Source organism: Artemia sp. Qi Xiang Cuo, chromosome 9 (assembly GCF_049724085.1).
Source record: "Artemia sp. Qi Xiang Cuo chromosome 9, ASM4972408v1, whole genome shotgun sequence".
Lineage (NCBI taxonomy): Eukaryota > Metazoa > Arthropoda > Branchiopoda > Anostraca > Artemiidae > Artemia > Artemia sp. Qi Xiang Cuo.
The window spans coordinates 21,693,207-21,756,853 of NC_142802.1; the positions used below are offsets into that span (position 1 = coordinate 21,693,207).

General features: G+C 35.7%; 3 protein-coding genes across 3 annotated transcripts; all 3 read right to left on the reverse strand.

Annotated features, from left to right (window-relative positions):
- Nucleotides 1-3,919: 3,919 nt before the first annotated feature.
- Nucleotides 3,920-48,460, reverse strand: LOC148948445 (cryptochrome-2-like). Its single transcript, XM_089094370.1, has 11 exons — nt 48,337-48,460; nt 37,904-38,049; nt 34,235-34,429; nt 30,680-30,820; nt 26,126-26,243; nt 21,912-22,050; nt 17,562-17,731; nt 15,276-15,416; nt 11,871-12,022; nt 6,054-6,247; nt 3,920-4,143 (listed from the first exon to the last, which is right to left on the reverse strand). The coding sequence occupies exons 1-11, from the start codon at nt 48,415-48,417 to the stop codon at nt 4,079-4,081; spliced, it is 1,542 nt and encodes a 513-aa protein (XP_088950496.1). The 5' UTR covers nt 48,418-48,460; the 3' UTR covers nt 3,920-4,078.
- A 5,194-nt stretch (nt 48,461-53,654) lies between these two features.
- LOC148948446 (uncharacterized) lies at nt 53,655-54,539 on the reverse strand. Its single transcript, XM_089094932.1, has one exon. The coding sequence runs from the start codon at nt 54,537-54,539 to the stop codon at nt 53,655-53,657; it is 885 nt and encodes a 294-aa protein (XP_088951058.1).
- A 3,490-nt stretch (nt 54,540-58,029) lies between these two features.
- Nucleotides 58,030-60,263, reverse strand: LOC148948447 (uncharacterized). The gene is made up of 2 exons (XM_089094933.1): nt 60,198-60,263; nt 58,030-58,818 (listed from the first exon to the last, which is right to left on the reverse strand). The coding sequence occupies exons 1-2, from the start codon at nt 60,261-60,263 to the stop codon at nt 58,030-58,032; spliced, it is 855 nt and encodes a 284-aa protein (XP_088951059.1).
- Nucleotides 60,264-63,647: the final 3,384 nt, after the last annotated feature.

The window sequence follows — 63,647 nt, forward strand, 5'->3', positions numbered from 1 at the left end:
TTTTGAGACAGTCGTTTTATTCAAAAAAGTCCAAAGATCATATAAGAAGACTAGGGGTTGATAACAACCATCAGAGCCTGAGGACGAAGGTTGTAAGTTATGACCCTGGGACATTTAAGGGTTTTTGTAGAATAAGTGGTCGTATCAAATTCAGATGGGTCTCATTTGATTTTAAATTGGAAGTTATAGTGCCCTTTTTAAGAGTCAAAGTGATTTGAGAGTAGTATATATATATATATATATATATATATATATATATATATATATATATATATATATATATATATATATATATATATATATATATATATATATATATATATATATATATATATATATATATATATATATATATATATATATATATATATATATATATATATATATATATATATATATATATATATATATACCTATGCCAACCCTGAGACCTTACTCTCCTGATAATCCTGCAGACCACCTCCCCTTCCGTACTAAAACCTGTAACGCTGAATGCCAAGACATATCTTCCAAACCTGATTCTTTGCAACGCCCGGTCCCTAACCAACAAGGTTGATTAATTAGAACTTGTCTTGCGCATAAACTTAGCACCATTACCAGCAATTACTGAATGTTAGGATGTAACAGCCGAAACGGGTGCAATCAAAGGATATCTGAACTTTTTAATACCAGACGCGATAGAGAGGGTAACCGACGTGGAGGTGGCGTAGGAATCTATTGCCGCGAAGATCTACCATGCAAACAACTTGGTATCTCCTCAGATTCGGGCCACGAGACAATCTGGCTCTGGTACAAGCCAAAGGGGCTACCAAGGACTTACTCATGCATCATAATAGCAGCGATATACTATCCAGAAGGTGTGCGTAATAGGCGCGAATTAGTGACATATCTGCAATATCAAGTTGACAGTTTTCGGAAACAGTACAGCAATCCAGCATTTATCATAGCAGGAGACTTCAACTTAACCGACAAAAAATGGATTTCACGTGTGTTGGACCTTAAACAAGTTGTCGGTGTTCCCACTCATGAAAGTGGAAGCATACTGGACCTCATACCGACAAATCTCAAAGCGTACTATGAACCGCCATTTTTCTTAGGACCACTTGCCAAACCAGATCACAACATTTTATGCTGGAAGTCGAAGAACAGAAACCATATACCTAAACCAAACAAGACTAGAATACTGTACAGACCACTGAGTGAAAGCTCCATCCAAACCTTTGGCAGATGGATTGAGAACTTCGATTTTGCTACAATCTGTGCTATAACTGACATGAATGAAAAGGTCGACACTATATTCGACTCTGCAACAAAAATACAGCGAATTCTTTCCTGTCAAAATGCGCTTGGTTTGTGAAACAGATAAGCCGTGGCTAAACTCAGAGCTCAAAATAATGATAAAAAAAAAAACGATGCAATTTCCATGCCGTAGGAGGAGTATCGGAGGGGAACAAGTTGAGAAACAAAGTCGTTTCAGCCCTCCGCGTATCTAGGAAAAGGTATATACGGCAAAAAATAGCTCCACTCCTCAAGTCAGATTCCCACAAGTGGCACGACGCAGTAAAAAGGCTTACTGGAAAACAGAAAGGGACTGAAGTACGAATCAGCAACATAGACGGGAGTTTAATCAGAGCCTCGGATGTTAACGAGTTTTTACACAAATTTGCACTTCTTACCCCACCATAAGTGACGAACATGTGAGCAATATCATCAACAGTTGTAGTGCCGATGATATTGTAGAAGTGTCCGAAATATCAGTCTTCCGTGAAATCGAACGACTACGAGACAATTGTGCCACATACCCAGGTGAACTCCCTGTGAAGCTACTGAAAGAGTACTCACCTTTTCTAGCCAAACCCATGGCATCAATCATAAATCAGTGTTTCTCAGAACAATCTTTCCCAAAATTGTGGAAAGCTGCCTATGTGCGGGTCATTCCGAAAATAAAGGCACCCCTGTCCTGCGATCAGCTGAGACCTATATCCATAACTCCCAACTTGGCTAAAGTGGCCGAAGGTTTTATCCACCGTGCCCTATTACAGCAGATTGCACCCTCAATAGACACTTACTAATAACGCTGTATACGAGGCAGTAGCACGGTAATATACCTAGTGCAGATGTGCCATTTGATAGTTGAGTGGCTGGACAGCCCAAACAGTCTTATCGATTTACTTTTGGCAGACTACAGGAAAGCGTTCGACCTTATAGAGCACCTCATTGCACTGACAAATCTAAAAGAGATGGGAGCTGGAAAAAACTTGCTGCTATTAGTGAGAGATTTTCTGCGAGGGCGACGGCAATCGGTATATCCGTTATTTGCCGATGATATCCGCCCTGAGTGGACCGAACTTACTTGTGGCTGTCCCCAAGGAACGAAACTAGCTGCCCTTTTATTCCTTGCTGTCATCAATGAAATCCTTGCAGAATTTGAGGAACGTTTCAAGTTCGTTGACTTGTCTTCGCTTCTCAAATACATAGTAGAAAACGCAGTAGCAAAGCAGTAGTTTGAACGAACAATTCTTTCGGACTTCGTTAACCAGTGTAAATCTAATAGCCTGCAACTGAAAGAGCAGAAATCCAAAGTTCTACGCTTCAACCCGTTCAAACGAGATATTACAATACCAGATGTTCCCTTTCCAACTGTTTCGTCCGCGACAATACTAGGCGTGATTTTTACAAGCGATTGATCGTTTAAACTGCACGTAGACAATATCGTGCGCAAAGGACACTACTCAATCCAAAGTCTAACGAGTATGCAAAGGCTGGGCTTACACGACATATATCAGGACAATCCTTGAATATTGTTGTCCTGTCTGGGGTCCCCAAGCACAAAACACTGCCTACATGTCAGAGGAACTAGAAGATGTTCAAAAACGTGCTACTAAAATAATTCCTGGACCCAGGTATGAGAGTTACGAGCATGCCCTTGTGGTTATGAGCTTACCCACTTTGTTCACCCGAAGACACGATTTGATAATGAGATTCGGGAAATCACTCATGTCAAACGAGAAACATCGTTCAATTCTTCCTCCAAACGCACCGACCCCCAAACTCACCAGGCATCAGAACAGACTACAACCCGTCAAATGTCGAACGAACAGATTTGGAAATTCCTTTGTAACATATTTTGTTAGTGTATTAAATAAGTGATTTTTTTTTTCTCAAATGATTGTAAAAATAGCATAATTTAGCGTTCAGTTTTGTTTGCTACGAAAGCTATTTGATTAAATGAATACGAATACGAATAGCGAACAATCCGCAAAAGCTTGCTTAAAATATAACTAATAAAAAAAACTTCTTTGCCCATTTCTAGGCTCCTTCTTTCCAACAAAATGCATGATTTTCTTGACCCAGGGAATGATTTCTTGAAGTGAGGAGCTAGTCGTCACCCAGGATTAAATATGTCCCCCTTTTCCTTTATACTGTACAACCCACGTGTAAAAAACGTACATCTTGCTTGATCTACGCCCTTGCCTCGAGGGTACGGGGGTCATTGTCATTGCTGGAGGCATATTTTTTGAAAGTTAACTATTTAAAAAAAAGGTTTCTCATAATTTTGACCAGATGTCTTTGGGACCAGATGATTGTGGAGGGGAATAGGAAAAAGGACAAGAGCGAGGACAGGTTGCCCTCTGATCGCTTTTGACTCTTAAAAATGCTAATGAAACTTTAAATTTTCCTTTCATCTTTCAGACAACTGGTGTATCAAAGCCAAAACCAGCCATGCATCGCCTTTTGAATCCCTTTCCCCTGTTTTACTTGCAGACTTTATTAGATTGGCCTCGGATCGGTTTCATTAATATCCAATAAAGATCAGAATAAAAATTCTACACAAATGCGTAAGGCAAAAACCTTAGTAATATATTCGGAAGTAGGCCTAAGACTTAAAACAAATAGGTTATAACATCCAAACGCATTGCAAATCAAGTTTTGGTAACTGTTAATAAAAAAAAAAAAAAATGAAAATAGTTAGTTATAAAAAGTAAAAATGTCATATTAAATTACTTCTTTTTCAAAAAGGAGGCTACACTTTTCTGTTTGCTATCAATTTTTTGCTTCTTAGACTTGGGTTGATCGGTCACGACCTTCCTTTTTTAGTATTAATGGCGTCTTCCTTGGATGCTGCGGCAGAGTAAGCAGAATCTAAAATAAAAGAGAAATAAACACTAATAGCTCAAATTAAAGGGGATAAATAACTAGCAAGAAGCTCCACTTCAAAATTGACGAACCTTGAAGTCAAATTTAAAGCTGAAAGAGTTCACAGCTGAAATTTTTGGACGGGGACAAGCATTGAAAGGCTGATCATAGTTCCAAGGGGAAATTGTCGCGTTGTTACCTCAAATAATCAAAAACGTCATTAAATAAGGTAAAGCTATTTCTAGTACTTTTCAACTGATCCACAATAAGAAAGTACAATGGAACAGCACAAAACAAAAAGTTTCTAACGTCGTAGTAGCTTTCTATCTGAAACAATTCTGCTGGGAGATCGTCGTGTTGACACCTTACATATTCAAAAACGTCTCAGGAGAAAGCAGAAGCTCATCCTAGTGCTTTTTCTGCAGAACCTCAAAGTGAAAGTACAATAATAAAAAATAAAAAAACTGATAGGACTGGTAACTATCTAAGGTGGATCTATAATGACGTAGGACAATCCTCACGTTGACATCTTATAGGATTAAGAACATCAACATCTCAGGAAAAAAAAACTCATCCTAATACTTTGTCTACTAATTTTTAATATGGCAGCATCAAAAGACAGATAACGTCGTAGTATCGTTAGCAGTAAAAAATATTGATGATACGTAAGGAGTATAACAAGAGAGTTTAGGCTCGGACCCAAACAGCAATATGGAGCAATTATCATTCGAATATATTAAACGGCTTAAAATTAAGTAAAACCAGTCTATGCATATGAGTTTGTACATTTGGTAATGGTATCGTTCAATAATTCCAGAAAAGCTGGCTGGTAGTTGTGGGAGGGGCACCTTGTCTTGATTGCGGTTCTGTTTGAGGTTTCGATTAGATATTTGATTGACCAGCTTTGAGTGAACCTTCTTCAACCTTCTTCATCCTTCTTTTCACATCATCTGCATTACTGTAAGTACCTTCGAGTTAGGCAGTTCTTTGTATTTTTGAGTTCGAGCCCCCAACCTTCAAAATGTTACCAGGGGTCTGGATTGCCGAAAATCAAAGATTTCAGCACAGACGAATTTTGGTCAAACTATCATCCATAAAGCATCCCATAAACCATATTAAATAGCTAAATTAAATTAGGAAGCCCAACAAGAGTTAAATTTCTATCGATTAAATGATCAAGTTAGCCACTGGATAAAAAAATAATATTTGGAAAAAAAGAAAAATATTTAATACGTTCAACAAAATGTTACTATTCTATTTCATCATGCCTAAATGTTTGAAGTACCAAGTATATCAAAGTAAGAACATTACCCTCCACCCCTTCTGGACCATTTTAGGTCTATTCATACCTGAAAACCTCGATTTTCTATTTCTTTTGGTTGTTTAAAAATATGAAATTTTAGGGCAATACCACATTGTCGTCAGTGTTGCCATGTTGAATGGCGAAAAAAACATACTAAAACAATTTTTTTAATTAGATAATGCCTTTTCTCATTAACAGTGAGCGACCTGTTGATTCCCAAAATCAACTACACCTCTAAAGGAAAGTAACACCTTCTTAGGCTGTTTGCAGTCCTATGCGTTTAGCTTATTTTTAGCGGATTTATCACCCACGTCTCTTTTTTAATTTGGTGCCAGCTATTATTCAAAGTTGCATGTGGAGGTGCCTTTTAAATAAAATTGAATTGCTCATTTTTCCTTATTTTCTAAGAGATAAGTTTCCACTGAACAGATTCAAAGATCAGATTTCACTGCCCTTGTTACTTTAAAACACAGAGACTTTGATTTGAAACTTATTTCGCAATAAAATGGTTAAGACAAGAAGTATTACTTATTCACGCCGGAACTGGATTTAAAGACTCATCATCCACTGGCCTGACATATTTTGATTTACAAGAGAAAACAACACTACTTACTTTCAATAGGGAGACCTTTGTAGGCTAAACTCATTCTCTCAAGATTTCTTGGTCTAACTACATCATGGTCAACGATTGGTTTTGGATAATCTTGACCAATTATACATCCAGCTGCTTTTTGAATATTCAAAGGAGCTTTCCAGGGCTCATAGATGTATTCGCTCGGAAATTTCTTCAGCTTTGGAAGATACTTCCTAAGAAGACAGTTATATTTTTACAATGATGAGCGTTTGAAGAGAAAGAGAAACGGGATTTTAGAATATATCCTACTGTCGAACTTTATACAATCAAATACACTTTACACTTCATAGCAATTTTTCGCTAGAAAACAAAGTATTGTTTCGATTTTAGGTATCCTCAATCTAGATTGCCCAAATTTCATGTTGCTTTATCATCGCAATGGAGAACACACATTAGAATTTTATATTTTTCAGGGAAGGGGGCGGGGTGCCTCTTCAAAATACAGTATATATTTATCGCTAGTTGTTTGATTAATCTTGAGGTACTAATGAGTGGTTGCCTAAAATACTCATGGTTTCCATAGTTACCCACGAATTTTCCCCTCAATTTTCTTTTATCAGTTTCAGATTCAGCTTCCTTTTTCTTAAAAATAAAGTTCGGTTTGCAGTTCTCTTTCAGTTTCCTTTAGTCCTCTTTTTCTTAAAAAAGAAACTCAGTTTTCAGTTTACTTTCACTTTTTCTCCAGTCAACACAGTTTTCTCCTCAGCTTATCAATCAATCAATCATTCAATCATTTTATTAATAGTAAACTGTATTACAGACGTAAAGAAAAATTATTTGGCCCAAGAAGCTTGGCTTGTTGTGGGCCTTACAACACAATAATGAAGTACTAAAACAACCATGAATATTACTCTAAATCAAATAATATATATGAAATAAAGATTAAAGAGAATAAACACTACCATACAGTAAAAAAAAAAAAAGACAAAAAAAAAAAAAAAAAAAAAAAAAATATAAACGATATATAAAGGAAAAACACAAAAGGAGAAACACTAGGAAAAGAGAAAACAGGCAAAATAAACGAAGGAGAGAGAAATTACTGAACTGGAAATACACGACGAATAACTGCCTTTGCAGACAGAAATAACGGGAATCCGGTGAGATTGAATTCCATAATTGAATTGATTTATAAACAGGAGACTTCTGGGCTGCTGTAGATGAACGTTTGGGCAAAATAAATCTACGAGAAGAACTACGTAAAAAAGTAGAGTACCTACCTGAGCCTGTCCGTGAAAAAAATTGCTGTAGAGGCGGTGGAAGTGTACCTAGAAAAGCAGAATGCGCTAAATAAAGATTACTTTTACTCACAATGCGATCCAGCGGAGCTATTCCAGTATCATTATAAAGATCAGAGGATGGGTAAAGCCGAGGGAGAAGAAAAGTAGCGTTCACTGCCCTATTTTGGGCTCTTTGAAGTGAGCAGAGAAGAGATTTATTAGTATTACCCCAGACAGAGCAGCAATAAGAAAGGTAAGGAAATATAAAAGCATAATAAAGAGAAAGCATAACATCTGGGGGAAGAAATGAGTTAACCCGATGCAACATTGAAGACTGGCGGAAGATGAGGGAACGGGTGTGAGTTATATGAGGCTTAAAAGAGAGAAAACAGTCAAGATACACACCAAAAAATTTCACCATAGCAAATTGCGGTACAACATCATTCCCATAAGTCAGGATGATTGGCTCCCTTACATCTCTCATACGATAAGGGGTCCTGAAGTGTACAATGGCACTTTTTTGGCTGTTGAGAGTCATACCATTTGACCAGCACCAATCTTTTACTTTATCAAGAAGACCTTGAGCTAGGGAAGTGGCAGATGGCAAGTCCACTGCAGCAATGAAAAAGTTACTGTCACCAGCAAAAAGAATAGGGTGCACAAGGGGATGAAGACCATCAACGAGATCATTAATGTAAATTAAAAACAAAAGTGGTCCAAGCACAGAGCCCTGTGGTACACCCTTCAATACAGGCAAAGTAGTGGAAGAATTACCATTAACTGAAACATACTGAGATCTCCCTGACAGATAAGACCTTAACCCTTCTAGTGAGACTCCATGTACTTCAAATGAAGAAAGTTTAGACAAAAGAACACAGTGGTCAACCATATCAAAGGCCTTTGAAAAGTCAAGAAAAAGACCCAAAACACACCATCCCTTGTCCAGATTAACACGCACAAACTCTGTTGTATCTGAAAGTGCGTGGGAGGCAGAGAATGTGGGACGAAAACAATACTTATGGTTATTTATAAGAGAATTTCTTGCCGTTGTATTAGTACTAAAAACAAATGAAGAGAGTCTACAATACACTAATCTTTAAACAAACTTAGGGATGACAGAAAGAAGATAAATGGGTCTATAATTTGAAATTAGAGATGAATCACCATTTTTATGTAAAGGTAAAACATTAGCAACTTTAAATAAATGAGGGAAAACACCAGAAGAAAGAGAGAGGTTAGTTATGTGTGAGATGGGGTTAGAAACAAACTGACCATTTTTTGTAAGAACATTATTGCTCAAACCAAAACCATTAACTGAACCGCTACTTGGAAGCCGGGAGATAATACTATAAATCTCAATATCACTGCATGGGGAAAGGAAAAATGACTTTTCTGCTATGGGAAAACTACTTACTCTATTCTTGGGTTGAATGGGAACTGAAGGAAGAGTGGTGAAATACGAATTGAAGGCGCTTGCTGAAGAATTTTTATCCACAATAGATCCATCAGCATTCCTGTAATGACATGGGGGGGACTGTTTGAGTTTCTTGCGAGAAATAGCTTCATTAACTACATTCCAAACCTTTCGCAAGTTCCCCTTACACTCATCAATTCGACGCGAAAAATAGAGCTTTTTGGCTGCACGTACTGAAGTTGTAAGTACATTTTTATAATGTTTTTACTTCAAAAGATCATCCTGTGTTTTACTTTTACATGCAACATAGAACAGAGACACCTTCATATGTGTAGCATTAATTCGACCTACGGACATCCATGGGCATTTGGGTATAGAATGCCCTTGCCTCTTCCTAAGAGGAAAATGCTTATCCAACAGAGCTCCCATACGACACACAAATAAACTTGTTGCACATTCAACATCATTAGCTTCAAGAACACTAGACCAATCATTACTCTGAAGACTAAGAATTAAATTAGAAATTTCTTTATCTGTAAAAGTTCTAAAAGAAGATTCACCTTGCTCATTCACAGCAATCTCAGTTTTAGGCACAAAAAGTTATATATAAATAGTGAAATGATCAGACAGATCAGTGAAGATAAAAAGAGAAGTAAACTTCAATTTAGGAGGATCAGAAATGAAAATATTATCCATCACACTAGCAGAATTTCTTGTAGAATCAACATAGAAAGGAAAAAAAATTGAAAGAAGTAGCCCAGAAGCTGATTTTTCAGTGGTAGATCCAAAGGAATTCAATGGTTGTTCAAATTTGTTATCTTTACTGTCACATACAACAGCCAACAGCATGTAAGTAAGTAAGTAAGTAATACTTAATGGGCATTTTCATAAAGATAATGCCCAATAGTGCCATCCTTAGATTTTTAGGACAAACAAATGACAACCCTTAGTATTTGAGCCTTTAGGCTCATTATGCTGGGAAGCCCAGTTTAGGATTAAAGCTAATTTTAATATTTCTGATGTAGTTTTATAACTGAATTTTAATCTACAGTAGTTTTAGTTTTAATAAAGATATGTACAAGAAACGTAATGTTAATACATTTTCGTTTAATATACCTAGTGGTGACAATATACATCGTCATCAATAGGAGTTACTGAAGAAAAAAAAACTTTCCGAAACTTTTCCAATGCAGCCACTGATTTTGAATGCCAGGAGTATCTGGCATACCATAAAAACGGTAAACGATCAGCAAAATCACAAAAGGATTCTCAGTCTGTACGACTTGAGAAGCAAGGAGACCCATGGCTTCTGTAAAAAAAAACCGCTCTCATTGCCAACTTTTTAGCACAAAGGCAAGAATGTTATACGTTATTTGAGGCAGAAGAGATTTTCAATCTGTGCTATTGGAAGTATAATGTGCACCAGTGGGCCCTCCGATAATCCTTTCCTCTTCTAATCCCAAATTTTTAATAAATAAGGTAAGGATGTTGTACCCTGTTTAAAACAAAATCATGCAAAAGATTTTAGCCTATATTATCACATAAAGCAAAATACAATGGGATATGGCTGCTGAAACAACCCCACCTCTTCCACCATGAGCTTCATAGCCAAGAGTTAGGCATTCTGCCCCTCATTTGAAGCAAAATTTTGCTTGGAATTTCAATTTCTATTACCGGAACCATAAGGCCAAGACCACAACTTCCCGAAAATGCAGAGGGGGGGGGGTAGGGGAGACGACGAGCAATAATTTATTTCTGTTATTTGTCAGAGATTTGTAGGTTTTTCTCAAAATCTAGAGTTGAACAATATTTTCTCTAAATGCCAAAAAGAAGTTATTTTCAAGATGTGTGTGTGGGGGGGGGGGGAGAGGGCCTAAACGGTTGGCAGTCTTGGTTAAAGTGAGCACGTAGCCCCTCTAACACGCCTTTCTTATCGACGTTTTTTTAGTATGTTGCATCTTATTTGAACTGGAGTCATGCAAGGATTTTAGTTTGTACGATTGCAGGATCAACTGTAAGATATCTACCTTTGCAAGAAAAGACCCCGAGCTACTTGGAAATTATGGGCAATGGTCTTGGACCAGAAGACAGAGGGGGGGGGATTAGAGGAAAGCGCAGCAACATATTCCCACAAAACTTCCAAAGAAAAGAGCCCTGCTTAACTTCAAATTAAACGGGCACAAGGCAGTAGCCACAGAGACTTCGTCTTTCCTTTAAGCAGTTTAGGACGTTGACCTTTACGATCCAGACACTAGCTTCAAAGTTCCACAATTTAGGATGACAAGCAATGAATTGTTATTAATATCATTTCGAAGTATTATATATGATCTGCTACATTGGGCCCTTTCAAGTTTTATATTCACTTTTTGATATAATGACCATTCTCAAGTTTAGTAGTATCAGCATTGATGTAGATTTCACGTTTTAGAGTGAAAATCGGCCGTGAAACTGCAGTCGTATAAAGTAAGGGCTTGCACATTTTGCAGACTAATACATTTGAGACGAAAGAGACACTTATAGTTATATCTTTATTACGGAGAGTGACTTGTAAGAATTTTATAGCACAAAAAAATCTTATAGAACGATCAAAAACAGGGACAAGTACAAGTACATGCTGCTTTATCTAAACTGTATGTGTATTTTAGACTAATAAAACTCCATCTCAGATATCAAATTGTCCTTAACTAAAAATAAATCAGAAAAGAATAGCAGACATTATGCTTCTGATCAAAGTGATCAACATTCGGTCGCATACATAATGTATTCTGAAAACCTACCAAATTTAACGACTGTCAGGAAGTAGATATTAAAGTTGGTTTTAAGCAGAAAAAGTGAACTTCGAGACTATCTTTAAGAGCCATACTATCATGATTCTTGAAGAGAAAATTCTTTTTAAGAAATATCATTTTAAAAGCTTGAAGGAGTTGATAGCTACAGTATTTAATCATTAGCGATGAAACACAGCAAAAGTGTTGCTACGGCAACACTTTTGTTGCTGCAGAACTTCACCTGGTCCATGCAACATAAATCTAGTTTTGATTGAACCAATTAAAAAATATGTTCTAAAATAATCTTCCTGTATGAGTGTCAACTTAAGCGAAAAAAAGAGAAGAAAAGAAATGGTGGAAAAAATGAAAATTAACAAAAATATGGCTCATAGCGTACTTGATGTAATCTCCGTTTTTGTCAGTCTTCTTTCCAAAGACTATTGGGCTATAAACCCTTTGAAATTGGTAGAAGAAGGAAGAGGCGGAAAGCCACATCCAATTGGCGTTATTCAATGACCAGTCTGCATCCAGTAAATACTCATCGAATACCTACAAATATGAGAGTGACTCATCAAATACCTCATACAGGTCATCAAATACCGCTACACCATAGTTTGGACCAGCCTCGAGTTAGCCCTAGATTTATGAAAGATGAGTTAAACTTTGGAAAATTATTAGCTTGTCAGATCTTACAAGTGAGGCAGGAGTTCTTGTCTTAAATAAAGCTTTGTCGGTGAAATTCTGGGGGAGGAAAATCGGGTTTTTCCTGATTTTGGATTAACGAGTTTGAGAAAAGAGTTGATTTTTCCTTCTTATCTGATAAAATTGGCCTTCTTCTGTCAGAATTTCAATTATAATTTTTTCCCCTGGAAACAATAGCTAGAATTTTCAATTTCAGTAAACCACAAATGACACCAGCATTAAGGAGGAGGGAGTGGCAATCCTACACTTATTTTTGACAATTTTTTTTTTATTATTATTTGTAAACCGATAGATTATTCATTGATTTTGCCGACAGTTTCATTGAGCTATTGAAATTACGATACATTAAGAGGCAATACCTTTAAAAGCAAAAGTCGTAGAAAAAAATTAGATTCATATCTAAAAAAAGCCAAAAATTGACTGCTAGAATACAATTTATCCTTATTTTTTTTTCTCTACAGTTCAGCTAGTATTGGTTCCTTTTTTTTATATAATAAGAGTAGAGAAAGTGATTAAACATCTTCAGTATAAATAAATTATCCCAACATAATAAGTTACATTCAGTTTCAACGCAAAATGACAGTTTAATATCACGAAGAGGGGATGGGGGGAGGGGAGGATTATATCTATAAATTCAATTTTTGAATCTGGAAAAACAGCATGGGAAATTCATCATGTTTTACGGGTTCCAAATACCATCATAACGAAAATAAAAATGCACATCTATGCACTTTTATACATATGTCTTTATACAAACAAAACAGGAAGGATTACAAAGGGATAATGATTGCTCTTTTAAATCCTTATTTAGCTAGTCATATTAGCAGAAATCCCCCAACTCTATACAAGGTATGGGTCTACTCCATATGAGGTAGGAAAGACCAGCCCAAGACTGGGCCAAAAAGCACCTTCTGCTCCAAGTACTACCTAGTGTAGGCTGAAGGGCTACCTAACATAATTTCACTTCATATTTACTAAAATGAAGCCGTTTAATTCGGTTAAACGCTTCAATATTTATCTGATATCCATCATTTACATACTTGATCAGCTCCCCCCTCCCTCCAAAAAAAACCTCAAAAGTGTTAAATTTCCCACATCAATAAAAGCTTGAAAATATGATAAACGATCGCTGGTTTTCACTTCCAATGACAATTCACATATAATAAAAGTATGTAGGCCTATTATAATTCATAGTTAAGGCAAAGTCAACTACCTTTTTAAAAATACTTTCTTACGCAAATTATATTAAAAAAGATAGCAGAGAGCCCGATTAAAATTGGACAGTTAGGAGCCACCGAATGTTGAATAATTTGTCACAAAGGGGACTGTTTAATGTTCAACAGATTAACTATAGAAAGTTCTACAATTTTAGAAAGCACACAAAGACTACTATTTCCACTAAAGCTATTTACTATCTTTTATATTTGCTATTCCTGAATAAAAAAGAAATACTTCAGAAGCACTTTTTACTATTTTTAGTCAAATTATTATCTTAAAATAATAATAGTAATTTGACTTACTAAATGCTTAATTATTAATTACTAAACTTAAAACAATAACTCAATTTGCTAAATAAATATTACTATTTGCAAAGCTACTGTCTTGTCTGATCTGGTAAAAATTGCCACCACTATCGTTAATGGCAAGTTGTAGAAATACTAAGATAAATATACAACTTTTTGTGATAGATACCTACCTATATTTTCTTTAGGAGTTTGTGGTTTAAGGACCAGAAAAACTAATATGGCAAGATAATTTAATATTATCTTTTCTTTTTCTTTTCTTCCTTGGAAATGAAACCACAAACGATTTCGTAGCATTTTGTTACAAGAGACCATTTAAAAAGAGGAAAAAATCTCCAAAACACAATTATGGATAAAAAAAAGTTCTAAATAAGTCCTAAGCTAACTATGAAATACTTCTCTCCTTCTTGTTTGGATTAATACAGAGACGCTTACGCAAAATCTCAACACCGGAATCAAATGTTTAGCCCTGCAGTGTTTTGCTACAGCTAGATTCGAGCTCTAGGTCCTGTATCACCAAGCTGAGATTAGACCCATAGCACCACTACAGGACCTATGATAAACATATATGTGCGGTACTGAAAGCAATATGTACTAGTCCTTAACCGCCTTGCCACGGATAGACTACTTTCACCCAGAAGCCTCTTATAGACTGATCTAACAATCCATAACTAAGCTAAAAAAAAACAAAAAACTTGCTACATTTGCTGTTCTTGAATAAAAAAGATATACTTGAGAAGCTCTTTATACTATTTTAGTGAAATTATTATCTTAAAATTGAAATAGTAATTTGATTTACTAATTGCTTAATTATTAATTACTAAACTTACAGATACTAATTCAATTTGCTAATAGTAAATATTACAATTGGCAAAGCTACTGTCTTCACTGATCTGGTAAAAATTGGGACTGCCATCATTAGCGGCAAGTTGTAGAAATGCTAAGATAAACATATAACTTTTTGTGATGGATAACTAGCTCTTTTAATGTTTTTTGTTTAGGAGCTTTTGGTTTCAGGACCAATGAAAAACTAATATTGCAAGATGTTTACATTTTTTTTTCTTGGAATAAAACCTCAAACGATTTCGTAGTATTTTGTTACAAGAGACCACTAAAAAAAAAAAAAAAAAAATCTCTAAAATGTAATAATGGATAAATAAGTTCTAAGTAATTCTTAAGCTAGAGTCTTAAGTCTTAAGCTTCTTCTTCTTCTTGCTTAAATTAATATGGAGACGCTTTCGCAAGTTCTCAACACCGGAATCAAATTCTTAACCCTGCAGCGTTTTGCTACAGCTAGATTTAAACTATGGGTCCCGTATCACCAAGCTGAGATTAAACCCACTGCGCCACTACAGGACATATGATATAAAAATATGTGCGATACTGAAAGCAACATGCATTAGTCCTCATCCGCCTTGCTATGGCTAGACTACTTTCAACCGAAAACCTTTTATAGACTCTCCTAATAATACAGAAAAAGCTAAAAAATTACATTAACATGCAATCAAATAATAAGCCTTATTATATTGATACACTTTTTTTTTCAGAAAACTGTATTTGACAGCATTGAAACATACTTTGACACCAGCAACCCAGGATTGCCAAAGATCACCTCTTGTAAGGAAGCAGGCAACGGAATGCCTCGCTAAGTGATGTATCCAGCCTTCGGTTCTCAGTTGAGTCATCACTGCATCAATAAACGGATAGCCTGTCTTGCCCTAAACAAACAGAAAGAATTACAACCCACTACTTTTCAATAATCACACTAGGCCAATCAAATCTTACAAAGGCAATGAAAAAGGTTATTTGCACTGACTACTACAACCAGTAGAGAGATCTCATTGCAACAACATATCATCAAAAGCCTCCTCGGCCCCAATTTGTTTAAAACTTGGCTCTTTAATTACTCCCACAAGTTCCAATTTCCTTTATAATCTCTTTTATGACCTTTTCCCAATCCATTCAAAGACGTTTGGCCTTTTATTCGGCCCCAGGTGGAGGGCCCGAAACCATGAATTTGGCCAAATTATCATCCTTCAACCGTAAAACAGGCAGTGGTTACGGTTGGAAAAAATGTCCCTTTTTTGAAAAAAGTGGCATTTTTCTTGATAAATTATAAATTATCTACTATAGCCTAGTTTGTATCTATCAAATTCATCAATAAAACTTGTATGCCCGATACGTACTCAGGACCCAACGAGTTTTAAATCCATCCGCTGAATTTTGTGATGTTTTACTTGTCTCCATACTTTCCAAAAAAGCTCTATGTAGTTCACAGCTTCACTTTTTAATGCAGTTTTGCTTTCCCCCGCCCCCTCCCCCCAACTCAGAAAAAAGTAGCCGTACATACCAAGGTGGAATAAAAAAATGTCAGATGTACATGCAGTAACTTTCAAATATAAAACTTTTTACCTATTTTTTTCTTTTAAAGAAAAATAAAAAGGAATGACTTCCTTGGTAAATTGCAAGTTTTTTATATTAAAAAAGGAAAAATTAAAAAAAAAAACAAGTTGAACCTTCAGGGTCTGTGCTGGGATCTAAAATGTTCCCATCAAAATATTCTAAGTATAAATGTTCAAATATCTTAATCTTGGAATACTTTTTAGCCCCACAAAAGTAAATAGAGAAGATTTTGAGCATTAATTTTAACAACAGGCAGGCATTTTTTATTATCTTTTTTTAAATTCGTCCAGTTATCTAAAAATTGACCCTTAAACAGGCAAAACTTAAGCTTTAGTTTTGCGTACATAGGCTTCAGTTTTGCACAAAAAGTACAAGAAAGTGGTAAGATTCGGCAGCGGTCTAACAAAAGGATAAAAAAAGGAAAATAATGGCAGCATCACTTTACTGCAGCATCTAGCAACTTTATGAAGAAAAGTATTCAATTTTAAAAACAATTAATTAACCAAAAATAATAAAATAATTTTTTAATCAAAATTTTTATTTTAAGTCTAATTTTAATGTAGATTTCCAAAGTTGTTAATCAGAATTATTCTGAATCATCATTTTAACTCGAAATGCAGCCTACACAAAGTAGCACTGGGTTAGCTTCAAAAAATCTTGACAAGTTAAGCAAACTAGCTAAAATAAGCCGACTACATTTTGAAGTCTAAAAAAAGACAAGTCGGCTGCAGCTTAGGTATTAACTAAATAAGACCTAATGTGTCTAGAAATTTTGATTTGGGTGTATGCTCCAGCGCTTAGAAAGCAGTCAATTTAGGAAATTACGCTTCAAGAATAAATTCACAGCAAAAATTATTCCTCGGGAAGGAGCTTTCAAGAAAAAAAAAATTACTATCTTTCCAAATGAACTTCAAACGATAGATGACGTGCGTGCTTTTTTAACAATATAACTTATTATCTGTGAATAATTTAAGGTAAGTAAAATAAATTAACATAATATTACCTTGTTTTAATGAGACGATATTTTACTAGTACTAAGACTTAGCTAGTATTCATTTTGGAGATTAAGGGAATCCAAATCCGTTCCTAGTAAAAGTTTAGCTAGTATTTCAAAATGCCCTATTAATAACATTAAGCTGTAGTACTTTTAATACACAGACACTTGATAAAGTATTTTCATTGAAAAATGTTTTTTTGGTAATTTTCAAAGATAGAATTGAAAAAAAAAACACTACGAGTTTCTCATCCCCTTCCCTTAAAATTTGAAAAATAAATTTTTTCCCCACATCTCCTAAATTGTTGTGAATTGAAGCTACAAATAATTACAATCTTCGAAAAAAAAACATCAGCAACCAAAAAATTCAGCAAATACGTGGTAAACCAGTTTCGACTATTCCAGTTTTGTTAGTGGTGGAACACTCTTTGGCGTAAGAAATAGACAAAAATAAAAACGGACTTACAAGTTTCCATGCTTCCAAAAGCTCTGGATCATCGCTCCAAGGAATCTGTTTACAAATTTTATTCCCTTGAATTTGATCAAAGTTTGGAGTGACTGACCCAACAGTATAAAAGAATTCTCTCCATAGCAATTGTCCAACCAAAGATGTTGGAGGCTCTGTGTGCTTCTTTCCTTTATGAAATAAAAAAGCCAAATTAATGATGGTAGCAGCAGACCGAGCTTCGTTTGGTGAAAAGAAAGACACTTAATATATTTCCCAAAACAAGTATTTGTGACGTCATTCATGTGAAATTTTTTCCAAAATTAGGCCCAAATCGAACTTTCCCAAGGTCGTAAACAATCTAGATCGCTTTTTCACATCGAAAAATGGTAGTATACCAATTTTCAGATGAAATTATAGTGTCGTTTTTGACACAATATAACAGATATACAACTATTGCTGGTTTAATAAAATAAGTCTAAGTTGTAGTATGTTTAATACACAGATATTGCATTGTGCTTTCCATCCTGGCTGGCTTAACCGAGCCTGGTATACAAAAGACGCAACTACGTATACACAACCCCTGTTGTGTATCTTTTATATATTTATTTTACATACTTATGTCGTCCCCGAACGGGGTGGGAGGATGCTGTAAGGGAGGATTTAAGGAAAATGGGAACTTCTTGGGAGGGTGCAAGGAGGGGGGATAGAGGAGGAGCGTGCGTAGCTCTGTTGATCCCAGGAGGCTTGGTGCTGCAACGATTTGTTAGTAGTAGCACTATGATTTATAAAGCTGCCTCAGCACTTGCCAGATGTGGAGAGCTAGGTTTTTAAATTTTCATACAATTAAATTATTATATCAACCATAACCCATTAATGTTAATGTATGTCAGGCATTAATTTTCTCCGTTGTACAAAAAAGAAACTTCTGTTGTGTCAAATTTACGGTAAAATTCTAGATGATGGAATTTCCGTTATATTTAACAGGAGTTAAGTTAGGTAGAAGAAATTTTTCAGAATAAATTTAGACCCAAGTTTATGCCCTGGGCCATTTTCAAACTCCTCTCTCACACCTCCCCTATTTTTAGGGCTTTTGATATTGAGTGGAAGACGTGTTTTTGTCTGTCTTAAAATATTGCAAAACTAAAGTTTTTCCTTAATTTGCTCCGAATCTGCTTTTCATTGACTCTAGGTTTCGGAAACTCAATATTAATGATTTGAGTAGACTTTGAAGCCATATTATTATTTTCTTTTTTTTTAAATTTACGATCCATTTCTAAAGATTATTTAAAGACCCTTAAACCAAAAATTTAGCAAAGTTATTTGGGCCTAATTTGAATTAAAATCAAGTATTTTGTAGGCATCGAGACATGGCTAATTGTAGAAAAAACTAAGACAGATAGTCCGAGTGATTGAGAGGCAAATCTGGGATAAGCCCTTTTTAGGATTGTGTAAAAATGATGTAATTTCATTTGTTGATAGATAAGTCTATCTATCATCCATCCATATGTGATTCCTAGGGCAGAACTAAGGTAAAAAGATTGGATTGATTTTGGGTTGACGCGTGACGGACAATGTCCACTGGACTTGTATGCTAAATCTGGGACTGAATTTGCTTGGACCCTCAGGCGATGAACAAGTGAAACCTAAGCCTAATAGGCTTGGCCGCTTGTCGTCTAAAGGTGGAATACTCTGTCATAGGATTGACAGATGACCAACAAGTCCCCTGAACTTGTAGGCGAACGGTGAATGTTCAATCAATTTATGAAAATTCAAGTTTACAACAACAATTTTGTCAAAGGTAATCAAAGGTTATTGCCTTTTGGAGGAGGAAAGAGTAGAGGCGGAGAATTTAAAACGACCTACACGGGACATTACTTATGCTTTGAATTCCTTCCTCAAAGTTTGTTTTTCCCAACTCATCCGTTTTCAAAGATGGCACAAAGCCCATCGCCAAGAATTTTACAAAATTCCTTCATTATTATTATAAGCGGCTCTCTTGCGCAAAAATGTGCTAATTTAGGTGGGCCGTCTTAGTTCTGTAGCAGAGATCCCGGCCCATCTACCAGGAACTAGTGGGTTCGACTAGCAAGAATGGCAAGCTTCCAAAACTATATAAGAAAACTAATGTTTTCTTGCATCATTTATTATTTTTTTCCTTTAGAGCAGGGCACTTTGTATCAAAGAAGTTGTCGTAGAAACTCCGAGAAGCCCTCCTCTTCACACCCTCCCAAGAAGTTCAAATCTCCCTTAAGACCTCCTCCCAATCCATTTGAGGACAACCTGCTTTTCGTTTAGTCCTAGATGGCTGGCCAAAATTTATTACCTTTAGCAATCCGTCATCTTACATTTTTACACCGTGTCCTAGCCATCTAACCCAGAAAGCGGAATAGAACCTCATTTTCTGTACTGCTTACTGTTTAAAATACGGTCATGTCGTAAGGGTTCCCAAAAACAATCGGCAGACATTTCCTCTTAAACTACTTAGATTGGCTCTCGTAAGAATTTTTTACTTTTACTGCTGATAGCATTCTTTTTAATTCTGCATCAGAAACTCAATTAGCTTCCAATTGGCTTCAAATGCTTTGTAATCAAATTCCGTCTGGAGTCTCAAAAACTTGCCAAAATTTAATTGTAGTTCATACGCCAAAAAGATATATACGTATCCCGAGAAGAATTCTTTACAAGCGTTATGTATACGTCGACGTTTCAACACCTCGCCAATTTCAAAAAATTATAAATTTCAATATGTAGAAAAGCTGAAACTTTTTCCTCTCCATCTGTGTCTCACTAACCCATTCAAATCTTCTGATTATCTTCATTCGACATCCCAGACTTATCACAAGGCAAAAATTTGCATAGTCATAACATTTAATTTTCAGTTCCATTTTGGATCTCCAAGGGATATATACTCTTTCGTGTCCTAATGCATTTTCGTTTTATTTGCTTTGGTCACTTCCAGTTGTTTTTGCTTCTCAGAATGCACTAACCCAACCGATCCATTGCCAAAATTCGGTCTAGTGATATTTAGCATCCCGACAACACCAAGAATACGTTCGAGTTATAATCAATTTATCCATTTCTTGATTTCTTCAGGGTTGATTCCATTTACGGGAATGAAGTAGAAACAAGAGTAACGCATGGCAAAATACATGGGAAATATATAATTTGGTTATATATTTGCACATTAAGCGGGTTGGAGATAAAGTAGAGTGGATGCACCCTCAAAATGTGTTAAATACAATTTTTCTGCATATTATGAAGTAAGAAGTGATTTCTTGACACATTTTCTTCACAATAGCCCCAATTGTGGACTAATACCATTTGCATTAACGTCCATGTATTTACGGACGTTAATTTTTCGGGGAGATTTCGTAGGAACCACTTTTAATTTTTGGGACAACTTGTCACAAAACCCAATAAGCGAATCTTCTAACTTGTTTTCAGAGTAAACCGGACCAAAAAAAGAAACAAAATTGCGTTATCACTTTCTGTTTAAGAAAGAGGTTAAATGATTCATCAACTGCCTTCAGAGCTGTCAGTCACCCCTTTCTGTCATCTATTACATTTTAGCCCTGCCTCTGGATAAGTCCAATTTTCAGTGCTTACGAGTTTCAGTGCCAAAGCAATTTGGTGACTCCTAACTTTACAGAATGGAGTATAGAATTACAGAATATTGCTTAACATTGTCTAGGTAATAGAATTACAAGAACAATAAGAAAACCATAAAAATTCCATCCACGATGTCACCAAACTGATAGATTCGTCGGTGCTATCAGCACCAATCCCATTAATAGACTTTTAAATTTGCAGGATCCCTTGAATATAATAGAACAATAAGAAAAGCATAAACGTAATATTTCAATTCTAAAAAATAGTCTGAATATACCAGTGTGTAGAAGGCTTTATTCTTGGTGATGGGAAAGGATTTGAGTCATCAAAATGATTAAATATAATGAAATTAGACAGCCAAATAATGATTGTACATCCAACCAGCTTTGATCACGTTCTTGGCACTTAATGAGAATGTCTATAGTTTTACAGACACTCGAGATCTTATCAATCTATATATTCGTGCAATGTGCTTATTGTGCAACCTATGTAAAAGTGCAATGTACTATTTTAAGACCACTAATGTTCCCTACAGACATAATTATCACTATTGTGCTTCTTAGGGAGGGAGGGGGCACAATTCTCTTAATTCACCCCCCGTGAACCCTAATATGAGAAAGTGACTTATTATAAGATGATTATTTAATGTGAAAAAATAATCAAACCAGCATCTAAGAAACAAAAAATATATTGTTTATAAACAGAAATAATATAAAGAAAAACTGATAAAAGCTAAAAAGATGAGGTAAATAAACATACCTGATATAACGCTTAAGAGCTTATGATAGAACAGCCTTGGAGATATGCATCCAAATTTTAGGTAAGGACTAAGAACTGTTGTACTTGGCTCCAAACTGTTTGGCGATGTTTGGGGCTTACTAAATTTACATATCCAGTCCTTAAATGATAGTAATATTGAGGAATTTAAAAATTAAGAAATACAAAACAAAAAGGAAATAGAAGTCAATAAAGTAATTATATGTATGTAATCATATATATATATATATATATATATATATATATATATATATATATATATATATATATATATATATATATATATATATATATATATATATATATATATATATATCTACCTAGCAAAGATCGAACCATAATAATCTAGCCCATAATAACCAACCAAAAAAAAAAAAAAAAAAAAAAAAAAAAAAGAAAAAAAATGGTCAGCCCACTTACAGCAAGAACGTTTTAACTGCATTAATAGATTTGAAGAAAGTCCACGAAGCTTTTTTTTTTTGTTGTCTGAGAGTTTTACTTCTCCAAATGATTCTGTGTTCTCCCATTGCCTTTGCTGGGTTTTGTCAACAACTTCATAACCACCATATTTACGGTAACTCATTTATTACATTATCAACACCTAAGCCTTTATTATTTTCAATCCTTTTAGTACTGTCACTAATTCTTCCTCGAAACATTAGTCTTCCTTCACATCCAAAGTGTCAAAAACTTAGCTCATTCTTTTCCTGCAACTCTATCACGGTTTAGCACCTTCTCGAGATGTTCTGTTCATCTCTCTTTAACTCTTTCATTAGGCTTACACTAATTATGTTCCTATCTTTAAAGACAACTCCAAATTAACTATTCCCTTTCAACTTTTTATCATATCCGTGCAATATTTTACTACAATGCCGTCTGGCTGCATCTCCCAGGTCTTCAGTAACTTTATTCATGGCCTCCATTTCACACCTCATTAATTCATCTTTTATTTATTTGTCCACTTTCTTTACATTCCTCTTTGTGTCTTATTATCTATAACCCCTCCACCTCTCTACAAAACATAAACCATTTTCACTAATATTCCTAGCTGCGTTTCTAGTTTTCTTCTTAAGACACTATTAGCAACTTCACAAACTATTTCCCTGTTTTCGCATGACAGCGACTCAACTTTATTACTTCCTATCAACATAATGAATAAACTGATATTATCACCTAGTTTTGATGAAGATGTTTATCAGTTTTATTTTGTGTCTTGGAGAAAACACAATACTAGTTTATAAGCCTCTCAATAATCTTCCGCTGAAAATGATATTGATAACTTTTTCCAACTTAGATTTTCCAACAAAACTTTAACAAAAAAATATTTTGTTTTGTAATTTTGTCCAGCCGTGTTATCAAAAGCTAGTAATATAAATTTTTACTGTGGCACTTCAAATCATATAAGAATACCCTAAAATACTTTATTTTTTGCCGTATAAAACGTCCTTAAGGGCTTTATTTTTCTACTCCACAAACACCATACATCGTATTCTATTTTCAGTAAAGCGCCAGTTTCTAAAATTTGACAAATATAGGGAAATACCATAAATTGTCTTATTTGGGCTAGTTTAATAGATATGTATTGTATAGGCTGTGAAGCAATAAATTTTGCGCGTTTTAAGTTTTAACTTCGCTTTTCCTTACATAAAAACGAACTATTTATTTCAAACTCATACGGGCAGAATCTAGTGCTGGACATTTGGCAAGTAAAACTAATTCCGTATGCATAAAAAAATCAAAAGGCTAAGATACGCTTGCTTTGTGTGGAGCACAAGGTCTAAGTGGTATATTTTTAAACGTTTATTTTTTTCATTTGCAGTTGAACAGTAAAGTCTAAAACAAGATGCTATGAACAAAGCTTTCGGTGCACTGGATTCGTCTTCGGGCAAAGCCTTTGGCTAGTTACCGATAGCCTACAGGTTCAATTCCCACACCGACAGAGATTTTTTCTATATTTTCCTTCTATGAGCACTGTTTTTTGCCGTATCTACAAGTCATTAACTACCACTTTGACTGCATTAACTATCGTTGACTATCTTCATGAAAAACAATTAACTACCAGTAAAACCATAATAAAAATATTTTAAAATGATGCTGTAAAGCATGCATATTTTTTCGAGTCGTTTCAGTTCTTTTAATTCCATGTTTTGGATAAGAGAAATTAATAAAAAAAAAGTCAGGTGTCTGAGATCAAAACCGAAGACCACAAAAGACTAACAATATAGAAAAAATGCAAAACTTTATAATATTCGAGAAATAATTCGACACTTCTCTGAAAACTTTTTAATTTTTAGCCCCCTGGACAATCTATATGGAAATAGTTTATATTTCTTTGAAAAAAAAACATCTTAAAACACGAAGTTTTTACAAAAATCATATATTATTTTTTGTTTTCAGTAAAGCACTCAAAACTGGAGAGCCTGATTTTTTGTTTTTTTTGCCCATCTACTTTTAGGATCCTGGGACCCTGGAAGAGTTCGGTCTTGGTTGACTACCTAATTGCAACTATAATAATGATACTTACCTTACATTTCTTTATTAAATGGAATAAAGGTGATTCAGCACAAATTTATCTTATAAAATATATTTTATAATATATTATAATACAAAATAAAACTTAATAATAAGAATCTTTACGTAAAATATGTGAATTACTATATATATATATATATATATATATATATATATATATATATATATATATATATATATATATATATATATATATATATATATATATATATATATATATATATATATATATATATATATATATATATATATATATATATATATATATATATATATATATATTATCATTATAAGATATATAAAAATATACTTCGGTAATAAAACTCTCCATCATGTTTTTCCTTTTTTTCTAATTCTCCTATCTGAATTTGGTACCTCATCCTCATTGAAGTATTTTTGACGCAATAATATCATTGTGTGACAACAATAGTATGCAAATATGTTTTTTTATTTTTATGTATTATTTCTCATATTTTATGGATGTATATAATGAATATAGGACCATATTTAATGGTTATAATGCTCTTTAAGAAGAAACTTTTTCATTTTTTCATTATTTTCACATAGTCTACCTTCAAAAATTTGATAATCAAAAATTTAACAATTTGATAATCCCCTTAAAAACTCAAAATAAACCTGCAGTCTCTCCATCTTCAGGTTCCTCTTGTTTTATTACCTTATTGAATGCAATTTCTATACTGTGACTCATCCTATGGCCCCAACTTTTATTAGTATTTATTTTATTTAATATTACAGCATCAAAATTCACTATACTCCCCTTCCCAGCCTTCTTAAAAAAAAAAAATCATAAATCATCTGATGAATAGCAGAACTAGACTAGTTCTAGTGGCTAGGCAAGTTCTAGGCTAAGGTAGTGGTTTCAATTCTCAGAAAAGCAATGTATTTTTATATCTATGGGGAGGGGAAAATTTGTCGTTTTTTGTTTATTTTTTTCAGTTGCATTAATGAAACTACCAAAAAAGTGCATTTTTTAATGAAAACAATCCAAAAAAAGGCAGCTTTCAAAATATAGAAAGGAGGAAAAAACTACCGGGGTACGAGGATCATTTTCGCTACTAATTGACAAATCACCAGTATCAGCTGAATTTAGAAATTCTGTCGTGAATTCAGTTCCCCCTTTTCTGCTTAACACGTTCCTTATTCGATCATAATTTTCTCAAATATTTAAACTCCGTAATACTTCTTGAACCTTATTTTGTAACCTCCGTCAGTCTATCAAATTTTTTATTGGAGTCCAAGTCTGCTAGTGATTGATTAAAGCGTTCATCTTCCAAGACAGTGATTTGAGAGGTTGAGATTGCTCTACTATTACTAGAACGTCTAGAATTCGTCTAGAGCGTCTAGAATTACTAGAATAGCCATCACAGGGCCAGATAACAGTAGGTCAGGATTCTTTTTAGCACGGCACTTGACCCATCTTGTGAGCCCGGGATTTTGTCTTAGCCAATCTTAATGGTTATCACCTAAGCAGGTAATATTTATATTCAACTGGTTAATTTCATCACATTGTCTTATTAAACGATGTTAAAGTAATTTTCAGGATATTACTTTTGGGAATAGTTTAGCGCCAATAATTTTACGGGAGATTAGATAAGAGAACCTTTCGCAACCCTCAATTCTGTTATGCCCGTTAGAATTAGTACCTGCCGTTTGAGCTTCATTTCTAATCTTTTAAACGCTTCTGTTTCACCACCAGGGTAGAGATGAGGTCCTAGTTGTGTCTGGTCGACTTCCAAATCATCAAGGGTCGGCACTAAGTACCTAAGGAAATAAGTTAAATCTTAAATTTGGGCAGCTACTGAATCAATTCTACAAATTAATTGGAATAAACATCATAGGTGTATATAAGTCTAATAAATCCAAATTCACATTGGCACAAAAACTGCAAAGTTACCTTATTCCTCACAGGACGCGTAACACAGAATAGTTTCTCTTGTAGAATTTTGGCCATAATAGTTATAATAAACCAATTAAGTGAATGAAAAAAAAAATGTTTCTTGGGAAAAATAGTAAGACTTGCACTCCCATGCAACGAAGCTCACAACAAGCAGGGCTGTCATCAAAAATATTCAAAAACAATCTGTTTTTTTCTGACTTTCACGGCTGAAAAAAAATATGACAGAAAGTCGATTGGCAGACATAAACCTAACTTGCTAAGGTGTTTCCTGTCGTAGGAAAAACCACACGGTCTATGCAGGCAGAGGACATGAACTGATAGCTTCTTGATTATCTTGGGAGAAGATGCTTAGCTACAGCTGCAAAAACTTTACTTGCTTCCTCTGCTTTCATCAGCATAGCGCCCGATGATGACTTCGATATTTCTTTTTTCTCCATTTAATTGCAAAGTTACAAAAAAAAAACATACGCAAAAGAAAAAACTTACTTTGAGTAACATTACGAAATGGAATCATTGGTAATTGTTGTGAAATCAACTACACATTTTTTTTTCTTGGATAGCGCATATTTGATACATTCTCCTGTCAGGATTCCTGGATAAAAATTTTCTTCTTTGGCCTTTGCTTGCTCCTCATAAACTTATACTGCGGCAGCCTCAAGCATAGATTGGACTGTGCCTATCTAAATGAGATATTTATTCTTAATAATAATATAAATAATACGGCATTGGATTTTACAGTCCCTACCGGCGGTTTGAATCTCCGTTTCGTGGCCCTTCAGCTAGGAAGTGCAATGGGGGGTTGAGGGCCAGCCATCCTGTGCTTTAGTACACCCTTCCTGTTTACCTTCCCCAGATTTCTCTAGGTAAACAACAAAAGAACAAAGAACAATAGGGAAATCTTTTTGCAAGACAGTGGAGATAATTTGAATGAATATTTCGGCCCTATGTCCAAGGGCCGTCATCAGCAAGACAAATACATATAAAAGAAAAAAAAACTCACAATAACATGCGACCAATAAAACCAAAAATTAAAAATTTTTCAAAGTAGTCCTAGCATCCTTACTTCAGCAAAGTTCATTGAGTCCTGGTTGAAATATTCATTCAAATTATCTCCACTGTCTTGCAAAAAGATTTCCCTATTGTTCTTCATGCTTTTGTTGCTTGTTATTGAAAGGCAGTGTGGTCTTAGTCACTATTTTTATTTCTCCAGGTGCCCATTTAGAGCTGGGTTGACTCTAGCTGAGCTTAAAGAGCCACGCCATTGACCCCAGTTCCAAATCAAATAATCAACGACACCAGGACTCGAGTCCCTGTCCTCACGGACAAAGGATTTCAAGTCTAGCATGTCAACCACTCGGCTAGGACGGCTCTTAATAGCTTTCTGGAATCTCCCAGACGTCTCCTGAACAAGCTTCTATACAACTTTGCTTTTATAAGATCATCTTTTCCATCAAGAAGTTTCACTGCAAAGTCTCATAGTTGAGCTTTTTCACCAGTTTACATATTGTCTTCTTTCTCTTTCTTACGCATCTCCTTTTCTGTCAGTTGTTTCTTCAGCCCTTCTTTTGTTTTCATCACGTTTTTCACCACTAAATATGCATTATAGCTTGGACTAGCGCCATTACCTAGTTGAATTAACTCGTTTGTTATTGGGTGCGAATAAGGTTTATTTTTTAACCTTTTCATTTTATGGCACACAATCGTTCAGGCGTTGAACATCATAGGTCTCACTAAGGCTTTGTCTTTGGCAAGCACTCACACCAATTTCAAAAACACTTTAAGGAAAAATATTGAACGAGCGGTATCAGTCATAAATAGCGAAAAGATAGAGAGCAAAAGGAAAGAAGTTCATCAATCCCGGTAATGAAAGATGAGAAGAAAAAACAGAAAACCCATCTCCCACGCTTTTACTCTGAATTCTTGACCATCTTTGTGACTTGGCCAGAATTCTGAATTTTTGTAGAAAATCTGAATAGGTCACAGTCTAGAACTAGCGATCAGGACTTTATTTATAAGGAAGTATTTATTTAGTGTCATAGTCCAAGAATGGGAGATAATTGATCTCCCGTAGAATATCCAAATAGTACAGACTTCTGGAATAAAACGGAAACAATTTTCAATCTTTAGGCCCAATAAAAATAAACGAAAAATTAAAGATTCAAAGCTTCCAACATTTTCTAATCATAATCTACGTTATTTATTCAAAAATCATTTTGAAAACAGTAAGAGCTGTGCTTTGAGTCTTTTATGCCGTATTTGTATTTGACCTTTTACAACCAAGACCCCCTATGAATCCTATCCGATAACACCGTTCTCTTGTGCTGCGCTGAAAAAAAAAAGTTTTTTCGCAATTTCACAAGCAGATTAACTTTCCATTATTACCGTAAAACATTAAACAGAAACGCAGATTTACTCATTTATAAACAATTTTAGTCGCCTCAAACAGGGATTATCGACAATTTTCTTCCCCTCGATCCATTTTTTTTTAAATGAAACTGTGCAGGATCAGATACTTCACAGACAGGCAATAAGAACACTATAAGAAATAACGGTTAAAGTTTATTGAACGGCAGTTTTTTTCTTTTTGTGTAATGAAAGCGTGTTACAGTTTATTTCACAGGAAAAGAACAATTTTTTTTATGTGAATTACTCACACTATTCACAGTATGTTATTTCGTAGGCGAAGGAAAGTTTTATTTGGAATTTTCTTCATGGGTTGATTTGATTCTTATTAAAACTAAAATTTTAACAGGATTGTAAAGTTGTAGCTCAAAAACTTAAACAAAACAAACAATAACAAATCACAACAATAAGAAATTATGGATAGAACTAAATGCTGTAACACAAAACAACGAGCCACAAAGCATGATGTTTGTTTTTTCTAATTTACTTCAAATACCTGATAACAAATCTGTAAATTTTTTTGCTTTATCATGCCAGTTTTCAAGATATAGACAAAAATACATTTCTTAATCCTCTTTCGGTGTGTAAAACATCACAGAAAGATGTTTAAAGGCTCATTTGCACACTATTTGTTGTATCTATATCTTTTTTAAACTCAGTCTTTGATGCTGATTACGAATCTAAATGTTTTGCTCCATCGCGTCAGGTTTGAAGATGCTGACAAAAATACATTTCTTAATCCCTTTTTGTTTCATGAAATAACATAAAGATGTTTAAGGGGTCATTTGCACAGTAATTCTTATATCTATATATTTTTCTAACACAGTTGTTACAAATAAAAAAATACAACGCTAGACTCTTAAAGTCCAAGCCAGCGGTACTGATCTCCGTTTCTAGGCCCTTCAGCCAGAAAGTGGAATGGGGGGCTGGCAGGTCAGCCATCCTTTGCTTTCGTACACCCTTCCTGCTTACCTTCCCCAAGTTTCTCCAGTTACCCATTTACAGCTGGGTCGACTCTGGCTCCAAATCCAGCGCTCCAATCACTCGGCTAGGAAGACACAAAAATATTTTCCAGGCCTCGAAGGAACTTTTCCTTTTTAGTGGATGGTACCCGCACCGGTTATACTTTTCCATTGCGCTGCATCTGTTCATGCTGATTACAAATCTCAAACTGTTTTGCTTTATCACTTCAGGTTTATTCTACACTACAAAATTACTCTACAACGCAACTATTGATTTTTACTTTATCGGTTTGTCCTTGTTAAAGAAGCATTCGTAACATCCTGTAGGTTCGTTGTTATAACAAATTTGGTTTATTTTGACGCAGAACCTATCCCTTTATTCTGTTGCAGAATATAAGGATAGGCATACACAATGAAAATTAAAAATCAGAAAAATATTTCCATATTTTCTTGCACAAAATTGTGACTCCATATAAGTTGAGATATATTTTCCATCAAAAGAGAAAAATCATTCAAGAAGTACAAGGCATTGATCCCCAAAAGGCAAAAAGTGGCAACACACAGGCGAATTATACAAAAATTGTACAAGGTTATAGAAAGTATCGTAAAGGTCATGAAATTTTGGAACGTGGGGTCAGTCCAGTAAGTCCCTACCTGCAGAATCCCAGGCAATTAAATAGAGAAGCATTAGCCCAAAACTCCTGCTTCCACGGCCTAAGTTAGTTCACTTATTGATCAGTCTAATCTACGTATTTTTTTCTTCTCAGGAAATCATTTCCTACTTAAAACGGTGTTATAAATAATAATAATAAAAAAAAATCTTGTTTACCTAGTTTGTGTGACAGAAAGGATTAATCAAGTTGTACAAAGGAAACCTGTCCCAAAAATACTTTAACATACACCAACAGTATCAAATTAAAAACAAGAAATCTTACTTCTTTCCATCAATGGAGTATATATTACTAGGTATTGAAATCGGAGAATCCAATGGAGACTTAGGATGTCCTATTTTCTTAACCAAACTTTCAAATTTCTGGTAGGTCATGGGCGTGGCTCCGTTATTTGCTTGTATAATCCTAAAAGTATATTCAAACAGCTACTATCTTAACCCTTAGTATTTGGCAACACTGATCATCTAATTTGTCATTTTTATCTTTCTCTTTTCAGGCTATAAAAAAAGGCTGCTAGCCAACTGAATTTACCAGGCCTATATTTAGACCTGGATTTATAGAAACACGATTGTGGATTTTAAATATATAAACAAAAATATTGTTTTGAAGTGAAAAACGAGCAGTAGCTATCATATATTTCGGGAAGTTGTCACCTACTCCCTAACCCTTCACTTTTTACCCAACTTAGAATTTTCTTTCAGTGCTTCTGGAATTTGAAATTCATAATTTAAATTTGTGCTGTAATGCACCGAGAGCGAAAGTAACTTGGGCCTAGTTGTATTTGCTTTAAATAACAAAAATTTTTGTTCAATTGTCAAATGTTGAGTTCAAAGATGCAATTTTATACAAGCAAGTTCTTGCACTTTATAATGCTAATATCTCATTCAACTCCCTACTGTTAACGCTAAAATTTAACTTTTGTACGCCAAATTCTTCAAGAGCAAAAGCTTTTGGGTGTATTTAGTTTTCAGAGAAGAATAAGATAATGCTGATTGTTAATGGTTGTTGTCCGCTCAAATGCGCGCACTTTCCACTAAAATTCAATTTTATTTTCATCACAATTCTTCGAATTTTCAGAAAAACCGCTACCGCAATAAAGGTAGAGCTCTCACCACCCTAGGTGCCCACAATACACATATAGACCTTTCGGCGTATTGTACTGAAGTATTCCTTAGAGAAAATTGCAAAATTTTAAGCTGAAATAGTCGATCTACAGCTAAGTAGTATCGTAGGTAAATGACAAAGGTGTCAATTGATTCAAATTAGTCAAGTTAAGCTCACAAATAATCATAGACACAACAATTGCGTTGACTCAATAAAGAGCAATATGTCACATATGTTTTTTTCGGTAATATAAAACGAATATTTGTAGAAAACTGTAGGAAGGATTGTTCGATCATAAATCAATTCTAGAACCCTTTTTTGAGCCAAAATCCACGAGAGGGCGAGGGAGGGGCAAACAACCATCCTTGTCAACAGCCCTTGTCCACCCAAGTCAAACCGCACTCCCACCTAGTATAGAATACATATTTGAGGATAGCTATTATATTTAAAACAATTGAGAAGACCCAAAAAAAGTCCCCGCGTATGACATGATCCGTTCAGTCCCAGGAGCAGGAGGGCCCAAATTAAGTAAACATCGAAGATAAATAGAGGCTAATTATATAAATTTTAGTAAAGAGGTAGAACTACTACAACCTGTTGAAATGCGGATCGTGCAAAGAATCTGGTCCAGATGTTGACAAAACCTTAAGGCCCGCGTCCCCCCCCCCTGTTAACAAATATAAAATAAGATGCCCCTCTTTCAACACATGACTGTTCTCGGACTATTTACGGATTTATTTTTTTTTAATTAACTGTCCCCAATGAAAACACAGTAAGAATGTATTTCACAAACGATTTTTTTTATTTTTCTATTAAAGTTATATCCAAGGGTTTCTAAATTCACTAACATTGACTAGACTCTAATTTTAAATTCACATGTGCTTGTAGTTCAACTGGAAAAGGCTACGAATCATGCAAATAGCGAATTTTAAAACAAAACTTTCATGAATAAATTTTAGTAGAATGAAGAACATTTTCTACCTTATTAAATCAGGACACGAGTCCCTATTTTGGTCCACTAGGGTCCAAGAGCTATTTATGAGAATAAACCTGCTGTGGTTCAGGTAGAAAATGAGGTAAGTAGCTGTTTTCGTATTAAATCAGGAGTTAGGCAAGGTTATGTTCTATTCCCATTGGTATGGCTCATTTTGAAGGACTTTGTATAAAGGAGCGGAGGAAAGGCAAGGAGAGAATACAGAATCAAAGAAGAATCAGAAGACTAGGTCGCTAAGGCTAGAAACAAGTAAAGATGAAAAGGTGATACTGGGTAATGATATGACTGATCGAGTGAACAGCTTCAGTTACCTTGGTAGTATTATTAGTAAAGACGGTGGGTGCAGTGAACAGGTCAAAAGTAGAATAGCCAAAGCCCAGATTTTTTTTTACAGTTGAAAAAAAATTTGGAAGAATAGGAAGATAAGTCTGTGAACCAAGATGAGAATATTGGAAGCTACAGGGATAACAGCGGTCATATACGGTTCTGAAGTATGGGTGCTCTGAAAAACAGAGGAGATTTGTTAGATGTTTTACCGAGAAATTGCCAATGGATTATTTTGGGTTCCCGACGGACTGATCGTATTTCTAACAGTAGGCTGTACGAAACGTGTGGTTCAATCCTGCTTTCTAAGGATAAAATGAGAGAAGGGTTGAATGGCTAGGGCACGTTCTGCAGATGAGGATGACAGATTGCCAAAAAGTGTTCTTTTGGCCAACTGTCTAAGGCTAAACGAAAAACATGTCGTCCTTGGTTGGGGTGGGATGATGTAAGGAAAGATTTAGGGGAAACGGGAACTTCCTGGGAGGGTGTAAAGAGCGAGGAATTGAATAGATTGTGATGGAGTAGGAGTGTGTGTAGCTGTATTGGTCTTAGGCAGCTTGGTCCTGCGGTGGGTTGTTAGTAGTAGTAGTAGTAGAGTCCCACAACTTCATATGCATTTACATGTTGCAGTTCTTTCAATTCTTGACTCCTCAGGAATGATTTTGGCAGCAGCTGCTTGTCCCAAACCAAAATATAGCAAGTATACATTTAACAAGTTTAATGCTCAGCGTTTCGTATTTCGTTAATAGCAAATATTTTGCTAAAATCCAGATTTTAGACACATACTTATGTGCACTGCCCTGTGAAAGGGGTCCAAATTATGTAAATAGCGAATTTTAAAATAAAACCTGCATGGAGAAGATTTAGTAGAATGAACGGCATGTTCAATCTTCGTGAAATAAGGATAGAGTCCTTATTTTGGTTCACTGGGGTCTGGGATCCCACAGCTTCAAAAGCATATGTATGTTGCAATTCTTTTCTATCGATTACTCTGGGATCATTTTGGCGGCAGTCGACAACAAAAAGCATCGATGTTCTCGAAGCAGCCGACGACAAGGTCGATCAAGAACACAAAGGCAAAAGAGCTCTGAAGGCTTAATAGTAGCCAGAAGTTGTGGTATTTATTTGATTATTCAGATTAAAATCAGTCCTTCATTTCATTTGTTCAAACATAAATACCTCATTACGGTTCATTATCAGCGACCGATTCCTTTCCGTTTAAAATAAAAAGTAGCTTGTCTTATTGACAAATGAGCAGAAAACAATACTTAATAGACAAAAAACATCTACAATTGAGTAAATCTGACTGGTACATTTTCTTACCTGTGCATTTAGGACCTCAAATCTACTATTCCCTAAATCTTTAACGCCCCTAGACTAATAAAGCGATTACTTACTCATTTGGATTATAAAGCGTATGAGAACAATATTCATGAACTTCGACGTGATGCAATTTGGCAAGCTTCCGTATCGTTTCGTCTCTCGACTTGGCGTAAGGTTCTGTATCAGATTCGAATGTAAGAGCTTTCACATTCCAGTCTTTGATTATGTTATTAAACACACTTTCAGGTGAGTCACGAAGGACATAGAGTCTAGTGAAGAAAACGATGACATTATTATTAGAACTCATCAAATTCATAAATTTCAAATTACCACTAATAAAACAAGAGTAACAATTAATACGTTATGCAAAAGATGACAAATCGTCCTATTACTCTTACTCCTATTTTCTCGAAAATTTGTGAAGGATTCCTTGCAGATTGGCTAAAAAAATTCTACCCCTTACTGACTTGAGGCAATTAGGGAACTTAAAATCCACTTCTACTTCCCACTACCTTGTTTTTCTTATCAACAATGTCGGAAAAATCCTCGAAAAGCCTAATTCCATGCTAAATTTAATTTCCATTGACCTTCAGAAAGCATTTGACCTTGTTAACCACATCCCTATTTTGTCCCCCATTCGCTGCGTTACTTCCAGATATGAAAAACTTTTGTCCCCTTCATCACAGAAAAAATTAATAAAATATCCCACCAGTTTCTCCCTTTTGTTTCTTTTTTTTATTGGCTGATGGTGCAGCCCAGGTTCTTGCACCTATTTGCTTGTTTTGCCCCCCCCACACACTTTTTGTTAGTGTCGCTTTTAATCTTTATATATATTTATATTTCGTGCTCTTTTTGTGTTTATTCACTTATTTTTGTCCCTTCTCCTCTTTCTTTTTGACCAGTTTTTATCTTCTTAACTTTTTATTGACTTTACGCAGTTTATTGACATATTTTTCCGGGCTCGTTTTAATTTTTATATATATTTTTATCTTGTTCTTTTTTGTATTTATTTGCTTGTTTTACCCCCCCCCCCTTTTTAATGTCCCTTTTAATTTTTTTGTCTGACTTGTATTTTTTTTTAAGTTTAGTTTGACCAGTGTTTATCTTGTTAACTTTTTAATTGACTTTTTACAGTTAAATTATTGACTCACAAATGATCATTCATTATGGTTTTTCTTCCTTCGTTGTTGTTTTTACATTTGTGCCAGTTTTCGTGTAATCATATGATTCATCAACTCTGATGTCCGAATTTGGCCCTTAGTGGAATTGTGATAGTGATGTTTTTGAAATGAATAGCTAATGCTTTTATTTCAACATATATTGCTACATGTAATTTGGTAAAGGAAAAGAAAATAGTAGCGGTTATAGGTTGCTGCACGTTTGTACTAAAACAATCTAGTTATAACCAGTACAGTATTTTGTCATAAAATTGCCTAGTTAAGATGGTACCCCTATAATGGCAAAATGGCCAATCATATTGATTGTGTTGCTGTCAACCAAAGACTAGCAGCATCAATACAAGATATTAAGTGTATACACAAGTGCTATCATTGATGTTAGAAGCAAATATCACTATCTAGTAGTGTCTAGGGCTAATCTAAAGCTGAAATTCTGGAAGGATAACTACCTTCCAGAAAGTTAAGACGCTGCTATACGCCAGGATGAGAATTCGAGATAAACTTTCCAGGAACAGTTGAATATCAAGCTGGAAAGTCTAAAATATAATAATACAGAAGATGGATGAGATAATTTTAGGAAAATAGTTTGTGAAGTAGCAGATGGTGTCTTAAGAAGGATAGTAAGAAACAGGGCTATGGACATTAGCAAAAATGTTAAAGTCTAGTAGAGAGGAAAAGGGGCTTGTACCAGAAGTATTTGAGTGATGGATTATATGAAAATAAAAGGAATGTAAGAAAAGTAGAGAAAGCATTAAAATATGATTTAGGAAGATGTGAAGAGGAGGCAATGGATAAAGTTACTGAAAATCTGGAACATGCAGCCAAATGGCAAAATAGTAAAATAGTGTACTGTTATGTTAAGAAAAATAAGAGAGAATAGTTAATCTTTTGTGAGAGATTAGAACATTTTGAGAATGTGATAAACTGCAATAAAGTTACTGAAAATGTTATAGAAAAAGTTTGTGATAAATTGGATGTGAAGGAAGATTTATTTCGCAAGGAAGAATTAGAGGCAGTACTAAAAGGATTAAAAATATAGAGATAAATGATTGAAGACCACAAATATGATTTTTGTAAAAAGGGGAGTACCAAGCAACTTTAGGAAAACTTTAATTAAACCTATTTATAAGAAAAGTGATAATCTGAGTGAGTGTAGTAATTATAAGCATTAGCTTGGTTTCTGTATCAAGCAAACTACCAAGTATGATGATCTTTTTTTAGACTTGCTGTTATGGATGCTTTAGATAAAGTTGTAAGAAAAGAACAGTGTGGATCTAGGAAGGGGAGGGGTGTATTAATTAAATCTTCAATTTTAGATTAATAATTGAGAAGTGTCTGAGTCATCAGTCCCCTTTAGTCCTCAGTATTATAGATTATGAGTAAGCTTTTGATTCAGCCAATAAAAGAGCTTTAACAAAGACCCTATTCTTGTAAGGTATAGCAGATAAGCACATTAAAATGATTAATATTATGTACAAGAATAACATTGCTATGGTTAAGGTAGGAAATGAGGTTAGTAGCTGGTTTTCTATTGAATCAGGAGTTAACCAGGGTTGTGTTTTATCCCATTTATATGGATCATTTTCATGGACTTTGTCCTATGGAACAAGACATAGGCTATGGAAGAGCCTGGAATCAAATAGAAAAGTAAAACTCTCCTATAATTAGATTATGCTGATGATTTGAGCATCCTAGATGAAAATATTAGCAAAATGAATGATTTTTATGAAGTTTTAAGAGTTCAAGGTCCAAGAATAGGTTTGAACTTTAATGTTAAGTTACTTAGAATGGAAATAAATGAAGGTGAAGAGGGGATGTTAGGTAACAAAAAAGATCAATTAAATGGATAAATTTGCTTAACTAGGTAGTATTGTTAGTAAAGATGGTGGATGCAGTGAAGGTGTTAAAAGTAGAAAAGATAGGGTTCAAAATGTTTTTTCATAGTGGAAAAAGTTCTCAATTCTATTATGCCCATCAGAAGTAGTACCTGCCCTAAATGCTAGGGTTCAAAATGTTTTTTTCATAGTGAAAAAGTTTGGAAGAATAGAAAGACAAGTCTGCTAATTAGAAGCCACAGGAATGAAAGTGGTCAAGTATGGTTCTGAAAGTTGGGTGCTCCAAAAGACAGAGGAGGATTTTTTAGATGTTTTCCAGAAGAATTGTCTATGGATTCCTTTGGGCACCCATCCATACAATTGAGCTCATTCCTAACCATAAGCAGTACAAAAATGGGATGTTTTCCTGATTTCTAGGACTATAATAAGAAGAAGTTTGAGAATGGCAGATTGCCAAAGATCATTCTTTTTGACCAATCAAACAAAAAAACAGATTGTCCCCAAATAGGGTGGGATGAGGATGTAAGGAAGGATTTAATGAAAATTGAAACTTCTTGGTAGGGTGTAAAGAGGGAGACTTTGAATAGATTAAGATGGAGGAGGAGCATGTGTAGCAATGTTGGCCTCAGACAGCTTGGTGGTGCAATGAATTGTTAGTAGTAGTAGTATATATGTATATACATATTTTTGAACTCATAATTGTAAAAGTTAATATAAAAAAAATCCTTACCGAGACCCTAACTTCTTAAGGTTAGCATCTAAATCACTGAGAGAATCTAGAAGGAACCTCCATCTATTGACTCCAACAGTAGCCTGCTTAACAAACCAGGTATCTAATATAAAAATAGCATAGAAAGCATGCTTTTTTTCTTCAGCCTAAAACAAAGTAGTTCATTAGACAATAAATTAAATTAAAGTACAGTTTTAACTGATGGCAAAGAAACAAAACAAGAGTGTGGCTCCTCCAAGACTTTTTGTTCAAGCAACTTAAATCTAGTTCCTAACTTATTTCATTGTTGAAGGTTTCTTTGCTGTCATTTACCTCCATCCACTTTAATGAAGCAATAACCCAGTTTATATAAAAAAACCTTTCTTTTTTTGAAAAAGTTGCTGCTTCATTGGGGTTTACTGTAAAAAAAAAAAGGAATAAGAGAGCAGTGCTGTTGTAAAATATAATGGCGAAATATAAACTAGGCTATATATTACTCCATTACAGGGGGTGGGAGTGAATTGAAGCAGTGACTTTTAGGAGTAAGATAAGTAAGTATTTAAGTTTGTTTTTTAAGCATTTGGACTTCTTTAGGGTAATATGGGATATTAGCAGCTCCTCAGAAGGAGAAGTGCTAAAAAAGTAGTACCATTAGATTTCTTATTTTATGCTTTTTCCAAATATCATGTTTGATTTTTTGACAAGCCCTGATCTACCCCCCTGATGAGCCCATATACCCTACACCCCTAAATAGTGAGGTTATCTCCTCCTTTGCTGGATTGTTTTAGGCATGAAATAGTATATTTAAGTAGACCTAAGAATTAGCATTTAATACCATATTCTGCCAGTACTCATGAAACTTTCATGTTCATCAATGTGAACTCCTACTAAGCTGATTTTCAGCAGTATGTTAGAGTCTGATCATGGTGTATGGATGATAGGGATTACAGTTGTCAAAATGAGAACACTGCACTTTGAAATGTTAATTCCAACAGGCAGTCTGCAGCCCATGCTTAAATTTTGAATATGTCTGATTGGTTACTAAATCTGTCAGCAAGTCCAAATTTTTTTGGATTGTTGCCATAGTCATATAATTTCAAGTTTCTTTTATTATATCATTTGTGTGAATGAGGAATAGAGCAGGGCCCAGCTCTGTACCCTGTGGCACACCATGGATCCTCAGATGGGCTTGAGAAGACCTTTTCACTATTACAGGTGAAGAATTAACCTTGCTGCATGTAGTTTCAGAAGAAATCTACAGTCCACTTGATGGCATCTGTGTGGATATCTATTGATGAAATTTTCAATTTTGAGATATTTGTGAGGGACTTGTGACATGGTTGTGAAGAAGGCTGGTAACACTATTATATGTCTCATGAAGATTAGTCTCAACTGACTTTTTGGGCAGGAAACTGCAGGTTAAGGAGATAAACGATTAGGCTATTATTGAGAAAATATGCCAGGAGATAAGAATTTACAATAGTTCTTAACCTTTCTGTAATCACCTTTGTTGAAAATTGGTATTATATGAATCTCTTTCCATTTTGAGGGTATTTTCTTTAATTTGAGAGAATTTTGGAAGATACAGAACAGAGGAAAAGCAATCTCTTTAACAAGGTTCTTCCAAGTTGTCATAAGGAGGTTTGATACCACAAAGAATCAGCCTATCTCATCCATTACAAACTTTTTTAGTTTGTGTGGCCAAACTATTTAGAATTGATTGGGTGATCTTGTCATAACTTGTAGAGCTTGGATAAGCACTCCAAATAAATGACAGAAAACTAAAAGGCAACATCTACTTTCCCTGACATCTTAGAAAACCCTTTGTAACTTCTCTTATTTTGTGCTGGATATAGATATATTTAGTTTTAGAGAAACTTATACCATTAGAAAGTGTAAATTATGCTTTTTTTATCAAATGGAGCAGAATTTTCTTTTTAAAATTCAAGAAAGAGTTGTCCCTAAAACCATTCTAGTATACCTGCTAAAAACTACCTCACAAGAAATTTGGTTTGATCAATTTGACAGCTCTTCAAATTTTCTGTGGTGCAACCCACTTTGATTGAAAACTTTGCCAACATAATTCAACTGTCTTTTAATTTAAATTTCATTATCAAATCACAAATTCTCAATAGGTTTCAATGATAAGTATCCCACATGAGCATTTGCTAATGGACCCTTTGCCTTTGAGACAGTCAGCCAATGTTGAGGCACACAAAAGGATCTTTAAAGTATCAAATACCTCTTAAGTCTGGACTTCTTGCAGATAAACCAATATAGAAGACATTGTGTTTCCAATGATATGATAGAGGGTAGGTGGCAAAGGTTTCTCAGGTTCAATAGTAAAAACAGGTGCAAATTTTCAATTAAGCAGTTCTGTAATGTTTTATAGGCCTCTCACAGTGTCTCCATTTGACAATTGTTAAATATTTATTGATCAACTTCAGTGATCCTGGCTGGATACACGATTCAAAAAATGTTTTGGGTTTCCTTTACTGTCAGTAGCAAGCTTGCACTCAAAATTTGTATAAAGCTGTTTAGGAAGATTTTGTAGTTTATTTTTAGCCCTAGCAAACTTCTTATAGTAGTCTTTTTTTGTTTTAAATGTACCTTTAAAAGCGAAAATTGCTTGCATTCCTTGACCTATCAAAAGCATTCACCCTATCTGATTGCAAAATAAGACTCAGTGGATATTGACTACTGCTTAAAAATACAGACAACAATTGAAGAAAATATGATAACCTGATTAAAAGAAACATACTGTGGTAACAGTCTAGAATTACCAGTCTTCTAAGAGTTATATATTTCTGTATATAACTTATATAGGCCTAGTCAGTGAGTTACACATATTTATAAGTAGTAGGTTAAATATGTCACTGAGTTATATATTTCTGTATATAACTTATATAGTCCTAGTCAGTGAGTTATGTATATTTATAAGTAGTAGGTTAAATATGTCACTGAGTTATGGCCTTTGCAAAAAAAAGTGATCCTTTATCTGGCATCCCCCAGGCCATTCAGCGTGTCCCCAAGTGGTGATAAGGGAACGCTCTACAGATATGTAGGGTACCTCCATAGGAGGCACGGACCAAGGGGGGACCTTGTCCCTGGGGGTCCATAATAGAATCTGGGGCACCCTCGCCCGGGGTCATACATACAGGCAGAGGAGGAAGAAGGCCCCTCAAATGTACACTCAAAAGGGCCCACTGGTTTGTCCACAAGTTCCATGAGTTGCAAACCTTCTCCCAGTAATGGGTTAAATTGCATGGTGACGCAGAACTCCATCGCGGGATGATCCTCTATAGGAGGACAACTGCGGCAGGGCATAAGATCCAGATCTATGGACAACGGCCTCTACAAAGGGCAGCCTCGACCCTTTCGGGGTACCTGTAAGACTGGGGACCTTGCAGTCAACTCTATTCCCACTTGAGGAGTGGCGCCCCTTGAGGAAATTATAGCCTAGTAAACGACACAGCATTTGCACGGGATTCTGACTAATGGACAATTCTTCTGGGATTGGTATGTTTTGATGGGCGTCTTTGGGCTGAAAAACCTCTTCCTAGCTAATTTATCTATTACTGGTTGCCTCCCCGTAGTAGCATAATATCTGTAGGCATGAATATATAATGAGTCGGCAGTAATAGGCTTGAGAATGTCTGTGCAGGATTTCGACTCTTGTTGATAGAAGGGCATCACCAAGTGCTGAAAACCATGTTGTGACCAAGATGGGCCCAGGATTACGCAATTCCTCCATTGAAGGAGGTCCCAGGGACTTCCTGCTGTCTAGTTCTAAGCCGGCATAAGCACTTCGGTGGCCTTGAGAACATATGTGATCCCCGTCCTGCACTGGTACCCGGGATCATTGCTTTTCCTGAGGCGAAAAAAATTTCAATGATTTAAAGAACATGAAAATTGGAACTTGGAATGTTACGACATTAAAAAATGACTATCGTATCGACATTTTGACTGACGAATTCAGACGATTCGAACTGGATTTAATAGGAGTTTCAGTAACTCATATCCCAGGGGTAGGAAGCATGAAATTAGGTGATGTAGAATTTGTTTACTCAGGCAGGAAGGATAGGGTACATAGACAGGGAGTAGGGCTCATGATGAATAAGGAAGCTGCTTAGTCTTTTTTAGGCTGGGAAGGTATTAATAATAGAATATTAACTGCCCATTTTATGACTAAAAAGTTCAGGGTATCATTTATAGTAGTATACGCCTCTGTATAACCAACTGACAGAGGTGTTAGTGACTCAGATGAATTTTACTTACAGTTACAGGAGCAAATAAACAAGGTCCCAGGTATAAATACGATGTTATTGCTGGGAGATTTTAATACCCAGGATGGTAGAAATAAGGATAGATGGCATCCCAGCTTAGATAAATTTGGTGTAGGAAAAGAAAACAGTAATGGATACAGACTTTTGCAATTTTGTAGGTATAACAATATATTTATAACCAATACTGTGTTTGGTCATAAAATGGCTCATAAGCTAACATGGTATTCACGTGATGGTAAGACAGCAAACCTTATTGATTATGTTATAGTAAACCGAAGACTGGCAGGATCAATACAAGATACTAGGGTATATAGGAGTGCTGTTATTGATGTTAAAAGTAAAGATCACCAGCTAGTAGTGTCAAGGGTTAATTTAAAGCTGAAATATCGGAAGGGTAATTACCTCCCGGGAAGTTATGATGTTGGTAGACTCCAGGATGAGAATTTCAGAAGAAGGTCTCTGGAACAATTTAATAATAAAATTAAAATTTTAATAGTCTATGCTTTTGAATATGGTTTTAATCATATTTGAAAAATTATTTGGGATGTGGCTGAATTTGCCGCAGAGAAGAATGCTAGAACTGCGGCTAAAAATATTAGTAAAAATGTCTTATGTTTAATAAAAAGGAGAAAGGACTTGTACAAGAATTATCTGAGTGACAGATCATATGAAAACAAAAGGAATGTAAAGAATGTGGAGAAAGCATTGAAATATGAACTAAGGAGGTGTGAAGTGGAGGCCATGGATAAACTTGCCGAGGATTTAGAAGATGCAGCTAGACGGCATAATAGTAAAATATTGTACTGGCACGTTAACAAATTGAGAGGTAGTAGTCAATCCGGACTTGTCCCAGTTAAAGATAGGAATGGGGTGGCAATTAGCGATAAGGAAAAGGCTAAAGCAAGATGGGCCAAACATTTTGAGAATTTGCTTAACCAAGATAGAGTTGCAGGAAAAGATATAGAGGAAAATCAAAAAATTTGTGATACCTTGGATGTGAAGGAAGATTTGGTTTGTGAGGAAGAGTTAGCAACAGTACTAAAAGGATTAAAGAATAATAAGGCTCCAGGTGCTGATAGGGTAGTAAATGAGTTTCTTAAATATGGTGGCTCTGAGGTTAGAAATAAGTTATTGAAGATTATGAATATGATGTTTGAAAAAGGGGAAGTACCTAACGATTTTAGGAAAACCTTAATTAAGCCACTTTATAAGAAAGGTGATAAAAGTGAGCGTGGTAATTATCGAGGCATTAGTCTGGTCTCTGTAGGTAGCAAATTACTTAGTAATATGATACTTTTTAGACTGAGAGATGCCATAGACAAAGTTTTAAGAGAAGAGCAGTGCGGTTTTAGAAAAGGTAGAGGATGTGTTGACCAAATTTTCACTCTTAGGTTAATAATTGAGAAGTGCCTAAGTTTTCAAACACCTTTGGTCCTCAGTTTTATAGATTATGAGCAAGCGTTCGATTCTGTTGATAGAGGAGCTTAAATAAAGGTCTTATCCTTGTATGGTATATCAGACAAATACATTAAAGTGATTAGTGCTATGTACGAGAATAACACTGCTGCAGTTAAGGTAGGAAATGAGGTTAGCAGCTTGTTTTGTATTAAATCAGGAGTTAAGCAGGGTTGTGTTCAATCCCCCTTTATATGGATTATTTTGATGGACTTTGTATTAAGAAGCACAGGAACGGCAATGGAAGACCACGGAATCAAATGGGGAGGAAAAAGTCTCCTTGTGGACTTGGATTATGCTGATGATTTAAGCATCCTAGATGAAAGTCTGAGCAAAACGAATGAAATTTTAGAGATTTGCGAGTGCAGGGTGCTAGTATTGGTTTGAAAATTAATGTTAGGAAGACTAAGTCACTCAGGCTAGGAATAAGTGAAGATGAAAAGGTGACGTTGGGTAATGAAAAGATTGATCAGGTGGGCAGCTTCAGTTACCTTGGTAGTATTATTAGTAAAGATGGTGGGAGCAGTGAAGATGTTAAAAATAGAATAGCCAAGGTTCAGGGTGTTTTTTCACAGTTAAAAAAGGTCGGGAAGAATAGGAAGATAAGTCTACAAACCAAGATTAGAATCTTAGAAGCTACAGTGATGACAGTGGTCAAATATGACTCTGAAGCATGGACACTCCGAAAAGTGGATTAAGATTTGCTAGATGTTTTCCAGAGAAATTGCTTAAGGATTGTTCTGGGTACCCGTCTGACTGACTAAATTTCAAACAATAGGCTATACAAAAAATGTGGTTCAATACTGCTTTCTAGGTCTATAATGAAAGAAAGGTTGAGGTGGCTAGGGCATGTTGTGCAGATGAAGGATGACAGATTGCCAAAGATTGTTCTTTTCGGCCAACCATCTAGGGCTAAACAGAAAGCAGGTCGTCCCCGTCTGGGGTGGGAGGACGTCATAAAGAAAGATTTAAAGGAAATGGGAATTTCGCGGGCGGGTGTAAAAAGGGAGGCTTTGAATAGATTGGGGTGGAGGAGGATCGTGCGTAGCTGTGTTGGCCTCAGGCGGCTTGGTGCTGTGATGTGATGTGATGTTATGTTAGTAGCTGTGATGTTAGTAGTAGTAGTAGTAGTAAAGGAAACATCTTTAAAAAAAAGTAGCAGCAATAGATCCTTTTTTATACTCCTTTGTTGTATAGTAGTCATTGTCTGATGGTGCACTCCACCCTGCTGATGGTCTCATATAGAGCCACAATTATGCATTTCTCCTTTAATTCTAGTTATACATCCTTTGCTAAAATGATTTTTCTGCAGTCTGGAACCTATCTTTGTTTGAGATTGAGTGCAATATTCACACCAAAATATTACTTGAAATGATACTACCAAGTAGACAACAATGAAAGAAAACGATGATCTAGTTAATCAAAACTTGCTGCATATTAGCCTATAAAGTAAGTGTAATTGTCACTTGTTAGTGAATTGATAATTGTATCTAGAAAGAGCATGAAAAAAGAATTGAGTAGTTTTTTCACCCTGTTTTAATTTCGATTATGAAATCTGATATAGGTTAATATTTTGTTTACTCATAATTTTTAATCAATGCCTTATTTTTTTTCTAGGAGTATAACTTTAATTACACATAATTTACAAAAAAGAAACGCCAAGGAACCTTTTGGTTTGTTAGGCCAGCTCCAACATCCAACACATATTTCAATATAAATAGACAAAAACAAAACAATATCCCTGCCAACAGGCTAACAAAACAACAACCAAAAATTCCAATATGGCACTACTAAAAAAAAAAAAAAAATCAAACAAATTGATAATTATTATTACAAAAATCCCTCAATTTTCCCTGAAAATTACTTCCTATATTGAATATAGGATTTGGAAAGGATTGATTTATAATTGTTTGGTAAGTTTTTAACTACTTTCCTTAAACTATTTCTTGTGCCAAAATAAGGAGTTTTAGGGTCCATTAAATGCCTTTAAATCAGATATACAAATTAAATCATTGTTATATTGGAAAAGAGTATAAAAATGGGAATAAAATAATATGTTCACCTCTTCTCTAAGCTGTCTAAGTTATAAAATCAGTAAATATTGAGCAGCTCATGTTATTGACCTACAAATAAAGTGAACATACCAATAGATGCCATTTTCCATGCACTTTCTCAATATAATAATCACTTTTCTTGCAACTTCAATTTTAAGCCCTTTTAGGACCCTTGAAAATAATAATTTGATTCTATATTTGTTTTTATATAAAATGGGTTACAACATTTGTTTCAAACTTACATTTCATTGTAAATTCATTTTGTAAAAGTTGCATAATTCACAAACAATGGTTTGTCAAGAGTAAGTTGAATAAAAAAACAAAAAAACAAATCTGCCATGTTTTCTTCTTATTCTGTTAGGCCACTGAAAAACTGCTGTGTTGCCTATATGTTGAAAAATATCAAAGCTGACAGAAAAAAAATGTCAGATCGAAAAATGGTGGGTAAAATTCTAGTTTAGCTACTTTGTTTCATCTTGGAAATGGGTTAGGTTAGGAAAAGGAAACTTTCAGCAATGAATCCAGGGCCAAAAGTATACTCTGGGAAGGTATTACCAGCTTCCATGTTAACTCTCTTCTGATTTCTAAGTCTTAAAAATTTGCCTTCTTGACAGGTCTAAACCTACTGAAATTTTGACATAACAACATTTTACCTTAATTTTCAGTTATCATCTTCTTTTAACTGGTTTTAGTTCTGAAAATACAATTCCTGTTATTTGAGTAGAATAATAAAGCCATATCAACAGGTTTTTTCAAGATTTAGAAAATGTATTTGAATATCTTTGAAACCTCATAAACTGGAATTGAGCAAAGTTGTTAAGCAGAAACAAGTTTTGTTGTACTTCATTTAGTAAAATCTACTTTAAGTTACTTTTGGCTATCTTGGAAAGGGGTTTGGTTAGGAAAATGAAACTTTCAGGGATGGGTCTACAGGCTAAAGTATGTCCCATGAAGGTATTTTGAAGTACCTATCTCCACTCCTTCTCCCTCTAGAAGGTCCTGACCTTTGACAATCTTTAAAATCTGTGTGTTATAAAAGTGAAACCTTGTAAAATAGATCTTCTGCTTAAATAAAGTACAACCGAATTGTTTTCAGCTTCACAACTTTGCTCAATCCCAATTTATAAGGTTTTAAAGATATGCAAGTACCTTTCCTAAATTTTGAAAAAAAAACAAAAAAAAAAACATTGATATGGCTTAAAATTCTACTCAAATAACAGGAATTGCATTTTCAGAACCAAAGTCAGAGAAAAAGAAACAGGTAGCTGAAAATTAAGGAACCTTCAAAAATCTTTGTGTTATAAAAGTGAGTATATTTTCAGCAGTTCATATTATTGACTTACAAATAAAGTAAACATACCACTCAATGCCTTTTTTATGCTCATTACACATATAATAATCATTTTGCCAGAAATGAATTTTATCTCTACCCCTATATATACCAATTCAGGGTATTTAATTGAACATTAGGAGGGGGTGGGGGTGAAGTTTAAACTTACCTCTCATTTGCATCAGAAACAAATTTTACCCTCACCCCCCTAATGTGCAAATATATACCCTGAATTGATATATATAGGGGTGGGGGTAATATTCATTTCTGACAAAAATGATTATTACATTTGTAATGAGCATAAAAAAGGCATTGAGTGGTATGTTTACTTTATTTACAAGTCAATAATATGAACTACTGAAAATTTAGGCCTGGCCTACCTAAAAGTGAAACCTTGCAAAATAGATCTTCTGCTTAAATGAAGGGTAAAATTTTACTTTAGCTACTTTTGGCTATCTTGGAAATGGCCAAAAAAGCTAAAGTAAAATTTTACCACACTTTTCTAGATGGGAACTTTGAAAGAATTTTTAATGCACTAATATGAACTATAGATAGCCAAGGTTAAAGGTGTAGAGGTAAATTTTTACCAAATCAAATTATTGACTTATGAATAAAGTAAACACACCACTTGATGCCTTTTTTTATGCTCTTTCAAAATATAATAATCATTTTTGTTGGAAATGAATTTTACCCCCACTCCTATATATACCAGTTCAGGGTATATATTTGCACATTAGGGGGGTGGGGGTAAATTTTGTTTCTGCTGTAAATAGGAGGCAAGTTTAAAATTTACCCCTACCCCCCTAATGTGCAAATATATACCCTGAAATGGTATATAGCCTATAGGGGTGGGGGTAAAATTCGTTTCCGAAAAAAATAATTATTATATTTGGAAAGAGCATAAAAAAGGCATCGAGTGGTATATTCACTTTATTTGTAAGTCAATACCTAATATGATTTGGTAAAAATTTACTGGTGTAGATCCTAGACAGGGGTGTCCCAAGGAGGGAGGGTGGGGAGATGTGACCCCCAACTATTTTGGTATTCAGCAAAAATGTTTACCCAAGGCAAATATTTTGGCATAAATTTTGCAAAATCAGCAGAAATTAAGCAAGATTCTTGATTTATGCCAGAAAATTCGGGATAAATCAGGTAGAAACTTGACAAAATTTTACGAAGATCACCCCCCCCCCCAAAAAAAAAAAATTAGCCTCCAGACTCCCCTGATCTTAGGCCACCCCAGAAGCACTTTAACAGCAGTCATGTTAAGTCAGTATTATGCAACGAAAAGGGTTGTAAATCATGCTAAGAAACAATACCATTACTGACCAGGGACAAAGCTTTCAGAAGAGCGGGATTATCATGAAGTCTAAGACCTTTACGAAACCAATGAATAACTGAGCCTGACATAACGAGGCTAGTTTTCAAATCCTGAAAAATTTTAGAAGGCAGAGTTGCGGAATGCTAAAGCAATTAGCAATTTATCTATGGACATTAAAATATTGCGTACCTTAATTTTTAGCGTACCTTAAAGGTATTTTGTAAGTAAGTAGGCTCCTTACTCAAATATAACCCTAGATAATGGTTTTGGATACAACACCAAATTTTTCTAGAGTTAGAAGGTACTTTTTTGCAAGACGTTTAGATGTGCTGCTCCTTATGATTAAGACCTTGAACTAAAGGACTAGGTACACGTAGCTGATTTCGGGAACCTATTTTAGCAAGGGTGTATTTCACGTCGTGTGATTATAATTAATGATGCTAAGAGGCAGGGCTTTGTGACGTTTTGCAGCGATTAATCATCATTAACTACGATTAATTTACGATAATCATTAAATACGATTAACTACGTGCCTAAAACTCTAAAGCCCTAGTACATTCCTAGTTTAGAACGTAATTAATGATGATTAATCACCGAAAAACGTCACTAAGCCCCGCTTCTCAGCATTATTAATCATAATCACTCGACGTGAAATACACTCTGCTGAAATCGGTTCCCGAAATCAGCTACGTGTGCCTAGCCGTTAAACGACAGTTAGAACTTTTGCTGACTTCATTGTAGTCAAGTCAAAATACCGTAGTTTCAGGGTAAACGCACTCACATGTTCCAGCAGTAGTTCTTTTGGACAACTTAGAACGAAATTTGACAACGAAAGTCCTTTTTGCTCAATTTTCGGCTTACTTGGAACAACAAATTAGTTTCACAAAATAATATCTTCCTCTTTCTTTGACGATTTTCTCCTTTATTCTTCTACAATGAATACTTTTCAATTTTTATATGTCAGAAGCAGCTTTCTGGGCAAATTTCACGAAAGTACACAGATGCTTGTACTGTGAATTTAGTGGTTGTAGCACATTCAGTCCTACGCTTTTTTGGCCAGCAGTCTGCTTCTGACTTGGCTTTCAGATTGTGAGCTCGGAAAATTTTTCAATCGGCTCTTTTGAATAAGTGAGGCGAAGAAGCATGCGTCATTATGACCCCCCCTCCTCCTCACGTGGGACAGGCTAGCTTATAAAGCGTTTTCATAAATGTTCCACTGAGGCTCTAGTGCCACTAGCAACTTCCGAAGCTGAGGTTAAAGCTCTTGTTGGGGACTTTATCTGCTATCTTGAAACTGACTTTACTTGTTTACAAGGTTTATTCACTTGGGGATTCACGGGTCAAAGTCCAGGGGATCAGAGATTGAAAAATACACCAACAACACCTTTCCTTTGTATCAACATCATTAATGAAACTCCTTTGAGCTAAGAACAAGATCCACAAATATGCAAAAATGCATATATTGTTTAATTTTCTATTGGGCTGGGGATTCACAGGCCAAAATCCAATGGCTCAAATTCAAAGTCCATTACCCATGAAAAATGGTGATCAGGTCAGTAATCTTGTTTGCGTGATCTGATATTTTTAATTTTTACTGTTCAAACGGCGAATTCCTTCAAAACCAACGATTAACTAAATCTTTTCTCTAAAAAATGTATTTTTTTCTTATCACCGAAACGGTGATTTTTGACGAATATTGGGTCCTTTTAAACAAGGCATAAGGTCTGAAAATTTTTCAAATTTATCGTAAAGAATTTTTTTCCTTTTCTTTGGATTTTTTTTGCCTTCAATGGTTTGTAATTAAGACGGCTCCCAAACGTAAGGAGGATGGGATCCAGTTTCAAATTTCATAATACGACCTCACGTTTATATGGTCTCTCGTATTGCAGAAATATTTTAGTTCCTCCCTTTGGACTAACACCATAAAAATACTTAGAGACAAAAGTACTCTCGTGGCGATTTTCCATAATGCATATGTTACCCTTTAAATCAGCGCCATTTGCGTTTTCACGAGTTCTGAAGGCGAGAGAAGCTGGAAAGTTTAACAAACACGACTGCTACACAATATAAAGGCCAATTGTTTGGTCCACTCCTGCGTCGCAAAAGCCGGCAAGCTACCCAGTTGTATTGTCTAACATATCAGCTAGCTTACAGTCTAACAATCCCTTAAAACAGCGTGAGTTTCTTGTAAAGCTATGACAAATTGACAAGGTGAAGCACGCTAAACGTGGCAGAAATCGCTTGGTTATTCACATGAAGGATGAAATTTTGGCTTCTAGGGTCATAGATGCGATTCCTGAGGATCTCAATATTCGTTCGAGAGTAGTCAAGAAAGAGTTTCTGGGGATTGTAAACATTGATAGAGATTTCGATGTATCGAACATTGTGATCGCAGTCGAAAGTGTTGCTGGTGCAAGAGGTTTTGGACAGTCATCGGTTGTACAGCTAAGCCTTCGTTCAGGAGGAGTTGGAAGCGGCATTTAAATATGGTATTAAGATTGAATACTACCTTTATCGAGTTTCCAAGCCCTTAGAAAGACCAAAACAATGCTTCAAGTGCCAAAGTTTCGGTCATATAGCTCGTAACTGCACTAATCAATTGAAATGCAGTAAATGGGCCGGTGAACATAGTAAAAGACGTGAGAATCCTTATCCTGAGTTAAGTATCAAGTGTGCAAACTGTGGTAGTAGCCATATGAACTCCAGCTTTCAGTGCAGAGCTGAAAAAACAAGCATCGGGAGGTCAAGGTGATATCCTAATACAGGTGAGGCGTTAATAACCAAAGTTTCTATGTGGGCTAACGGTTTTTGCCTGAATGTTAATGAAGCAAGAGAAAAGTTAAACATTTGACACTTAGTTTTTCGTGTATTTGACATAGTTTGTATTATTGAGCATTTTATTAATTTTGATAATTTGAGAAGGTTGGAACTTCCGACCGTTTACGAGTTTTTTATTCACCCGGCTAGATCTACCCTGGGTCGGCCCTCTGGCAGAATTATGGTAGAAGTTCATAAAAAAATATCAATGTAAGCTTCTTGATATTAGTGTTTTTTTTTGTTACAGTTGATTTTAGTAACATGGTGCTTATATGAGTTTATATGCTGACAGATTATCGTAAGGAGAATTCGTCCCCGAAATATGCCATGGCTGTGCATCGCTGTCAAAGCTTACTCACCGAATAGGGTCTTCGGGTAAAAGGCTGACGATTTGTGGCAATTTTAGTACTGATCTTTCAAAAGCTACATCCCCCTTTTTGCAGATATTTATTAGTTCTTTGCCACCTTATATGTCTGTTGTTCTGAATGATAAAGATTTTACTTGTATTTATAATTCTGTGTCCATTTCTAATTTAGATTTTGTGGTCACCGACTCATGTCGAGTAGCGAGTCGATCGTACATGTTTCGGGTGAATTTTTGCTTAGTGATCATTCTCACCTTGAATGTTCTTTACCGATTTCGGCAATGAGAAGTAAACTTTCAACAAATAAAAACAAAAAAATTATGAAGAGGTGCTGGAATGATGTAAATATTGAGCTATACCATTATGTTCTGTATTCGCACCATTCAAAGATTAAGGTTCCGTTTCATTTGCTATCTTCTATGTCTAAAGGTGATTCTATTGATCTAGATTGGCATCTTTCTGAGATAGTACATTGTTTAAAAATTGCCGAGTCTTTTGCAGTACCTTCAGTCTCTGTTAGAAAAAACACTCAGAAAAAAGGTTAATCGGATTTTCCTCAGCTTAAACAGGCGAAGCTCCAAAATTGTTTCTGACATCATATATGAATGGAGTCAGGGGCGTTACTAGCCAAAATGTTTGGGGGGGGATAGATTTCACCGACTGGGTGGTCATTTTTACCGACTTTTTTTTATTTTGTTAACAATTAGAAAAAAAACTTGAGTTTAACTTCTTGTGCTGTGTGTTAATACCGAATCCCTATCATAGGAACTCCAACAGTTTTCCTGAATTAATTGAGCCCGATCCGCCCCGGGAGGCACATCTTTAATAGGCTATACTATCCTCTGATATAGCGAACGATTTTGCTCTTTTCTTGTGGAATAAAGCAATTGATAAGGAGAGGTATGATGATATTATGATTTATATAAGCCAAAGTAAGAAATTTCGAATTTCAATTAGTATATATAAAAGAGTCAGAATGAAAAAAAAAACTAACTTGAATTAAAAGGCCAACCGTCTTGGCTCGGGAGGCAACCTAACTTCTAGCAGTTTATCAAGTCTTAGCTCGTCAGCAACGTCAGTCTCGCAGCACATCATGAGGAGATGATCCAAACGGTCGTGATCCATTGTTGTACGCAAACGTGTAATAACCAATTTCAGTTTGCTGAAACTTTTTTCTGCCGTTGCTGCAGTTGGTGGCGCTGTTGCGATCGACTGGTAAACTGACCAGAGAGTTGGGAATACTGTCTTCACAGCATAAATTTCTTTAAATAGAGCCTCGAAAACGGTCCGATCAATGGCTTTACTGCTTTCGACCTCAGTCCTGGTCAAAAAGCATTTGAAGGTCTTAAGCTCTAGCACGAGTTCCACGGGATCTAGGCCTCTTCCCGGAAACAGCTTTGCTACTTCCGAAGGGCTTTCATAGCTGTCGCCCATTTTGTCCAATAGACACTGGTACGCTGGCTCTAGAAATGAGGAGTTTTCGCGGATTACATCATCCAAGCCGTTCACAAGGATTCTGAGGATGTTACAGAACTCCTTAACATAAAATGGTAGCCATTCTAATGACGTGTTAGATTCGGAATTAGGAATCACCTATGAAAGACGGGAAGATCAACGTTAAAAATGGTGATTAAGTGAAAACTCATCTTTGGCTACTAAACAAAATGCTTCTGCTGCTGCTTTTGATGTCTCACTATGCTTCTCTATCTGAGCAGTATCTAGGAGGAGAGTATCTAAGATGTCACGTGTTGACCAGAGTTTTGTACTTGCAGTCATCAGATCGAGCTGTTGATCCTGCAGCTTTTCTGAAAGAACCTTCGTCCTGAACATGAATTGGCGAATAAAGATAAGCCTAACAATAAAATCAAAACAAGTAATGTGGTAATGAAAAGCTTAAGGTTTTTCTTTTATAATTCTGTCTTCATCTTGTTCTATTAGCTCTTCAAGGACTTCAACAATGGTGTCAAAGCTGGCCCACAACGCTGTCAAGCTCTCGGACCTGGACGTCCATCTTGTCATTGACAGATTTCTTAGCTTGAGCATCGACTCAGCTCTCTCCAGTGCTCGTTTGTAAGCTATAACTCGCTTCGTTCCACCATTAAAGAAGACATAGAGCTCCTGCAAGATTTCAAACATTTTTCGAACTATGGAACTGCTACTGCAGGCGTGTTCCACAATAAGATTTTCTCTATGAGCCATGCAGCAATATAGCGTACTTCCCTTCCCACTTCGGCTGAAATATGTGCCTGGACCCCCTGAGGAACACCAGACATGTTGCTCACAAAATCATAACTTTGGTACATGAGCGCCTCTTTGCTTACTCCTTCCTTTTCTAAGACTTCTAGGATTTTATCGGCAGTTTCTTTCCCTTTTTTTGATTCAACTGGTACTATGGCTAAAAGTATCTCTTGGATGGTGCCATCAGAACCAACAAATCTGACGCAAATCACAAGTCTTTCTTCGTGTGCGCAGTCCGGCGCGGTATCTGCGATATTTGAATATGCGCCATTAGCATTCACAGCGGTTACAATCATGCGCTTAATTTCGTTACCCAGTACCTCAAGGAATTGGTTTTGTGAGATACCGCTAAAGTAGTCTACCATATTCTTCTTCATTGTTCTTTCACGCAACCAATTACTGAAATGTGGATCACAGCGAGCAACTAGGTTTACAATTTGACGAAAGTTTCCGTCACTGTCATCAGCCAAACCACGAAGGGCTATCTGTTGTTTTCCCAGTGTCTTTACTATGTCCATTAGGACCTTCACCCCTCGTCGGTTTTCAATTGCTTCCTTTTCTTGTTGCCTTTTCAAGGCCTTAGTCTGTTCATCAAACATTTTTTCAATGCCAAATTCGAGTTTGCTATAAACCGCCATCACTGCTGACTGATGAGCGGTGCTTTCAAAATGTTCCTTCAGCTTGCCAGGGTTCTCAGCCCCTCTACTCATCATCTTGTTCCAAGAACAGAGTCCACTTGTAACCCACGCATCTTCTGCCTTTTCGCGTTTTGGTCCAGAAGAAAACAACATACATGCAAAGCAATAGATTCGGTCCTCGCTGACGCTATACTCAAGGTACCTGTACTATTTGTACCAATCAACGCTCATTCTCTTCTGATGTGTGCTGCCTATCGATACGTTTTTCTGCTCCGGAAAAGCTGCTAGATACGGCTGGTTAGGACCCATTGTAAGTAAATAGTGTTTCTGATGCTCTTTAAGTGGGAATGGTCGCTTTCCTGGATCATGATCGACAAGACAGTCAAGAGGCAGATTTTCAAAAGTCATGCTCTCTCATGAGTTTCAGCTTCGATTACAGCTGCTGACAAAACCTCGTTCTTTTAAGAACTTGTTCATCTACAAATTCACACAAACTGGCAGTATGGATTGCGAGATTTTTTATCATATTGCCCGCGGCACTGTCAAAGCGAAACTTTGCTCGGCACTCACCAATTAAATCATACACAACATCTACCAAGGCCACGCAATTCGTAAGTAGCTCTTCGTTGTCCTCTGACACACTAACGCTTGACTTTCTTGTGTAACTAAGAGATTGTTCACTTACACTGATGTTTTTGTTGAAGTTTGTCTTTACAGGCTGTACTGGGCAATCTTGTTCCGGTAAAGGGGTTAACGGCTCTGATTCACTCAACGAAGCCATATCTTTAACTTCTTCTATTGTTTCTGCATTTACTTTGATCATATCTTCAACGATGGAAAGTTCAACTTCGGTTCCTAAGGGATCTTTATCGGTCTTCGATTTTGACGGCTCTACGGATACCTGCGCAACGGCTGAAAACGCCACTCCATCATCAGCTAAAAGTATAAAAATACTAAAAGCTAAAAGTTTATAAAAATATTCATTCACCCCCCATAGTCTGGAAGCCCGGCATCAGGGGCGTAATTCCAGAAGAATCGTGGGGGGGGGGGCAAACTTCAAAAAATTTTGCCCCGTCATTGCGGAAAATTATGCAAATTCCCCACAAAAAAATAATTTTCTATTATATTTGCAACTTAGAAACAGTGACAGATCCAGGATTTCAGGGGGGTGGGGATTGACGCTCGGTTGCCGAATAAAATTATACTCATGTCTCAAATACTTCTAGTTGTAGCCAAGGCTCAGGGGCGTTGCTAGCAATTTTCCTCTAGGGGTGGGGACGACGAAAGTGTGCCGACAAAAATCGACATTGCACCGACGAATTTCTAAACAAAAAAAAGGCATGAATCATTTAACGTTTCTCTTTAACAATGGCAAGCAAATGGTATGAAAACAAAGAGTTCTGCTGCGAAGTTGCGAAAACTTCGATAATATAACTGTAATAGTTTGCCACAAAGGGTCAACGTTCTTATAAATTCAGTTCAAGAATATTTTCATTTTAATTTATTGATTATTTGCCAATAGGCAAAATAATTGAATGGTCTAAAGCAGCATTTTCAGGGGCTTTGGGCTTCGCCCGACTAACGTCCTTTCTCAGGACCTTTAGGGGGGAGTCCCCCCTTAGAAACGCCCCTGGCCAAAGATGTCACTAGCCCTTTTCCTTTGGGAGCGGACAACAAAATGTGCTTGGAAAATCATAAACAGCCCGACTAATGAACTGCCAATTTCATTTTCTTAGGAGCTGATGCAGCAAATGCGTTAGTCACTACCTGCTCGGTCGCTAGGATCCATTTCGGCTCAGGTTCATTTTTATGAAAACTGGCGTTATGACGCTTGCAGTAATTCTTATCGAAAATATTCTTACACGCAAAGCACTTTATTTTTACCCGATTTGTCCTTAAACTTGATATATTTTTTTTATTGTTAATATGTTCTTTGCAATTGAAATTAATCGTGAAACTGAACTGAACCCCGATGTGGCGATGATTCACAAGCCGGAAGTTCTCAACAAGTTGCTACCGAATAAATTTTCATTAGTCATCCATTGTTTCTGGTCGATTTTGCCGCTCCAATTTACTGAATGAGATCGAGATGGTGGTCTCTTTCAATCAAATCTAAAAATTGAGTAAGTAAAATCGTATTATTTACCGACTGAGCCTGAGGTTTTTGAGACGTAGGAAGAATCTAGATTTCAGTGGATGTCACGCCAGTGTATTCATCTTCTTTCAGTAATTTCATTCATCTCATTTATTTATTTCAAAAATTGAGTCAGTAAAACCGCAGCGCTTCGCGCCGTGGTTTTACCGAGCCACCGAAAATATTGGGGGGGAGGGGCGTCCCCCCTCCCCCCCGTACGTGACGCCCCTGATTGGAGTGCGGCAGGCCTCGTTTTGGAGCAGTATTTGAACTTATGAAATTTACAAAACATGCATTCCGTAAGGTTATTGGAAATTGGAAAATACAACAAGTATATGATATATTTATACGATTAAGGGTATTAAGTTGAAACCGCTAGAGAATATTAAGGGAGATGTTGAACTAAATCAAAAGACACTATGTATATCCAGGTTGCCAATATGTCACATCTGCAATATCTTTGAAACATCTAAGGGTATAACATAACATCCAGGGTATAGACATCTAACATGTAGCATCTAAGGGTATCGGACATCCAGGGGAAATTTCACGTAAGAAGACGGGGGAAGGGGATTTCCTGGTATGATTTGAAAAACGGTCATAATTCTTTAAGAAAGACTGCTCAAAAATAAAGAAAGAAAATGAGACTTTTTAAGAAAGAGCCTTTAGGATAGAGTGGGGGTTAAGGAAGTGGTAGACCCTTCATTTATGAGATAATTTCTGGTCGTTTTAAGTATTAGTTTTTCTCCTTACTTTCAGTTGAAAAAACTTGCTTTTTATTTAATTATTATTTAAACCAGCATTTATCTTTGACGGAATAACCCCTACAGGAAGATGGTCCCCCATAGATTTGACACACTAAACAAAGCAATTTTTAAGCGTTTTGTCTATTCACCTTGACCTTGATTGACAGTAGGCTACTAAAAAATATTTAAAAAAAGATTGCAAACAAAAATAAAATTCTACACTTTTTCTTCTTTAAAGTAACCATATTGAACAGTAATATAACATTTTATTATAGTTTTGGTATGTTTAACAAATTTACAGCTTTTCTTATAGAGAAAAATAACAACCTTTAGTAAGAACACTCGAGTATTAGCAAAACAGCAATATATTCTGGTTAAAAATATGTTATAACGTATCTACTAGGGAATATACTGCCTCAAGTAGTAGAGGGGTACAACCAAAGAGATAAAAAGAGATTACCGCCCTATACTTCCTTGTTAAAGTGTGTTTTGGTTCCATTGGTTTATACTTATGACGAATTTTCGTCATAAGCCAATCACATTATTCCATAAGTGCCACATGTCACTAAGTAGGGCCAAACATCCCTGCATTTTCATTTACTGCTTCTAAGTCAAATTTTGATCCAGTAGAGAGAAAGTAAAACTTGGATGGTTCTTCTGTATGAGATTTTAGCCAGTAAAGAGAAAAATTATTTTTAGTGAATACATTTTTCTTTTACAAGTAAACTCTCTGTTTCCCTATGGTGAAGCCCCCTCCATTTGATTAAATGAGCAAAATTTCATCAGAAGGTTTTGGAATAAAATCACGAACATTATCCTGTTCTTCAAAATCTAAAGTAGATAGACCCAAAAAGCTACTCTCCAACCACATTTTTGGCTTTCGTGGTGAATTCTTATTTACTTTATCCTGGTGATTCAATGGGTCACTGTGAACATATTCTTGTATAGCTGATGTTAGTTCATGGATTGAAGTTTTTACGTCACTCTTTTGCAAGTCAACGTGACTTTTCGACTGAAAAGACTCGGCTAGACGTTCAGCTGGCGTTTTATACCCGTTTTGGGCACTCAAACTTTCTCTTGAACGCCATCCAAGATATGGCTTATGAACGGACAAAACATTACGACCCAATGGAGTAGATCTTTCACTGCAGTTACTAGTGTTGCTAAGACTCATTAAATTTAAGTCATCGCGTTCTGAACTGAAATTCGAACTTCGTGACTGTATGCTTCTCGAGCTTCCGAAACGAACACATTTAGAATCTAATAGAAAGTTCGAACCAGTATTTGAATAGCTAAAGACACTTGTGGCACTTGAAGGACTTAATGTATCACGAGAACCTTTGATGTTTTGCCAATTATTTTTTTCAAGTGATGTTTGGCATCGTTGAGGGTTTGACCATCGGGGTTGAGATTTACTTTTAGGGCTAATAATACTGAATTTATTGGGCTTGTACCATTCTGGTATATTGAGTTTCTGAAGAGATTCTTGAACCTTTATTTCATACTCTGATGGTTGTTGATTGGCTGTGCGCTGGAGTTCGTTTTCAGGAGCCTGGAAAAATGAAAACTAAAAAACCAAACATTAAAAACTCTACAATGTAGAAATTCACGTTTCGAAATCGAAAGGGTGCGTCACGACTGCTTTCAAACTGATTTATGAATGAGAAAGATACTTTAGTGAACTGTCGCATTTGCAGAGGCTAAATTACTAGACATAAGTTAATGAAGCTCAAAAGAAGTGAAAGCAGAAGTTAAGCTTTTCTGCTTAAGAATTAAATCATCGCATTCTAATTTAATTCTTAAGTTGTATAAAGTAATCAGAGCGATGCATTTCATTGTATTCAACATAATTATTGCATAAGCTTTGTTCAATTTGAAACTCGTGTCTAGAACCACTCTTGAAAGTTGATTCCGTATTTGGAAAAAAAAAATTCAGTGCAAGTAGCTCAAAGATTAACCAACATAATTTTGTATACTATGTAACAAATTTAAGCCTTATGATTCAGTCATATGCCTTAGTTTTTATATGCTTTTGTTACTTAAACGTTTTGATTCATTTTAGAATAACCAAAGGATAGTTGAAATACAATCAATACATTAACAGATACATAAAACAGACAGATTCGAATTTGAGTAATCCAAAGATAAATCGTATTCGTTTTTCATGTGCTCTTAGCTGAACTTCTGTGAACTATAAACGCAGAAGTTCTTTGATTTTAAGCTTTGGTTTTAAATTTCTTTTTTTTTCAGAATTTTTATCGCATCTTTTGATTTTTTTTTTGTTTTCGAATGATTGTCTTTAAGAAGTCTTCAGTAATTTGAATCGTTTCAATCTTTTAAACAGTACAAATTTTAATCTATGAATTGAACTTGATTTATTAGCAAAAACAGTTACAACAGAACGAATACAATATGCTTTAGGCTTTATAAACCGCTAGTCCTAGAAACCCACGACCACTAAAAAATTAAAGTATCAAAGCCTTAGACAGAGGTCATTAAGTATCTAACAAAAAATATAATAATAACAATACCAATGCTTACAAAATTAAAAATAACAATAATAAAGGAAAATATACATTAACATTGTAAGGCTTATAGAAACTAAAGAGAACGAAATAAATAAAGGCAAAAAAAGGGAAAAAGAATAATTTCTAGCTCTTAGATATACACTAATCAAAAGAGCTTAAACTGGGAACATTAATATAGTCTTAAAGTGTTTTTGTTTCTTTACAAGATTTACCTTACTTTTCTTAAAAAGGTTAAAAATCGTCTACCTTAATATATTCAATTCGGATTTACAATTTGATTTCTTTTTTTCTATGCAAGCAATGCATCTGGTAGTTACAAACGGTTAAAGGTTAAAAAGATATATAAGTGTCTCGTGTCTAAAAAAAATTCACCGTCAAGCGGCTGGTTTAAGAACTATTTTGCCTGTACTTTGTATTTTGATTCAAAAGCGCATTTTTTTTCTGCGGAATACGATTCATATAGATCCATTCTGCATAGGTTCTTTTTCTGCTTTCCCTACTTTCCAGAGGTTCTTTTTCTACTTTCCCTAGGAAGCTAGATCTGTTTTGTTGTAATCGATTTAATTGAGATTAAATTAAAAAAAAACTTACTTTCAGTTGAAGTTTTTTTTAATGAAAGTAAGGAGCAACATTAAAATATAAAAAACAAACAGAAATTACTACTTAAATGAGACTGGTAACCTTCTCCCTAATGCCTCGTTTTTTGCGCTAAAGTTTGACTCTTTGTCCCAATTCCTTAAGAACGATTCACGACTGAAACATAAGGGTCATTTAATTAGAACAGGAAGCTTTTTAAAGTAATAATAAACATGAGGTTATGAGGTGGGAAAGCCCGCTCCTACACTTAATAATTTCTGCCGTTTAAGTTTTAATGAAGCTTCTTACTTTCAGTTGAAAAAACTTGTTTTTTTATATATTTAATCTTACTAAGGGACAATAATATAAATCTGTTAATCGTTTGTTCCAATTAAATTAAGCTTGTCTTGATTATTTTTTTTTTAACTAAAGATTTTTGTAGTTGCTTAATTTTATAAAACGGAATAGAGACGCCAAATGAACTCCTTTTACATGAGTAGTTATAAATCAAAGAATCTATACATAATTTCGTTCGTTCGTAAAAACATTTGAAATAGGACATATTTGAAGTATTGAACAAATATTTTTGGGCCTTTTCGTATTTTCAAACCTGCAGTCTAACTCAAAGCAAAGTAGAAAATCAAAGCGGAATAAAAAAATTTAGCTTTGAGGAATCCAATATTTCCCATTTAAACTTTCCAATATCATGGAGAATATCGGTAGGTCCAGTTAAACTGAGCTGCCACGCTAGTTTCGCTATTTTGTCTTAAAAGTCGCGAATATACACTAGATAGTTTAGAAATATCAGGAATTTTGGTGCAAAATATCTTTCATAGGCAACGCGCTAGCGCTGCCTAAGTAAAGAAAAATGTGGCCACAATGTGTTTTTTTTCTTCTTTCTTCGACAGGCACTTCGTATTGAAGGAGTTGTCGTAGAAACTTCAAAAAGGACTCATTCGATTGGAAATTGGGGTGGCTAGTACCCTTTTTAATAGTCGAAAGTGATTGGAGGGCAACTAGCCCCCCCACACCCGTCATTCCCCCCAACACATCCAAGCAAAATTTTGAGATAGCCATTTTGTTCAGCGTAGTTGATTTCCAGATAGAAAATTTCTTTTTGAGGAGGACACGCCCTCACAACCCCCAGGGCAAGGGTTTTAGGTTATTCCTTGAGGGCATATAAGAAAAATGTTGGCACAATGTACCATATATTATTTTTAACTTTAGAACAGGGCACTTCACGTGGAAGGGGTTGTCGTAGAGACTTCAAAAAGGGCTCATTTGATTGGAAATCAAGAGTTCTAGGGCCCCTTTTTAATAGTCGAAAGTGGTTAGAGGGCAACTAGCCCCCCCTCCCACACCCATCACTTCCCCAAACACATCCAATCAAAATTTCGAGATAGCCATTTTGTTCAGCGTAGTTGATTTCCGCGTAGAAAATTTGTTTTTGAGTAGGATACTCCCCCACAACCCTCAGGGCAAGGGTTTTACTTTATGCCCTGGGGGAATATAAGGTTTTTATAGAAGACATTGTCGTATAAACTTCCAAAAAGGGCTCATTCAATTGGAAATACAAAGCGCTAGTGCTCTTTTTAATAGTCGAAAGTAATGGGAGGGCAGCTAGCCCCCCACGCCCATCATTCCCCCAAATACATCCAATCAAAATTATGAGATAGCCATTTTGTTCAGCGTAGTTGATTTCCAGATAGAAAATATGTTTTTGAGGAGGACACTCCCCCCAAAACCCTTGGGGCAAGGGTTTTAAGTTATGCCCTGATGGCATATAAGAGCGATGTTGGCACAATGTACTATTTATTATTTTTTTCCTTTAGAGCTGGGCACTTCATATGGGCGCTCATTCGATTGGAAATTGAGAGTTCTAGTGCCCTTTTTAATAGTCGTAAGTGACATTCCTCCACAACCCTCAGGGCAAAGGTTTTAAGTTATGCCCTGGGGGCATATAAGGTTTTTATAGAAGGCGTTGTCGTAGAAACTTCAAAACACGCTCATTTGATCCAAAATTAAAAGGGCTAGTGCCCTTTTTAATAGTCGAAAGTGATTGGAGGGCACCTAGCCCCCCCCCACACCCATCATTCCCCCAAACACATCCAATCAGAATTTTGAGATAGCAATTTTGTTCAGTGTAGGTTAGTTGATTTCCAGATAGAAAATACGTTTTTTAGAAGGACACTCCCCCAAAACCCTCAGGGCAAGGGTTTTAAGTTATGCCCTGGGGGCATATAACTTTTTTATAGAAGGCGTTGTCGTAGAAACTTCAAAACAGAATCATTCGATTGGAAATTCAAAGGGCTAGTGCCCTTTTTAATAGTTGAAAGTGATTGGAGGGCAATTAGCCCCCCCCCCACGCCCATCATTCCCCCAAACACATCAAATAAAAATTCTGAGATAGCCATTTTGTTCAGCGTAGTTAATTTCCAGATGGAAAATATATTTTTTAGGAGGACACTCCCCAACAACCCTCAGGGCAACCATAGAAGGCTTTGTCGTAGAAACTTCAAAGGGGGCTCATTTGATTGGAAATTCAAAGGGCTAGTGCCCTTTTTAATAGTCGAAAGTGATTGGAGGGCAACTAGCCCCCCCCCTCCCACGACCATCATTCCTTTGAATCCCATCATCATTTCTTTGAAAAACTTATTTTGCGAAAAAGTCTTTTAAATTAATTTTTGTTCGTTTTATATTAACATAGTCTTTTCAGTGAAAAAGAAAATAATACTTTAAATCTTTTCGTTTTTTAAGACTTTATAGTTGGGCCTGCTATTTGTATAATGGAAAAAAAAATTTCAGCAATTTTTAACACCATACACCTGTTTCATACCTCCTCTGGTTGAAAAACTTGATACCATTCGCAAAATATTTACTTTTTTTGATAGCTTGGATGCCCTTACGCTATTTTGATTTGGTTAAATTTTAAGAGCAGAAATGGGAGGGTTGGCGTGGGAGAGTGGGCGTGGGAGGGTGGGAGTGGAAGGGGAATTAATTGCCCTCAAATCACTTTCGACTATTAAAAAGGGCATCAGCCCTTTCTATTTTCTACCGAATGAGCCCTTTTCGAAGTTCCCACGACAACTCCTTCGATGTGTTTGGGGGAATGATGGGCGGGTAGGAGGGGGTAGTTGCCCTCCAATCACTTTCGACTATTAAAAGGGCCCTAGAACTCTGAATTTCCAATCGAATAAGCCCCTTTTGAAGTTTCTACGGCGACCCCTTCCATATGAAGTGCCCTGCTCTAAAGGAAAAAAACAATATATAGTACATT

What these genes read in the sequence shown, in the direction of transcription:
- LOC148948447 (XM_089094933.1), bottom strand. Translation starts at nt 60,263, where the DNA reads ATGGATCTATATGAATCGTATTCCGCAGAAAAAAAATGCGCTTTTGAA. An exon ending in AATCAAAATACAAAGTACAG is followed by an intron (nt 58,819 to 60,197) that starts GCAAAATAGTTC and finishes TCATTTTTCCAG; the next exon opens with GCTCCTGAAAACGAACTCCA.
- LOC148948445 (XM_089094370.1), bottom strand. Translation starts at nt 48,417, where the DNA reads ATGTCAGGCTCAGTTATTCATTGGTTTCGTAAAGGTCTTAGACTTCAT. An exon ending in ACGCTTTATAATCCAAATGA is followed by an intron (nt 30,821 to 34,234) that starts GTAAGTAATCGC and finishes ATATACTTTTAG; the next exon opens with GATTATACAAGCAAATAACG. An exon ending in TACTCCATTGATGGAAAGAA is followed by an intron (nt 26,244 to 30,679) that starts GTAAGATTTCTT and finishes TTATTTCCTTAG; the next exon opens with GTACTTAGTGCCGACCCTTG.
- LOC148948446 (XM_089094932.1), bottom strand. Translation starts at nt 54,539, where the DNA reads ATGTTGTTTTCTTCTGGACCAAAACGCGAAAAGGCAGAAGATGCGTGG.